Source organism: Pogona vitticeps, chromosome 4 (assembly GCF_051106095.1).
Source record: "Pogona vitticeps strain Pit_001003342236 chromosome 4, PviZW2.1, whole genome shotgun sequence".
NCBI classification, from domain to species: domain Eukaryota; kingdom Metazoa; phylum Chordata; class Lepidosauria; order Squamata; family Agamidae; genus Pogona; species Pogona vitticeps.
The window spans coordinates 71,786,162-71,858,250 of NC_135786.1; the positions used below are offsets into that span (position 1 = coordinate 71,786,162).

The window sequence follows — 72,089 nt, forward strand, 5'->3', positions numbered from 1 at the left end:
CTATTGTTAAAGGAAGCAAATCACAGTGAGGCTTATGAAACAAGTAGCATTTGAGAATGTCATATGTTAAGGAGAAAAGAAGGGTAGCTTTTCCAGTGGTCAGAAGCCATTTGCACTGCTGGCGCCATTTGAGAATACTGGCAGAGCTGTGACAGCATGGACATTACTTCAGCATAACAAAAGAACACACAGCAGCTTGTTATGTGCATTGCTTATGTGAATACATCCTGCTGTCATACTTTCTCTTTAGAATAGGTTATCAAGGATCCAGTATAGTTGCATCCCCATCAGGTATTTAAACATCTGCCAAATAATCACTAATGTTGGGATGAAATGCTGTGCTGTCTACTAAAAAACCTAAGCAGACCTCTAGGATGTTAATAGATTTAAAAGGTTCAGATATCCAGTGGCAATATATTTAAGCTAAGTTTTGTTCTAACAAGCAGAGTATGTGCATTTAGGACAAGTGCAATTTTTAGTCCTTGCTTTATTGGCCTGTTACAGGTAGATAATCACTAGGTTTTCGTTCGTTATTCTAGAGTCACTACAGGACTTGTAAAGGTTTAAAGTAGGACAGTGATAAATGATTTGATCATATAATAAGAAGGCATTAATCTATAGCTAATACTACTGTAATTTTTAAACTAGATTTCATGCAAGGGTTCCATACTTGAAAAGGGGGATAATTTTCCACTGGTCATCGTTGTATCTGTGAGTTGGGTCACACTAATTTCTTCACAACAATACATAATGAAGCATATAATTTAATTTGCAAGTGTAGCTTAGCAAATCTTGGCAATTTGTCATTGATACAAGAGGTTTTATATTAATTTAGGGGAAAGACTGGCTTGAACTAGATGTAAGGAACAAAAGCGTGCCTTCCAGCATCAGCTGCCTTACTTACAAATGTTTCATTTTCACTTATTTTAAAAAACTGTCTGCTGCCTTTAGTATTCTAGGCACAAATTTTCAAAATACTTGAAATGCTCTTGCTTTGATCTCATTATGCCTCAGTGGTGACATTTGCATGTGACAAAACTTTTTGTTAGAATTGTTCTGCAGAAAAGTAGAAGATACGCCCTTGTGGAAGAGCTGTCAAGCAGGTGGTTTGCATGGAGAATGGTCAAGGTTTAATCAGTAGTATCTGAAGTTTGGGTTTCAAAAGAACCCCCTCTGAAACCCTGGACTGCCAGTCAGTGGAGCTGGCACTGAGATTGCTATACCAGTCAATGACCACCCTGGTTTAAGGCAGCTCATTAGGTTTGTATGCCTTCAGGGACATAGAAGGAATGGAATAGTACTCTGTGTTTTTCCATCCTTATTTCCTTGCTCTACTTCAAGTTACCTGTGATTGCTTTAGGCTTTAATTTTAAGTCTCTTTCACATTTTTTGCCTGTCTTCTTAAAAAGCTGACATGTACCCGGTGCATTGCAAGACACATATGGATCATATGAAGGCCTTCCCATTCGCTCCAGGGAATGGAGCAGTTCTTCAGATGCATCTCTTTTGTACAAGTGAAGTTTTCTTTCTACTGAAATGAATAAAACATTTATAAATTTAAGAAAGCTCACTGTATATAATGAGCTCTAGTTAATGACAAGCAAGTACATGGGAACAGAATGATTTGAGACCTTTGTTTGATGTTTTGTTGTGGTATCTCCCAAGCCAGGACAGTTTTAAAAGTTGCCTTGTCTTTTCTACAGTGGCAGCTGCTTCCAAGAAACCCTCCAAAAGAAAATCTAGATGTAAGCTTTCTTTCCTTGCATATATTAAAGAACTGTAAACAGAGTTGTTCATAAGCTGTTTCAGAATTGCAGAACATTTTCTGGTTGTAGAAATTTGAAGTCAACAGTAGACTGTAACCTTTAAAGCAGTAGTAAATGCAGTTTTGGATGCATTTAATAGCAATATTTTGTATGTAAATTTAATGGAAAAGAAACCTGCTGAAAAGACAAAAGTCCTCTAATATTATATCACGTTGTCTGCTTTTCTGAGTAGCCTTGAATCTCCTGCTGAAACTGCCTTAACCAATGTATCTTGTTTAGGTTATTAACGTATTTGGATGCTCCCCATGCTCATCTGTGTCTGAGTTATAAGTTGCGTGTGTAGTTGTTCTTTATCCTAATTTCACACAGTTTTCACATGAATACCAATACTACAGTGGTATGTAATTTCCTAGCTGGAATCAAACCTCATTTTTTCTGTATTATACTTCTATGTATGCTTTGTAAATCTAGCAGTATTTTTTCTTTAGTATGCAAACAGAACTGCAAATCACATGACTGTGAAGCTGTGCCCTTGAACTACTGTAATTTCAGCAAATAACACTGTTGACATAGGCTCCAAAAAGCTTAAGACAATGGTGTATCATAGACCAGCTATTCCATGTGCTCTTCTTCAACTAATTAAGGTTGGGTATTAAGAGATGGGGGGAGGGAAGAGAGAGAGATAGAGCTCTTTCATGCTGGCTGGGGATTAAATCTGATATACTCCAGAGTGCTTTTCAAAATTGCTTTTTTTTCCAAGTGACTAAGGCTTAGGAAAAAAGTCACAATTCTCAAAAAACTCCCCCTCCTCTCTTTTGGGGGCAGAAGCAGCAGATGTAGAAAGGAGAGGTCAGTCTGTCTTTCTTTTCCTATCCTTTCATCTCCCTTCTTTCCAGCCAATCACCTAGACATGCTGAGCAACACTATGCCAGAACACAAGCACCAGCGGGAGATATTTTCTCCAGGACTGCCACAGCCCTTGGGAAATTTGCATTCTTCCATATGGCCCAGGTTCTTCCACACTGCTAACCATCATGATTAGGCAGTGGAGAAGGAGTGGATGGAAAGGTGAGAAGAACCTTCTTTCCTTTCTCTATGTGCCACTGCTCTTCCTTCAAAGGTGTCTAAGCGGGAAGTGGGAGTGGCTTTTGGAAGTTGGGGGAGCTAAAGGAAAGTGCTTTTGGAAACCAATGGGGACTGTCTTGTGAAAGATATGAATTATTCTGGTTAACTGAATTTCATGGCATGTCATAGTTGCTTCTTCTTGAAAAAGTTCCTACAAATCCTGAAGCTTCAAGTCGGAGAACTTCAATGGCATCCATAGCCATGTATATTTCAGGAAAAAAAAGTTCTCAAAAATGCTTTCAAAAAGTACTAAATTTGTTTATGAGAAAACCGTTCTGGTCATTGAATCAGTTACATTAGCACTGGGAAAAGGCAGGATCCCCACTCCTTTGAGGATTTTTATTATTATTATTATTATTATTATTATTATTATTATTATTATTATTATTATTATTATTATTATTATTATTATTATTATTATTATTATTATTATTATTATTGAGAAAATGGAAGACTGGACAACTGCAAACAAAGTTACACATATCTAATGTTATGTTTGTGGGGGGAGGGGATAAAAGGTTTGTTTTATTATGCACACCACATGTAATGATGATTAGCTCCATGGTTGACATGTGCACTTTAATAAACAGAAGATCATCTTATAAAATTCTAAATGCTTAAGCTATTTTTTTTTTCGTGATCTGATTAATCTTTTGAGCTAAAGATACCTTCACTCTACCTGCAGCAAAAAGCTAAAAGTTGTATTCAGGAACCATGGCAGTGGTGGAGATGTGGAGCTTTCTCCATTGTCAGAAAGCCTCTAAAGAGAAAACGTGAAATTCCAGGAAATTGCCATTGAAAGCAAAAAGCTTAATATTATTCTGTTAATGACAAGAAAACAGTCTAGATCATCTTTTGCATGCTAGAAATATGGGCTGGATGTTCAGTTCTATTAAGTTTTCACTCACTTTTCTACTGGTGCTTCCAAACACAACTCTAGTACAGTAGGGTCCATTACAACATTAAGTAAGTCCAGATACTATAATTATGCAAGGAATGTAAACTGTTTGTCATTACTTACCAATATCCAAAATACAAACATAAATACAATGATTGGCTTGGAATTTGGTTTTTATTGCAAGGTTTCCTCATGCATCATATCTGATAACTGTTACAAGTTTAATTTCTAATACAACTATCAGCATTTCATGGAATAAGCAAGAACTCTAATGTGTACAACACTGCAATGGGACAAGGATTTTCATCATCTTTGCGCTCTTTGTAAGCACATCCCCTTTCCCCCATCTTTATTTGTTTTATCCATTTTCCCAGTGACTGGTGATTCACCGTTGTGAATAGCCAACATATCTTTGGCCAACTGTGCTGCAATCCTTAAGTTGTGGATGAAACCAACCCATCAATGTCAAAATCAGAAGAGTGGTCCGGAGGACACCTATGTCATGACCATACCCTTTAATTGGAACCTTGGTTTTTTTTAACTGATTTTATTGGGCAAAATGGCATGAGAGAACATCCACTCATTCAGTGAGTATTTTCTCCTCCTACATCCCAATTCATTCTGTTCCAAAAAAAGGCCCCCAATCCTTTGCAGCAGTTTTGGCGATTTAAGGGGAAAAGAGGAATTTGTTCCCCCAGAAGTGTCCTTTCCATTATTTTTTTCAACGGTACTTAATAGATAAGACAAATAACATAGCAAGCCAAGGTACATATTTAATTTATGTGAAATTGGTCAACTATGTAAAGTGACCTACAACTTTATATTATAAAGTACAGTTAGCAAGACAGCCCTTAGAAACAAAGTGTCTACCATTAAATGTTAATTATTTACATCTAAAACTAATGTGTCAATTATAAGAGCAATATATTTAATAGGTGTTAATATGTTCATGTGCTTAATACAAATTCCAAGTGTCTTGATATTGGTAGAATTCATTCTCTTTCTATCATGCACACGCACACAGGCAGAGCATTTTATTTAAGACATAGAACATCTGTATGCTGTCCATGATTCAAAGAAGCAAGGAGACTTCTGTACACATTACCGTAATTAAAGTTGGAAGATCTTCCATTGTTTGAGGGGTTGGCAGCTGAAAACAAAATCTGAGGAAAATGTTTGTGCATGCAAAAGCATATTACCCCAGTACATGGTACTTTGGGGGTTACAACATTTCTCTAAATTAGTGGTTCTCAGCCTTGTCCCTCCATATGTTCTTGGACTAAAACTCACAGAAGTCTTCACCACTAGCTGTGCTGGCCAGGATTTCTGGGAGCTACAGTCCAAGAACATCTGGGGACTCAAGGTTGGGAACCAATGCTCGTCTAGATTATCAAGGCACACACAGAGTGGCATGAATCTTGAGAACCACCATTTTGAATTTACAATATTTAAAAAACATCATACTCATTTTCATCCAAGGAACAGCAATTGTTAAAACTCAGCTACTAAAGAACTCAAGCTGTACATTGAATTTGCCATCAACTACCCAGCTGTTTCCTTTCACTGGTGTTAGTTTTCAGCATGCAGATCCATCCATGCATCATTACTTCATAGGAAACATCAGTAATGTTCTAGCTGTGTAGCACTAATGCCTTGTAAGGGAGAGAACATTAAAAAAGTACAGGTTAGCATATGGATAGCACTACAAATATAAACTGCACTGCATTTGGATGCTATCACAGAAACAGACTGGATTTCAGATCAGTGTGGCTTCTGACTCCAGCTGAAAACATGATATACCAAACCAGGCATTGAAATAATCAAGGTTGTGGTGCACCATACAGGGTATGTGGCTCAGCAATGCTGATGGACTCCCATCGGTACATCTGATGGTGAAGAATGGTGGCAACTGCAGTGCAGCAACATCTGAAGGCCCATATGTTTCCCCCCTTCCTGGCCTACATGACTCATGATAGGAGGGAACTTCAGAATTCAAGAGCTGCATTTTATTGGTGAAGCCTCAGGTAAGAGTTAAGTTACGCCTATCATTTATGCCTTGCAATTACTAATTGGTCCAGCCCTCCTTCCATGGAAGCAGCAAAACACATAATTTGCTTACTTATTTAATTTTTATGACACCAGTATAGGTGCCCGAGGCAGTTCATAAAGAGATCCAAAACATACAGCATACAGATAAAAACAATAACTTATAACAAAAAGAACAATCAAATGTATAATAATACTAAAAGGGCTAATGTTTTAAAACACTTTAAAAATAAAATATAACAACAATAATGCTCAATTTAATTACTAAAGACTACATAAAAGATAAGGTCTTTATTATCACTGGAAAGGTATCAGAGAGGATGCCATCAATGGCTAAGCCTCCTTGCAGTCTCCCCACCATGGTATACCCCAAGGCCTTTCTTTTAGATGATTATAATGTGGTGCATTCCATTATGGATAATCCATCTGGAGTGATATTATCTTGCTGAATATATAACCAAAAGCTAGGAAGACCTATCGGATAGCATATATGTACAATGAGTTTCTAATCTGGGACTCAACATGAAGTGTGTCCCCATCCCATATTTTGAAACAGAATAAACATTAACACTGGATTCCTGAGCAGTTATGCTTGAATTGCAGTGGTGCCTCGCATGATGACGTTAATTTGTTCCGCGAAAATCGCTGTAAAACGAAAACGTCATGTGATTTTAAAAAGCCCATAGAAACGCATTAAAACCCGATTAATGCGTTCCTAGGGGTTTCAAACTCACCGTCCAGCTAAGATCCTCCATAGCGTGGCCATTTTTGCTGCCCATGCAACAAGGAATCCATGCCAGAAAACAGCAGGCGGCCATTTTTTTACCCGGCGGCCATTTTGAAACCACGGGTCAGCTGTGCAAAAATCATCGCTTTGTGATGATCGGTTACCAAAACAGGGGACCGATCATCGCAAAGCGATATTCCCTCATAGGGAACATCGTTTTGCGATCACTTTTGCGATCGCAAAAACATCGACGTAAAGCAATTTCATCGTCAAACGGAGCGCTCGTAATGCGAGGCACCACTGTATTTTCTTATACTTTCTCGGAAGTACAGTGCCCAACCTGCTTGACTGCACACTATGCCTTTGGAAAAAGATCCCTTCATTCCCATGTTTGTTACATTCATATCTCTCTCTCTCTCTCTCTCTCTGTATTTATATGTATATTTTTACTTTTTGCCTCTGTTGCAGAGTAAGTTCACATCCCCACTGAACTACAAAACAGATTGTCAGTCATTCTCTACCAAGTCAATTTCACAAACTAGTTATGACAATAAAATGGAAAAGAGGGGGGATATGTATTCTGTCTCATGCTCACTGAGATAAAGGCACTATATAAAAGTACAGTAATGATCAAACAAATACGTTGAAAAATACATGCTATCCAATTTGATACAGTGATGGCCACAGGCCATGTACCCATAAAATGTAGCCATCACGTATTTTCCTGAGCTTCCTGAGCAAGGGCCTTTCGTGACCTGGAGTAGCCACTGAAAACACTTCAAAGACACCCCTGCATAGACTGTATTGCAATAATCACAATATGGTGTAAGTACGATGCTTGCCACCAAAATCAGATCAGACATTCCAGATTCACTGATTAAGTAGGATGCAGAGGATATAAAGGAGTACCATTCTGCATGGTTTGGATAATTTCAGTCAGACTAGAATTGTAAAAGTGTTTCAAATAAACAAAGCAAGGTAAAACCCAGACCTCACATTAAAGCAAAGTAAGATTTGCCTCTTCATCGAGAAATTCCTGTTTTGCTTAACTGAGTAATTTTGGTCATGACTTCCCCACCTGTTGTACCTCTTAGGATCTTATTCAGCAAAGAAAACAAATGAAATAAAATAGTGGACAAAATCTTACTGTGCAGCTACAAGCATGTAAAAGAAAGCTGCAGAAGTGGTAGAAAAAATGTGTCAGAGTGGAAATGATATCCACAGAACACTTCTGCCAGTACAGTATAATGTGCAGTAGTTTCAACATGCACCATGTCATCAACTGCACAGCTGTGACATGAACCATACAATTGTGGTTGCCTGGGCCCAAGGCTTGGCACACTTCTGTAGATGTAACTTTACGTACACTCACTTGAACAGTATTTGAACCAATTTGTTTTATGTATCCTGGAACACCTTTTAATATTGTGATAGGTTTTGTTGTGAATACTATGATACTAATTAAGTAAAGTTCTAAGTAAGTTGAATAATTGCTGGCACTGTAAGATAAACTGATGCCTGCCTTAAACATAAATCCTCACTATGTTTCTTTTTCGGAAGAGACTGTTATTTGTATGAATTTTTGTATTGGAGCGATCTTTGTACATTGCAAAGATATTAGTGTTATCTACTAATTTATTGAGAATTAGCCAATGGTCAAGAGAAACAGATTCTCTGTCTCCTTAATTATGGTTAAAAGACTGATTAACAGTGTAAAAATAAATATCCATCCTTATATTTATCCGATGGTTTTAAAACATTAGTTTAGACCTTCAGGCATTTGCACATAGCAGTTAAATAGCAGCGCAATATGAATATTTATTTGATTTTTTTTTACTGAATTTTATTAAGAGATTTTTTTTATTTTTCACTTCCATTGTGTATGTGTTTTTCCTTCTGTAAAGTTAAGGTTTCTTTTGTCATTTTTCTATTCTTTTTGATTTGTATGATCTGTGCAATGAACTTAAAATATGCCTAGAATCATAAGATGGCATGCCAACTAACATCTCAAAAAAAAATTGAAATAAAAGAAATAAAAGCCACCCCCTTTTATTAAGCTAAAACAATGTTGTGTCTTTCTCCAAAAGGGCTCATGGGATTCTACAGAACATAAAGGTTTTGTGAATTTACCTGAAATCCAAGTGTTCTAATAGCACATAACCATCTAAGAAAAACGTAAGAAAAATTAATTGTGGTAGCAATTTGAGTTGCATACAAACCTAGAAATCACATGCCTTAAAACTAGCATTTAAATGGAAATGTACAAAAAATTGTCAGGCAATCAGTTTTCTCCATTTCAAAATATCAGATTCAAAGGTATATCCAAAAAAATGATCCCCACATCATATTTGATAGCATGATTAACTATTCTAGAAATAATATTACAGCAAAAGTCTAATTTCACAACTTGAGAAGCTCAGAATTCATCTCTGAAGTATTTATTGTGTATCGAGTCATTTATGTTTTCAAATCTGTATCCTGTTTCCCTACAAAGCCAGAGAGATCAACTGTGGTTTTGTAGGTTGTAACAATTGAGATAGCTAGTGTCTACTCATCTTATAACATGGCTCTCCCATAGATACAGCGCATGGTGTGAATTTGAAGGTCACAGATACAAAGTCACAGAACAGACTCCTCCTTGTACCTCTGGGTAGCCCTTGCCAGTTGCTGTTGACAGCAATAAACTACATGTACCAAAGGTCTGAATTGTTTAACACCAAGAAGAAACTTACATTTGCCTTCAGAATTCCGGCATAGTAGTTGGTTTCCTTCAGTAACATCAATAACTTCAAGTTGTTCTCCAGCTGTAATCTTCAAGTCCAGCTTCCCTTTGGTCAAAGTATTTGAACAGTGTGCAACTGCAGTATTAATTACTTTGATCTCTTTATCATACTGAGAAGGAGGAGGGAAATTAGTAAATTATACACATACAAAACCAGGAGTAAGTCCTATTGAAACAATAGGCTTCGACCAGATTAAACATGGGGAGGATGAGGTTGAAAGATCCAAAAGGGGGCACATACAAGAACTTTCACATATCCTGTGTATACGTCCATCTATCTGTACATATACATACCACACCCATCATTGTCATGAAGTACTTTGAAAAAGTCTCATTTTCAAAAGTTGGTTTCCACACAGCATAAGGAAGGTTATTTGGGAAATGCAAGGCCAAACCTTGATCAGTTACTTCTTTATAGCCTATTTCTGTACTTTTAACTGATAAAAGATCTACAGATTCTAGAAAGTCCTCCATGAACAGTGCATGTGATACTTTCCAACTGAAGTCCACATTTGGTCGGTTTTCAAAGATGCAGTGGCCAATGCATAAGACTGCTTGAAACCCCATGAGACCACATCAATTCTGGGGAATGAACTATATTTAGATCCACTGATAGATCCACTAATATATTTTCAAATGTTTTAATTGCTGTGGATGCTGCTAAAATAGCAATTCATCTTTTAACCAGCACTTGCCATTCTTTCAGATGGAAAAAAGGTTAATCAACCACAATTAGCATTTGCTATCCTATGGTTTGGTAAAAGGACGTCCATAATTTCATGAACTAACAAAATAAGGTTTTCAGCAAGTTAATTGTGTCATCTTGTTTCATCATGTAAAACATATTAGGTCTCAGAAAGTGGACTGAAATCCATGAAATCTCAAACAGAAATAAATCTATTAACTTCTAAGGTTCCACAAGGGTTTTTTTTAATTTGTTGTTGTACATAACAAAATTAAGGTTAGAAAAAGGAGCTAATGGAGGATCAATTAATAGAAAAATGGAGGGTTTTCATTATATATTTGAGCACTGTAAAGGTATAAGATGTAATTCAACCATTCTGTTCTGGGCATGATTTAATACTACTTTGACTAGAAGTAAAGCAATTACAATTTTTACAGTGTCTGTCTATTGTGCGTCATGCATTTATGCATATTGTTATGTCCACCATAATTTTTAAAAACTGATTGCACCGAGCCCCAAAACTCTGGACAACCTCTCCTAGCAGTTTCATGTAGATGTTGAATAAGATGGTGGACAGAACTGAAGTCTCAGAACATCACCGGCTAACAGCCAGGGTTTTGAACAGGAATCTCCCAGCATCATGTTCTGAGTTCTCTCCCCTAGGAAGGACTGGAGCCACCGTAAAACAGTGCCTCCAAATCCCATCCCAGAAAAGTGCTCCAGAAGAATACCGTTGTGAATGGTATTGAAAGCTGTTGAGAGGTCCAGCAGAACCAATGGGAACACACTCTTCAGAGCAGGCTGTTGACTGGTCATCATCCTTCTCTTGTGGTCATCTGTGTAACAGATCCTTGACCACTTGAAAGAGCTCTGCTGTATGGCTCTGTTCAGATGCAATGGCGTCAGAGAAGAATTGTGGGTTTTTTGCTGGCACCACTACCATCAATTAGCATAAATTATAACATGATTTAAACAGAACAGCGTTCTGAAATGTTGCTATGCACAGTTCTGGCAGGAGATGGCACACTGCATAGTATATTTTCATGCAACGCAAATCGGGAGCGATAGGGAACCATACTGACATCTTCCATCATCCCTTATTTTAAAGACAAACCAGCCAACCAGCCAGAGGGTGCATACCATGAACTTCTCTCTAAACAATTTTTCCTCTTTTGTCATCTTGTTATTCTTCTCCAAATTATATTTCTTGACCCTAAATAAGGTTCTTGGAGAAGAGCTAGAAAGAAAAAGATAAATATGATTTTTTTAAAAGATACATAAATTCTGTACAAACACAGGGTGCAAGTGTAATTAGTAAACTTAAGAGATGTGAAGCTTGTAAGTCAAAAGATACCTATCTGGGAATAAAGCACCATGAACTCAGTGAGATTTACTTCTATGCAGAGAAACACATATTCCACCATAAATCTCACACAACACAGTGGAAATTACTTCAAAGTAAAATTCATAGGATCACACTAAAAATGAGCTATGTTAAGCACGGAACACATACTACCTTTTCTTTTATCCCCATGACAAATGTCTGCTTTTGATTTTGATATACCTACATCTTCTGGGGCGAAACTTGGAGAAATCTAGTTTGCTTATGATCAGTGAGAGGTCTCGACTTATGTAGAAACATAGGCCAAAGGCTTGTGTAATTTTCTGAGACTAAATGCAGCTAATTGATGGGTTATCAGGGCATATCTTGGTCATATGCCTGGATCCTGGCCCAGTGGTACAACCGAGGTGTGACATGGCATCTCATTGATTAGTTTCAATTAGATGTGGCAAGTTACACAAATCTTAGGTGAACACCAGTAGCATTCCTGCTGTAAATGTTACAGACAGTATCTGTTAAAAAGACTGATTAAATATCCAACGTTTCTTTCCTTAGACTTCTGCATCATTGCTGTACCTCCTTCAGTCCTTCTTTTTGACAAGAGGAATTTTAACTTCCAGTTTTTATTAATATCTTTCTTCCTCCAGCAAGGTAGGAGTGGGGAAACGAGATGTTTTCCTAATAACATAGCCACAGCAAAATGCTGACTTGCCCAACAGACAATGAGTATCAGCAAGATAAAACAAGATACAATGCAACAACAGGCCTCATTTCATGCACCACTGAATCACAAAAACACTTCCAAATAGGAATCATGTAGTGACGGCAGCACACAGAATTTCAGTTCAATAGGTTGCAAACAGAACACCGAGCAGCCTCCATCCAGGCGTAAAGCTACAAGGTTATTTTTTGCTGGTTATTTTTAAAGTCGGTCTTAAAACAGATGCTAAAAATGGAAATTTTCTTCAAGTACCAGATGAACTTTTGCCCGGCAAAAAAGAGACATTTTTACACGTTTAACAGTTATTATCGCTGAAGAACTAGTTAATTGTTGCTAAGCTTTTTTTTTTACCTCAGGACAAAATCATAGTTCACAATATTCTCTCTCCAGGCTTATTTTGTTATCCAAGTAAATTAGGAATAGAAGAATTTGTTTTGCTTTCTGCAATGTTCACACTTAGTTTCCACATACAAATAATTCTCTCCTGCTTTTACTTCTGTTTGTGATTCTCCCCCACCCCCCAACAATATACTCTATTATATGTATGTTACGTGAATTTCTGGCAAGTGCTCTGCGCAGATAATCTTGTCATTGGACATTCATATATGGCTTGGGTAAGCCCCACACCTATTTGCAGGTACCAGAGCACAGGATGAGAAGGAATGTTCTTTTCTCTAGGAATTAATTTTCTCATCAGAATGGGGAAAAGTTAGATAGAATAGCACAGCTCCTATGTCCCCACATGTACTGGAACCGAAATTGAGACAGAAGCAGAGCCAAGCTGATATATCTCTCTGGCTCCAAGATTAAAAGAGTCATACTTGCCTTGGAGTCACATCTCTTGATTAAGGGGATGGGATGGCAATAAAGGGAACACAGTGTATAATGTAGAGTTTACAGAACTACAAGTTCCATGACTCCCTTATAAAAAGGGAAAGCTTATGAACTCATCAACTCTATGGGATAAGAACATCTGAAAAAGCAGCCTGCAAAGACATTTTAACGCCAACTCAAAATTGAGCAATAATAGATCAACCCTAACATTTCAGGATGCATGCATTTAAATTTTTTAGACCCTAATGCAACAAGGCAGCAGCTATCATAAGTTTGTACAATTTGTCCAAATTTTACCAAAATTGTTCTTGAAAGTGTGAGGACTGTCTTTCATACAGCAAGGAAATATCTCACCTAGTGAGAACAGTTTTTCATTTTCATGTGCAAGAACAAGAAAAATCCTTAACACTATCAAGGATGTCTTAATAGCACCACAGTCTGAAGAAGTAACTTTACTTTGGCAAAAAATAAATTTTGATTTAAGAGAAAACAGCCGTTATTGTTACCATTTACTTACTTTGTATCCATTTGTTCAGCGCTGACATTATTATACACTATGGTCTCCTTGGCTATAATATCTGTCACCAAAATCAAACAGTCATGGATTATTTATCACATATAAAGCACCTGAAGTTTCCAAAGTGCTGTATAAATATTAAAAAAAAACAAGAAACAGTCCCCACCCATCAATCTATAATCTAACAGACACAAAATGAAAAAAAAAATTGTAGAGGAAGAAGAGAATAAGTCCATTCAAATATCAGCTCTTAAAAGTAACCGTGTGGCCCCAGTTAGTTCTAGAAGGCATAACACAGACATTACATCTCCAAGCCAGCAATTCTCCCTCTGTCGACGCTAAAACAGCTTATTTCAGAAGCATCCCATTCTTGGAATATTCAAGAATATGTCAGTGTAGTCACCAAAATATTTAAAGATCAAAGACTTCCCAAGGTCTTATGCCACAGGGTGCCCACCACACAAGTCTGTGGGCTGCATGCAGCTCCCCTTGGTTCTGCAGTTTTCCAGCCCAAGACTGTAATGGCTGAAATCTGGTAGCACATCATGCTGCCAAGTTGCAGGCTCAAACTGCCAGCAAGCAAAAAAGAAAGGAAGGAAGAGCTTAATTTAAATCAAGTGACCACATCAAGACATCTGGAGACCCATTTTCTAACTCCTACATCCTCCAGGAGCCAAACAAACTGCAAATACTGTATTGGGGGAAGTGGAAGATGTTGGAAAGGGAAAGGAAAAAAGCAAAGCAAAGCAAAGAAAAAAGCAAAGCAAAGAAAAGCAAAGAAAAGCAAAGAAAAGAAAAGAAAAGAAAAGAAAAGAAAGAGGGGGCAGAAAGGCCAATTGCAGCTCCAGGATGCTTTGACAAATTGCTTATATGGGATTAATGGTGGAAGGTGTGGCAACAGCTGTTGTAGGCTGCAATTCCCAATAAAGAATTAACTCTAATGCAGAGTAATAGATATGAGGCAACATATTCTAAAAAATGATAGAATGCAGTTTAGACAGTTACTGAAGATAGGTAGAGGAGCACCTCAGTACTTATCTATAGCAAAGCATCACAGGGGAGCTAGTCCCTCCTTTTAAGAGAGGGGGGTTTGACAATTGAATATATAAGCTTACCTAGGTTTGGTGCAGAACGGGATAGGTTGCTGAGATGGAAAAACAAAAAAAGAGCATGCATCGTTTATGAATGACAGCACTGATAGCACGCAGATACAATTAAAGTTCAAATCGGATTTTATCTGTGTACATATCTTTTGGAATGTACTTAAAATATCCTTCAAACTTTTAAAATGCAGAAATAGGTGTTTGTTTTGTTAGAGAAAAATCACTTTGTGGAGTCAGGTGGCAGATCCATTTGGTAGTTAATCAAATAATTTAATGAAAAGTCACTCTTTAACCCAAATATAAAATACGTACCGGGCATTGTCTTTCAATTGTGCATTTTTTATTTTGAATTTTCCTTTCTTGAACAATTTTCCAAACCCCTTTAGTTTTTCGACTTTAGCATCTCTAGGTTAAAAAAAAGAAAGAAATCAAAATGCAAACACCCTTTACCATTTATTAAAGTAACATTGATAGAATGACTAGGATTGGCAAAAGGACGTAACCCTAAATATGGTAAATAAGAACCTACTGTACAACACTTCAGTATCATGGGATATAATACTTGCAACCAGTTTAAGAGGGACAATTCATGTGCATACCAGGAAAAGACAAGACTAAATGTAAAAAGAAAAAACAACACAATAGTGCAAGGAAAAGTGGAAGGCAGCAGGGAGATGTGAACACAGACCATAGAATGGATTGACTCAATGAAGGAAGCTGTGCCTTTTGAAAGACCTCAGCAGAGTTGTTAATACGATTGTTGGGATGGCACTGATTCATTGGGTCATCATATGTAAGAAGACAATAATAGTTTACGAAATCTTTAGAAAGGATTTGAAAACTCTGTAGTGCAGAACTCCAAATGGCAAATCCATGTTCAGAGAAAGACTGTGAGAACGCAGAAATGAAGCCTTATCTTGCAGTTTCCCTGCAATGCGATTTGTCGCTTTTGCTTTGCTGACTGAACTTGCTTTCTTTGTTGCTACTGTTGATGAGGCGAGGCTAAAATTTTGGAAATCATGTGGGAAATCAGTGCTGGCTCAAATATTAATATTAAAGGGTTAAAAGATAAATCATTTCATTAATATTGGCATCAAGAGAGTTTATAAAATGAATGTGCAAGTCAATTAATTTGTTGTTTCATTTAAAAATGTTAGCATGGGTGGTAATGAATCAAACTGATGAGAAATTTTAATCATTGCCCAGAATCCTATTGGTTATTTGTGCCAGCATAAGCACAATGGCATAATTGCCACTAGCTAACAAGTCACAAAACAATTGTGTATGTGGGTGAGTGATAAGGGACACAAGCAGCAACTCAGTGAATAATGGTAATTTACCATTGTAATTTATGCCCATGCTCACATGCATAAGTATTAGAACTCTGATCTCTTATTAAAATAGTGTTGATGTCTAGTCCAGCAAGGCAAGTCTTACATCAGAAACTGTCTGTTACATGTGCATTTACCCTGTGAAACAGATTGACTTAGTGCCAGGCCATAAAGTATATGTGTATCACAATAGCATTGTTTAATGCCTTCATTAAACAGTGAGATTTAGAACACAGGCCTAAATCTGACAGCTGGCCCCCATTAAAGTAGACTAACTGGCCAGAATCTTGTTGCACAAGCCAGGAGATTACCCTGTTAAAGCCAATGGAACTTTTACAAAGAAATACTGGAGACTTCCTTTTACAGGCACTGAAAAAGCGGAACCTCTCATGGGACATGAACTTTAACATGAGAGAGACGAGACACCAGGATTCTGGTCACTGAATCAGTGAGATTTATATTAAATATTGAATTATCATTCAATATTTAGCCAACAGCATCCCAGCCAGTATCTCAACGTAGTAAGACACACTAGAGTAGGCCTATTGAATCAGTGGAACTTACAGACTCACCAAATTCCTACTTATTCAATGGCTCTACTCTAGTGTGATTTACTATGATAAGCAACAGAATTTCAGCCAATGAGTCTACTCTAGGATTAGAAATGGATGTGGGCCAGTATAAAGATCTTCTGACCAGCGCCCTGATGCAGTGAAGTCTTTCCAAAGACACTTTTGAGACATTGCAAAGTTAATTTACCTCATGAATCTCTTTTTCTGCTATGTTTATAGATTTGCACTGAGTTAGAGTTACACAGATATATACATTTTATATGCCAACAACACAGTCTGGATAAACAACGCTTCAAATAATGTGTTTTAATGCAACATATGTTATGCCTTTGAAAGGCAATGTGTCAGTGTGACAAGTACATACATAACACAGGGCCCATCATCAAGGGCAGAAGACTGGCCACACTTGCCTGGCAAGTGTGAAATGTCCAGGTTTTTACCTGGGTAATATGTGGAAAGGTTCAGGCATACAGATAATAGAGAGGCAACTTCTTGTGAGATCAAAGGGAGAGACAGAGAACTCACTCTATTTTGGATGATCCATAACCTTCATTTTGAATATCCTCATACGTTTCTTCATAGGCATCACCTGCAAATTAATAAACAGAAAGAGGTACCTTCAATTCATGGCAAGAATATAGAATTCTAGTAAAAAAAAAATAGATGCTCAGACCTATCTCAGAAGTACCATATAGAATTTTGTATACTCAATTACCATCAAAAGACTTGGAAAAAATATTCGAGTCTGGAATGGTTATTTTTTTTTAGACTGCTAACTTTCTGAATCTCCCTGTCTTCATTTCCCCTGTAGTCCATAAAGATAACTGTCCCAGGCTTACAGAGGCATGGCGGTTTTGAATGCATAAAACATTACTTCACACAATTTTATTCTGGATCCCAAAAAGATGAACAGCTAAAGCCCAAGTGTTCCTCCCTCCTTCAGAATTGAATGTTTCTATGCTGTTAGTCATTCTGATAGATAATGAGATATAGATACAGAAAATAGGTTATGAAAGGGATTGAAGCAGTGAAGGAAGGAACAGGTAACTTTCAAATCCACAATATCTACAAGAAGAAATGCCCCCAAATCTTACACAAATAAAAGGAAATTGCTATTGGAAGGTCACTGAGCATTGAATTATTACTGAATCTATAAATTCCGACATAAGGACATGTTAAATGGGCTATACCTATATGGTACAGTAACTAGTTTTCAAAAAACACTAACCTATCTTAATAAGCTTTGCTAATACTATACAGTCCATATATTCTTTGTCCAAAAGTCTATAAAATTAGTGAACCAGAAGAGCAGACTAAAACCTACCACTATTCCTGCCATGAAACATCAGCATAAAGTTACATTAAAAACAGTGATGACCATGACTTCAGCTATTGCACACAGAATTGCTACTATTAAGTATTATAATGGGTAAATCAGTTTCTCATAAAAGGACCACTTTTTCCAGATAGGCTGGAAAGTATCTGTGCTTAGCTATAAAGCTTACTGAGCGACCTAAGGCCAATTGCTATCTCTTAGCTTAAAATGGTGGCAGTGTAGAACCAGGTATGCAATCCTGACCTTAAATTAAAGAAGCGGTGTATTTAAAAAATCGTGAATCACTGAAGGTCACAGATAGATCCAGAAAGAGGAGGAGAAGTAAAAGGAGGAGGAATGTCCCAAAGATGGCATGCATCTTCTTGGAAAGGAAGGAGTATGATTTAAGCCTTGAGAGCCTACCACATCTGTCTGTCCATCTGTCTATGGACCGGTCTCTCCAAAAGGACCCAAGGTGGCTTACGTCATTAAAGCAATATTTAAAAGCTAAAAACAGCAAGTATATAAATATTTAAAAAGAACTACACAAACATTATATTAAAGTGATAACTAAGATCAATTAGTTAAAACAACAGAGCACAACAATCCATTTAAAACCCCTCTCAGACTACCAGTCATTAAGAAAAAGGTCTTTGCCTGCCTGTGGAAGGACATACAACAAAGATGGAGCCATACAATTCGATACAGGATCACTGGATAGAGGAGAAATGCCCTAGAACAAATTATTCTGCTACACAAGGAAAAGACATAGAATAGGAATTCCAGTTTCACCGATTAATTACCAATCCATTGGTTGGTACCCACTAACTTGGTTCTTAAGAATGACATGATGCTGGATTGACAAAGGATTCCAGAACAAGAATGTGGATACCACCACACTATCCTGTATACACCAATTTAGAAAACGAGCATGGGTCACACCTGCTTAATATTTGGATGGGATACAAGAAGCTCAGTGCTTATGACAGGTACATTAAGTACAACCATGGAAGCTGTACTCTTATTAGTAGCGTGCCCATATTTCAGATGGAGATAGGGCTGGAGTTGGTAAGAGTTAAAGGTTGAAGAGAGATTTGACCTAGGATGCCCTACTCATGCACTTAATCACTACTACATCTGCTTTTGAAGGAGAATTTTAGGTGGCTTTTCCAGTTAAATGCATTACAAATATGAAATGTTTGGTTGGATCATAAGACAAAAGCAAGTTCAGGGTGTCTTATACAAGTCAAACATAGAGAATATGGCGCTTGAGATCCCAGAGTTACAAATTCAGCTGCAAGTGAACTGTGTTACTGTATTGGAAACTTTTTGTAAGTAGCTATGAAAAGTAACACTTGATAGTCAGTGCTCCTATTTAGGCAGACACACTAAGGGCTCAATCATACTTGCCAAAGGAATCCCAGTTATACCGTTTTTGCCATTATTTGAATTGTTTCAAAAAAATTTCATTCACACGATGCACAGCTAACATAGATTTGCCTCAGCAATTGGTTTATTTCCTCCTTGATGGGAGGGTTATTTTAAAATGTACTAATCATGTATCAATCCATTCCTTATTATTTCAGTGTGAATATTGCTGTCAATTTAGAGATATGCAGGGAAATAAGGAAGGGGGATGAATAAGTAAAGGAGGGAAGGGGAATGGGGAGGAGGAGAAGGCTCAAACCACTGCATTGATATATCACTTTTGTAATAATTTTTAAAAGGACAAAAGGAGGTTTGATTGCCCCCCAAGAAACAGTAGAGAAAATGAGTAGATAGAAAATTTAAAAGCAGTATAGCCTGCTATACTGGTTCAAATAGAAAGAAATACAGCAATGCTGTTCAAACCAATGTAAATTCTCCTACCAGTATATATACTGCGTGACCACAGGGGGGAAAAATATGTATCGGTACAAGAAAGAGATGAAAATAATCAGTGTAATTGGGGTTCTTTTCCCATGTGCGACTGAACCCTAAATTTAGTGATTGGGGAGTGCAGAAAGTTCCCTGGAAGCTTGGGAGACTTTTTCAAGACTTAAGATTAGCTCTGAATAAGTCCTCTCTGCAACCACATAACTGGCACATTTTGTTCATGTTATATTTATTTTAAAATGTGTTACTTTCACACTTACAGGTATCTGAAGCAAATGAGCGATGGGCTTCACAGGCTTGCCTGCAACAGAAAAAATGTTCAAAAAGAATAGTATCAAAAACATGCTTCAGATGCTAAAAGGCATATTCAATTTTTCAAAAGCTTAAACTGACACTTAGATACTCTATTCCTGCAGAGCACTCACAGGTCTCTCTGTATTCCTTCCACATCATCGTACATATCCTCCATCGGCTGCTCCAATTTAAGGGGTCTTGAGTCTAGGCTTGCTTGCTCTTCATCTATTTTCAAGGTTTCTGGGCACACATAGCCATCTGAAAATGGAGCAGAATTATACTTTACAAGCTCTCCAGAATGTATGCAAAGGGATAAAATACCCGAATAGATTGAGACTGAAGAGATAAGATTGAATTGTTAAGTAAATTCCAATGAACCTGATGGGACTTCTGAGCAAACATGTGTAAAGTTGTGTTGTAGGCCCTATTCTTTTACAAGTACAAAAGAAGTTATGAACAATATAGTGTCTTAACAAAAATATGAATACTGTAGATGGGTGCAAATTCAATACAGATATCTGGCACTGTATGAATCGTTAATATATTCCTGGGAAGAGGTGCATGGTAGGGACCACAGTTCTAAGATTCAAATACAGAGATGGGCATGAATGGGAAAAATGATGAATCAGGATGGTTCATGGTTAACAATGGACCACGAACTGACATGAACCCCTGGAAAAATGAACCTGTTCGTGGTTCATTTTTTTCTTCTGTGCCCAGTGGGAGTGGAACTTACTGCCTCCACCCCTGTCTTCTCCCTGCCCCCTTCCTTCCTGACCTGCCTCCCTGCCACCTCCTCTGCCTTGTCCTCCCCCACTGCCACCACCATCTTCAGAGAGAGCATCTTAGCTTCCCTTCCAGGAGCCAGGTTTGTTGTCTCTGTGCATGTGCACACCTATCACCGGGAAGGGAGGCTGGGTCACTATCTCTGAAGATGGCAGCAAGAGGAGGACCAGGTAGGGAGGTGACAGGGCAGCAGGGAGGGGAAAGTGGGCATCCATTTTGCCAAAGTAAAATGAAGCACCAAGTGGGGAAAAAATTGGTGCTACAAAATGAGTTGCATGAACCGAACCATGAAGTAGCCCAGTTCATGGTTTTCCCCCCACAGTTCCCAGTTCAATTCGTGCCCATCTCTATTCATGTACTTTGCATGCAGGAGGTTCCAAAAATCAGCTCCTGGTGTTTCCAGTTAAAAGCACATCTTTTCATTTCCAGCTGAAACTGGAATAGAACTCCTTTTTACAAGTTCTCCCGAATGCATGCAAAGGGATATAATGCCTACCAAAAATGCAGCAGTGAATTCTGTGTATATCAGAGAAAACCACCATGACTGACAACTTCTCTGTGCATGCCTCCTAAAAAATCTGATGCTAAATCAAGAGCCAAACAGAATTTTCAGTCATTGCTGTCCACTGTGCCTCCTGAAAGGTGAAATATGGATGCCATATTTCATTGAACAGGAGCATAAGTGTGTTCCCAAACAGCGATGCGTTGAAAGTCGGTCTCAGCAGAACTCAGAATCATGCATGTTAAATCCAGGAAGAGATGTTCAAAGGGAGCACTCCTGGGGTGACAGCAAGCGAAAGGGGCACATTTGTCACACCTAGCACTCTGCTGCACAAAGCAACTGTATTAGCATATCTTACTGCAGGACTAGCACTGAGGATTTGGCAACATATGCCTTGCAAAAAAAAGAGCAACTTTCAATTTACTCCATAAAAAAATAAGAAAAGCAAAAACTTGATGAAGAAAGTGTAATTACACAAGAGGTACCTTTATTATGAACAACAATAACAAAACAACAACAACAACAACAACAACAACAAAAGATTGTGCTGGGGACATTTATTGGTTTCAGTGTTTTGAAGCCAAAGCAGTTACGCTTAAAGCAATGGTACTTCAAGCAACAAATTGGAAGCTGAAATGGTTTCCTATTGTCACCCCAGAAAGGAACAAGACCCCAGCTTTGAATGCCTTTTATAAACCATTCTCTGTCCTTCAGGTAGATTCCTAGTGGGCTCTTGAGCATCCTAACCCTTCCCAACAAAGCCAAGAATCTCAGTTCCATTTTCTCACTACTCTCATAGCTTTCAGTGCGAGTCACAAATGCATCTGAGATATGAATGAGGCTTTCACATTTCAGTGTTTATACTTGAAGGAGATGTAACCATGTGAAACAAACCGAGCTCCCAACTCACAAACACTGGGAGACTCTTTTGTATTTGAAAAGCAAAGCCATTAGCAAAAGAAGCTAAGGAGGTTTACAAAGAGCATACACCTCTGGAAGAAGTTAAAGCCTTTTGCCAATAAAACTCCCAAATCTAAGGGATAAGGAGGAAGGTTTACTCTTTGAATGACAAGACAAGGTCAGTTTTTTTCACAGCAAGACCTTTAGAAAGATTTAGGAAACAAGAACTTTTTCTGTTCTTATGGGATAACCTTGTAGTGATCCCTTGTTTATTCTATTAAAGAAAGATAAAGTAATATCTGGGTTCATCTCAGACTGCTCTCAAAATTAAGTAACAGGTATCTTTACTATTGTGCAGTCATGGGTCCACATTAAAACAATAGAACACTAAAACCAGAACAATAAAACAATAATTTAATATCTAAAAGAATGTAGTCATTGTAAATGATAATGCCTTTTTATGCAACAACAACAAAAAACGTAACCACAGACATTGTGATTGATTGGTTTATACCCGCCAACAAATATGCCAGATACAAGGAGAATGGCGTTCCAGACATTTCATCAGGATAGGACAGCAAAATCTGTTACACTCTTCTCTGTGGAGGTTTCATTCAAAAAAGACATGTGCTAATTCTCAAAAGAATATTCCTGTATCGTTTCAGATTGGTCAAAGAGTTACACACATATTATCTGGGATCCTTACAACATTTAAGGCAAGGGTGGGGAACTGGTTTTTAGGAAATCCTCACTCTTCTGATCGCAGATAATGTTGAGGGTAGATGTCACTCAACATCACAGGTGCCTCAGGTGGCATTCACAGCTGAGAAGGAGGATCTGCCTTTGCTCCTTTTGCATCTTGCTTTAAGACACGGATGTGCAAAGTGGACCCTTGCTGTCAAATGTAACCCAGCAGGGCTGTGTTTGTGCCTCCTCCATCATTCCCTTCCAAAAAGTTGCATTGCCGCTCCAAAGAGCCTTAGGATGGATGGTTTGCCTTTGAAATAGATCTCAGGGCAAATCTGTGCTTTTTAAAACCTGAAGAGTCCTAGTTTTCAAAACATTTTGTGTATGTGCATGTGTATGTGTATATGTAGGTTGTTTCTGAGTTAGTTATTTGTTTGTTTGTTTGGGGTTGGGTGGGAAGGGCATTTTGGGCTGTGTGTGCAGTTCCTGGAGATTCCTTCAGCAGAAAAGCTGGTCCCTGAGCCAATTTCCCACTCCTGCTTTAAGGCAAATCAGTATTCTCATGACTCATATCGCACACAGAGGCTAAAATCCTTCACAAAATTATGCAAACGGCATAACCTTTATATGCAAAGTGCCATAATGAATCTCCACAGGCATCATCTGTTGCATGCCTATGGAAGTTTCTTACCTTATGGCAATTTGCTTCCAAAGTTCACTCTGTCTACATAACTTCACAACAGGATTTCAAGCCATACAGTCTAAAGCCAGAACTGAATGGTTTATATTCTTCCTGCCAAAACAAGACCAGAAGCAAATGGCAGTACTTTCAGCTTTACTCTAAGATCCAACATTAGAGTAAAGCTGAAAAAGAACACTAAAAGACTCATAATGCCAAAATTTAATATAGACAAGTTTCCCGATGAAGCTAAAGTTCACATAAGAAACAGATTTGAATTACTAAAACTCAAATGACCATAAACCAGAAGAACTGTGGATTGAAATCACAGATATTATTAGGGAAGAATGCAAAAGGACAACTTCTGTAGTAAAAAAGAAAAGAAAAATCGACATAATGATGGAGCAAATACGCTTGTAAAGGATGAGCAAGAAATAAAAGTAAAAACTGACAGGAAAGAGGTCTGAATCCTGAATATAGCTTTTCACTTATAGTCATGTAGCTATCCAGAGACAAAGACAACTATTATAATAGCCTGTCCAATGAAATAGAAGAAAAAATAAAAGGGGAAAAACCAACAGGGAAGCACAATATCTGACTAGGACCAAATAAAGAAAAGGGGGAAACAGTATAATGAAGATCTGTACAGAAGAAATAAAAGGATGACAGACTCATTTGAAGAGGACTTCTATGATGAAGAACCTGCAATTCTAGAAAATAAAGCTACCCCAAAAGCACTAGGAAGAAAAAAATGGCAGGAGTAGATGGGATACTGATGGAAATACTTCAAGACATAGAGACTGAATCTGTTAAAATCCTAACAAGAATATGCCAACAAATATAGACAGATGGCATACAAACAAAGAATAGTGCACAGACTGGAAACGTTCAATAGACATTGCAATCCTTGAGAAAGGAGATGCTAAGGAGTGCAGTAACTATAAGACCATTATCTAATTTCCCATGCAAGCAAAGAGATGCTCAAGATATTCAACAATACTTTGACTTTATATGTTCTATCTGGCTCACAACTAGTTAGTGTGCTAATCAGAATTACTTGGGACTCTTCATCGAAACCTTTGCTGAAGCCAAGATATATTACATCTACAGCATTCCCACCATAAAAAAAAAACTTCAACAACTATCTGGATTTCTGACTTACCAACAGAACTTAAGACTGAAGTTCTATGGACAGTTGCCTGGGTACAAGTCACACAGGAAATTAAGAATAAGACTATAGCAAGAAGGTACTCACAATTTCCATCTTTTGTTACTTCTTCTTCAGGGAAAGATGATGTGGTCTCCTCTTGAAGCCGGTACTTCTCACCTCTACATTCTCCATTTATTTTTGGTTTAGTGAGCACTCTATCATGGCTACTAATCTAATAGCAAACATGTTGATATTCAGGTTAGAGTAGTTTCAATATATTTCTTGCCCAATTCATGCTACAAGAAGGAATAGGTTAATGTTATTACATCAGGAACTCTGGGGTCAGATCCCTTATGTTTTCTCATTCAGGCAGCAACTAGAAATCAAACTGCTTAACACCAGCAAAATGGCTTGATCAGATGTCTTCCAACCAGTGCACATAATGTAACTATTTCCATATAAAAAGACAACACATTCTAGAGGCTGAGATCCTATGAACATTTCTTCAGAGAAAATTTCTGAACCTCATCCCCAGTAACACTCATCTTATACTTAGTCCCGGGAAGGGACACAGCTCTATGATACATACACACACTTCTATGTACATGCTATATATAGAAATATTGCCTATTTTTAATGGTTTAAATGTTTTTTTTAAATATTGTTGTACCCTGCTCAGAGACCATTGGTAATGGTGCAGCTAAAAAAATCTTGCAAATAAATAAATAAATAAATAAATAAATAAATAAATAAATATATATATATATATATATATATATATATATATATATATATATATATATATATATATATATATATATATATATATATATATATATATATATATATATATATATATATATATATATATATATATATATATATATATATATATATATATGTACAATGATTTGCATGTTCAGTCAAAAGGATTACATTATCCTGCCACATTTCTGAGAAAGCTGGCAGCCACCCTTTGGAGCCTCAAATAGGAAACACATCCTGATGCAATATACACTACTATTTGAAATCTAAGTCATCTTCAAGCAATTATGCATTATCATCAGAAGATGCTCATTTAGACAACAGTTTTCCCTCACTCCAGATATCACCATGACTTTTGGTCCAGATTTTTATGATGTTCAACAGCATAGATTTCTAATGGTACATGGCTTAGTGTAACACTGAGAAGGAAGCTGTAACAGATTAGCTCCAGGATCAGCGGCCCAGAAGAAGATCTGAGTAGTTTCCCACAGTGGAAGCTTTTGCTCTGCAGAATGTTATGGAGAACTTGAAGCAACCACAGATGTGCTGAGAAGCACAGCTGACTTTCTTCCCCCGCTTTCATTGTTCCCGAAGTAACTAGAGAGTTACATAACTCTCTGATTAAATAGTCTATCACGCAATTGTACTTTAAATCTTGTTTTAAAATAACCACAATATAGTATTATACGTAAAAGCAAAGTAGAAATAGAAAATTTTAAAAGAAAAAAATGTGATAGCACCTTAAAGACTAACTTATATAGCTTTCGTGGACAAGTCTGATCAATTATATTTAAATATAATATATTTAATGTGAGCTTTTGTGGACAAGTCCACTTCATCAGATACGTCCACAAAACAAGTCCACTTGATCAGACTTGTCCACGAAAGCTCACATTAAAAAAATATGAAAGTTAATCTTTAAGGTGCCACCACATTTTGTCTTTTTAAAAAAACTTTCTATTTCTATTTTGCTTTTACCTATAATTCTTGCACGGACTAACAAGGCTACCCCTTCTACAACTACCATAACATAGCAGTCCCTTATTTCCCTAATATTCCTCTATTTAAATATACCTTGACTATTTCTTTAGCTTGTTTTGTTGTTTCAGGATTCCAGAGTGGTCCTCTCCCTTTTGTATCCTCTGTTCCAATGCTGAAACATTAACAGATTACACCATGATAAGCATTACTGACATGCACAACCAACAGTAGGTCCTCCCCTTCCCATTTCACATTTTCAGATAAGATAAGCTTGCCAATCTCTTCTTAATGGCCCTGGTTGACATTCAGGAGATAGAAGTTACTCAGGCATTCATCTGATATAAATAAGGGGTCACTGGCAGATTACTAGCATGTTACCAGAGCTAGCATACACAATGCTGAGTTAAGAGCTAAATTGAAATTACCATCATAATCCCATGTAATGACATATTTCCCAGCTCCTGTTTACAGAAGGCTTAACAAATCACCATGGGCTTGCCTTCTTCATCCCAAGCTCCCATGCTAAAAGTGAAGTTTCTAATTTTACAAAATGGCATTTTCCCAGCATTTTGGGGATAACATTACGATTGGTATAGTGTACATAATTATAACAGTCTTATCAGTTTTATGGAGAAACACCAGAAGCTATATAAATGCACACAATTCTTGGATCTTTTGGAAGATATTCCCCCCTCCTTTTTTGTTACTGTTTTATTTTGTTTTCTGTTTCTTTGCATTGATTGTTATAGTTTTCTTCGTCTCTATATGCAAATCTCTGAAAAGTTGCATTTAGGATTCAGGCTTCATTTCAGCAACTTTTGTTTTTGCTTCTCATTTGTCATAAACGATTTTGAGAGTTTCCTTAGCCATCCATTGAGGCTTTTCTTTTCTTTTGAGTACTGGAATAGTCTCTTTCCATTCTTCTCTGATAATATTTCTGGTGTCAATCCACCATTATTCTGGATCATGGTCAACTGAATTTAATAATACAAACCTGTTCTTTACATGACCTTTAAATTCTTCAGGAATATTATTTAAATGCATATTCTGTCAATATGATTGCAGCGTTTTACAGTTTTACTCTTATTTGGGATATAAACAGTTCATGATTGTATCACGGTCCACTTACCTTGTTTTTGGAGACAAGACAGTTTCTCTGTCTTTTGCTTCCAGCTAGACACAGGATTTTTGAGGTACAAACATTCAGAAGTACTTCATCATTACCTTCTATCATTCAGTACTAACAAGAGTTATCTTGAGTGTCACTGATAACACCTATGAAAGATCTTCCATCTTCAGCTATTGCTGTTGTCCAATAGCTGCTTTTTAAGAATTTCTCCATCCCCATCACCATGGACACCATCAATACAATTCTGCTAAGTTGAAATCTTGAAATGGATGAATACATCTTAATCTGATGTCTCAGCTTTGACCAGTATGCTTTGGGTCCCCCTGCTAGAGGCTTAGACTCTTCATGGAATCTGCCTTTCTCTTGGTATTCCTCTCTGCTTCCTTGACACATAAACTCTCTCACCATGTTAAGGTGTGCATCCAAGAGGTGGTGCTAAATCACTAGAGATGGATAAAAATTTTGTGGCAGTTGTCATTACTGTTTTGTGTAAGAATGTTCCAAATTTCAGAGATTTCTTCATAAATGTTCCGGGAAGAGTTTTTTTAAAAATAGTCTTTAAAAAAAAAAAAAAAAAAAAAGACTAACAGACCTACCTATTCAGTTGAAGTCCTCTGCGTGCTCAGCTGTTAAAAATTAGACTTTGAATGTCTCTGTGTCTAACCCTGCTTTATTGAACTTGAGTTACTTCCTTTTTCTTCCTGATAGACTTCTCTAAATATTACAGCTAAATGGCACAGCATAAACCTTTTCATTAGATAGTGCAGACAGCTGTGAATTTTGTTCCATTCATTGTTGATGGGAACTTTCCAGAATTCTTATAGATGCAGAACTCATAAGATAGCCTCGTCTATTCTTAATAACTATGCTATAGGTCAGATACTCTGACACTCAATTAATAACATAATTTAAACAGCTTCAAGTAGACCTAAAGGATAGTGTCCTTTTAGGTCTACTGGAAGTTCTATCATCCTAGTATTACCTTGTAGTTTGACTAACGTAATTCATTTTAATCTTTATAACACTCCAGGTTTATGTTAGATGAACTAGTTCTTTGACAGAATGAGGGTGAAATCCATGCAGTTTCAAAACAGATCCAGACACCCATATATATTATTCTCCTTTGATCTACCTCTCTCAGTTTGGAAGGTTTGATGAGGTACTCATCAGCACATTTCCAAATCTCCCTAGCTACAAACCCAGAAGTGGAACAGGAAGTACATCATTATCTCTGGACACAACCTAGCTGGAGGTAAGCACCTATCAATTCCATTTACTTCAGTAGAGAGAATGAAACATATTCTCATTAAACTGTCCAAAGTCATAGAATTTCAGCTACTCAGATTTGTCAAGTTCACGTTACCCATATAGGAAATGTGAGAACATCACCACACTTCCACAGACTGAACTACTTATTGGTAAAATTTGCTGAGAAAATGAAAGGCAGAGAAACAAATATGATTTAACTGAGAATTGTCTCTGAATACTGGTCCATATGGCCCCAGGATTTTACAGACGCTGGAGGAGTCTATGCAGGCCCAATTGCTCATTCAAGTTTCTGATGCAAAAGACAAATTGTTTCTTAACTCATATGTCTTGCTAATTTTAGCTTTTTTACTTATTTCCTAAGAGACATACCATAGCAACCCCACTCTGCCCTGAAGTCTTCTCATGTAAGGAGGGATTTATATATTTTAAAAAAGAAATAAACAAACTTTTAGGGTTTGTTTTCTTTTTATGTTTTATATGGTTTTGATAATATTTTGTAAGGCACCCAGAGTAGTGGAATGTTCACTAAATGGGTGGGATATAAATCTAAATAAATAAAGTTACACACTTTTTTTAAAAAAAATCAGTGAATACAGATCCTGTTATCATCAGGGCGGCTTGTGATTTGAACAGGCCAGGAGTTCACCCCAAAATTTCAAGATTCATGTGTGCAGATTTTGGGCCACTAATAGTTCACGTGCATCCACAAGTGCCAGTTAGAATAAAAATCAGTACAGCATTTTGATGAACATTGAGGCAATGAAACAAAAGCCAAAAGCTTTTGCCAGTGGTAGTTTGCTCTGATTTCTAAACACAAAAATGGAACTTTAGAAAAACAACTTACCTAGGTGTGGTAGTAAGGAAATATGGTTTCTAAGCAAAACACAAAGAAGAAAGCTTCAGTTTTCACATCTTTCAAACCAGGTCAATCAGAAAACAATGCAATGTTGCTCATCATAAAGTGACTTTCTTACTTCCATCCTGGACTACATCTGTGTTGCATGCCCTGACTACAACATAATGGCTAGAACCCAAAGAGGCTACTAAGTCACTTGGGCACACAGAGATACATGTGTGTGCCATTTTTTCTTTAGGCCTCAGCCTCCATATTCAGAGGGTCTGCAAACTTTCAGGGACAGTTTTTCATTTGACAAATGGGAGCAGGGATTGGCAAGGAGGAAATGCATGCCTGAAAACAGCCAGCCTTATATGTATACACAGGTCTGCAGCCAAGTCTTTGGTTAAACAAAGGATTTTAAATGGTACACATGTGTTTTTGCACAAAATGTGCTAAAGCTCAACAGAAATAAGCAAATGGACTCAATGACACTCGTATTTCTGTTTCACCTTGCTTAATTTGTCTCTACGCAGTCTGTCACTCTCACTCAATAGCTCAAATCCTGTTGCTCAGCTACGTGGGAATAACATGAAATTGCAGAAGCAGTAGGGGAAAAAAAAATCACTTCATGGAAGAAGTAATACCCACGAAGCACTTCTACTGATGTGTCACACAACAGCCCCGGTGTGAACAGTGTGATCAATTGCACAGCCACAGTGTGAACCATGTAACTGAGAATCTTGCCACTGTGAACCATACAATTGCACATCCCTGATGTGAACCATGCAATCGTTATGTGAACCACGTGATTATTTGTGCAGTGCTGGCTGCCTAGGTGCAAGGCCCAGCATAGTTTCACAGACATAACTTTACTATACGCCTGCTTAAACGGGATTTCAGCCAATGAAACCAATGAGAGGAAGAGAGGAAAATCAGGGTGGCCCAAGTTTCAAGTGACTGGTTAGAGCTAGCAATATCAATCTGTTCAGCACTATAAAGGCAAATCTAATAAGGGAAGCATTGTTTTGAGCTGAGTTTAAAGGAGGTTGGCACTGGACAAAAACAAAGAAATAGCCACTGCCCATAAACATATGATCTAAACATTTGCAAAGGAATCCATTTGTTTAGGACTTATTTTTATTTGAGATGGGGGGTACAAAATCATTGCAACGCTTTGGAAGCAGTAATCGTACAGTTCCAAGAATGTTATAGAGTGATATTTAGCCAGTAGAATTTTACTCAACTGAAGCAATGGATTCTTTTGACTTCTAAAAATTCAGGACTAAACTGTACATTATAGACAGCTTGTCAACTCGAAGAGAAAATCTGCTGAAAATGTCTGGTTGTCATAGCAGGTGCTTTTCAGACCTCACATGGTTTGCAAATTAGCTTGTTTCGTTTTGTGATCAACCAGTTGGATGCTATAAGGAAATCCTAGTATGGGATAAAATAAATTTCACCTGGTGTAATGAGGCAGGTTGCACTCCTATGCACACTTGTGTAGGGATCCTTCAGTCTTGAGAGACTATGGTAATGTGCTCTGAATAGAGGTCTTGGAACAGCATCTAGTGTGGCTGAGAAGGCCAATTTGAGAGTGACAATCCCTTCCACACTGAAGACAACTACAATCTGTCCCCTGTCCAGCTCCCTGATTTTTCTGGTTTTGGGACTACCTCTTTACCTTGGTCTGCTGAACAAGTGTCCCTTCAAATTGGGAGAGGCCATGCTGCACTGCCTGCATCTAGGCTGAGCATCCAGATGTCAAGGTTTCCCATTTGTTAAGGTCCATTCCTAAGGCCTTCAGATCCCACTTGCAGATGTCCTTGCACCGCAGCTGTGGTCTCCCTCTGGGATGCTTTCCCTGCACAAATTCTCCATACAGGAGACCTTTTGGAATTCGACTGCCAACCATGCACACTTACTTGGGTGTCAATCTGACTGAACTCAATGGATCTTACGTCTGGACAGGTGTGTACTGATCAAGTTGCAGAGCAAATGTCTCCTGCTTACGAGGATTTTCAACTGAGCTCTCTGCAGTGTAGCTCAAAGCAATTAAGAAGGGAACGAGTGGAATATCAAGGCATCTCAACATTTCAGATTATGGTAGCCATTGCACACCACCAAAGAAAGGAAATCTATTACAAAAAGACCACAAAAACCTACAGATTTACATATGCATATATGTGCACATTTAGAACTAATCAATGCCATTAAACATTAAAAACACCTCACCATAGAGTGAGAGACTGTGTCCAGAAGTGAGCTGCTTGTTTGTTCAGCATTGGTTGTCCAGAGGCTGACTATTAGCAGCCAACCTCAGGACCTCTGCTGCTTCTTAAGATTCTTTGATCAAGATGCTGTTCAATGGTGTCAAGGAAAAAGCCCCCACGCCAGCATAGTTAAGGTCCATTCCTCCATGGAATGGACCTTAACTATGCACTTCATGGAGAATCTAGAAAGTGTCTTTGAGCAGAGATTTTTTCCTCTGAGACCAAATGAGTTTCCTTTGTAAATGAGAGCACAAGGACTCACTAATTCAGATTCAGCACCCATGATAAATGTTGTCTTTCATTCAAAATGCTTATGCAATGACCATTATTATCAGAATTCCAGAATGGATTTACATAATGTATTCAAGCATCTGCCATTGTGTGGATACACCCTACACTCACATGTTCCTTACTTCTCTATCCTTCATGTACTCTGCTGTTCCCATTTTGCATCTGACATGGCTGCAAGTCACCATTTGAGAACACATACCTTGGTATCTTCCTTTTTTCCAGGCTTGGGAGCTTGAATAAAGACATTTTGCAAATTAGTATATTTCCCTTGTTTCCTGTATCTATTAATATCCAGGTACGATAAAGCCAAAAATGATAATATGGGGTATTAGTTTCAAAACTCAGCCTACATTTCCTGCCTGAGCTGCTTTCAATTAAGCAGGCATCTTGCAAAGTTTACTGTACTATTATCGTACCTTTATTATGTTTATTATACGATGCAGGATAGCAGACATAACCCTATAGATATAGATACAAAAGATGGTGGACTCAGGGTTCTGTGCTTTACTTGTACACAGTAGGAATGCTGTATCCACAGATCAGTAACCGTGGTTTCACTTATCCACTGCCTGAAAATATTAAAATAAAAACCCCTAGAAATATGCATTTCCATAGTGTATTACCAGAACTGGCAACTAAAATGGACCAGAGATTATGCTACATATAGCGTTTCTATTCCAATAATTTTTAGCATCCACTGGGGCTTGGAAGTAACCTTCTGTGGATACTGTAGTCCTGCTGTAATCAAAGTTCAATTTAGTGCCACTTGCATTCAATTCTAACAATTGGTTGGCCAGATATTTGTGCAAGCAAAAACTTTACAAGTCAACCTACACATCTTGCATACAGGCATCTAGATCAGATTAAATATTACAAGGTTGGAGGAAGGGGGCAACATCCGGAAGGATAGGCTGATGGGTAATAAGAAAACAATAAAAAATGATTACAGCAAAAGCAAGGCATAAATAATCCCATGAGCAGCAAAGAGTCCCTATGCAAAGGGTAAACTATAGGATAGACATTGACATACTTTTGCAAAATCACTATGTGAGCAGAAAAGTGCAAGGTTAGGTGCCTTTTTAAGAAGATTCTCCACTGCTAGTGACAAAGGTGGAATTAATTCTGTTTGCACTTGATGAAAAACTAAACAAACTGAAATGCAGTGACGTCCTGGCATTTGCACTTCTGACTTTTTAGGGGAGTTCTCTGATTAAATTATCCACACACATATGGGAAAGTGTTTATTGTGCATTTATTTATTTATTGAAAATATTTTTATCCTGCCTTTCTTTTTTTAAAAGGACCCAAGGTAACGTACATAATTAAAAAGACAGTATTTAAAAGCTGAAAACAGTAAGCATACAAATCTTTAAAAAGAATGAAACAAATAGTATATTAAAAATGGTAAACAAAATCAGTACTAAAACACATTTAAAACAAGTGTTCATTTTGGTGTAACATAAAGTTATGCCAGCATAAGCATACCTAGTGTTACATCTAAACAGTAATCATGGCACTCTTTGGTTGTGCAATCAGTCACATAGTTTACAGTTGCCTGTTGCACAACAAGCATGCAGAAAAGCTTTGTGAATAGCACTTCTACCTTGCTGTGATTCTTCCTACTGCTGAGACAGCCTCATATTGTGTACTCATAGCTCCACAACAAGATTACAGCGCTAGTAGAACATTTCAATACCTTAGGGAGAAATGCTTGTAAAAATGTGTGTTGGACAAATGTATACAAATAAGAATTAAGAGAAATGTGTACAGAAATACACAACAGTGTGCATGTATTTTCACGTGGAATTGTGGGGTAAAACATCAGACTGAAGATATCCATTGCTTACTGCAGGGCTAGCCAAGCTTATACTTACTACAAACTGATGTACTCTCGAAATAGATAGCTAACAATAGAATGTGTGAAGGAAGGAAGCAATTGATAGAACTCACGGTATGCAAGTTCCTGATCAGAATTAATGGAACTCTCTGTCTGGGTCAGGTAAGACATTGATTCTTCATACATGTTCAAATCATCCGTTCTGGTAGTAAGAGAAATGGGGAAGGAAAGCATTATTATCTAAACCATTCCTATGGAAAAGAGAGAGCTGATGGATCAGTTGATCTGTAACATCTGAGCACTGAAAGCGAAAAGAACACATGAGAAAATGCCAAAGAAGAGGAGGTAAAGGTAAAGTTATCCCTTGACATTTAGTCCAGTCGTGTCCAACTCTAGGGGGCGGTGCTCATCTCCATTTCCAAGCCATAGAGCCAGCCTTTATTCGAAGACAGTTTCTATTGTCACATGGCCAGCATGATTAGACACAGAATGCCATTACCTTCCCACCAAGGTGATGCTTTCGAACTGCTAGGTTGGCAGGAGCTGGGGCAAGTGACAGGAGCTCACTCGGTCATGTGGATTCAATCTTACGACTGCTTGGTCTTCTGACCTTGCAGCACAGAGGCTTCTGCGGTTTAACCTGCAGTGCCACCATGTCCCTTACAAAGAAGAGGAACTCAGCCTTAATTACAGTGCCTATATACTCCCCCATGCAAAAACAGCACCAGACAGTTGGGAAGCAGTGCAGGAAGTAAGTGGAGAGCAAATCATTGTCAGGGCAGCCCTATGAGGTGGACAAGAGGTGTACATAACTAGGGACAACCCCTGATCTAAGGCCAAGGGGTGGCTGATGTCTTTCCATCTCTTGCCTAAAGCTGGTTTGTCAATGTACCATTAACAACCTCTAATAAAATGCCAGGATCCCATGGACCACACATAATGTACTAGCAGGTTTTTAGCAGCAGATTGTCAACCTCGGTTTTTTTTTTCCTAATTACTCTTTAAAAATCCCCAAAGCAGGCGGGGGACTTCACCCAAATGTTATTCTATCAAGCCAAGAAATGCATTTTCTGGCTGATTCCTCTGTGAAAAGGTGACGGAGTTCATTGGTCATTCAAATGCCAACGGAGATCTCATTAGACTTTGTAAACTCTTCCTAGGGAGGCCCTAGATTGAGCTTCTAGCAGGCAGAAGGTGCTGACTTACTAAAATAAAGTCCATATAATTTAGGCATTCTGAGAGTTATTCTCCCCTTTCCCCCCTTTTACCATGAATGCCTGCCAGTTTCAGTTTATCTTTGACTACACCATAAATCATTACAGAAGGTTGACCTGAGAGATGCCAAGCATGCCACAAAAACAAACTCCAAGCACATGGGTCGGCTCGTTTATCAGTGGATTAGCATTAGTCACATGTCCTAGTTGTCCAGAAATTATTCTAATGTTATGTTAGCAGACACTGACCTGACCTGGAAAACAGAAAACCAAAAATTCAGATTTGTGTGAAGCACACCTACAACATGCCCTCAAACATTTCCTGCTTTTTTCTTTTTTAAAAAATGTACTTTTTGTTTCTCATTACAGGAACTCTTGTTTGTTTGTTTGTTTGGGGAATTCTGAAAGTTGTAGTCTGAAAAAGTAACTTTATCAAGATATGATGGGATGTTAGTTTTTTTCTCTTCCCCCCTCAACTAGTTGGAACAGATTTTCAGTGATGGTGCAGGCATTCTTGGGGCTTAGCAACCTTTCCCTAGTTTACTCGCTGGCTTATCCATCTTGCTGAACTGATATGGGGATTTACACAGACACGCTTATCTGCTTATCACAGAAGCAGGTAGCCAAGACATGCACATGCAAAGAGAGGGAAAGGTCCTGAAACAGAGCCTGCACTCCAAAAGCTGTCTAAACAAAGATCACCAGAAAACAACTTACCTAGCTTAAACTCAAGCTTGCTGCATAAACATAAATAAATGCCATCAAAAGCCTTGCCGGCTGACAGTCAGTGATAACAATAAAAGTCACTTCTCAGCATCTGCAGATTAAGCTCGCTCAAGCCTTTGCAAGCCTCAAACTATATAACTTAAAAAGTGTCAGAGAATGAAGATGTGTGTGAGGGGGGAGGAATTCAGTGTGGGAGGGAACCTCTTTGGAGAAAGGGGTACATAATTAAATATGGACATGGTATGTTTACAGCAAGCTCAAAGGAATACCAGAGAAAAGACAGCTAGATACAAAAGGGAGTCAGGCAAAACTGGGTCTGTCATCTTGTAACAGTAGGAGAAAAACACATGTCCATGAAAAAAGTCTTGCACCTGAAATCTGCATTCTCTGCTCAGCTTTGCCTGAGAAAGAAGTTGTACAAAAATATACAGATGATCTTGCTGGACCAAAGGCCTATTTTGTCATATTCCCATGGTGACCAATCAGGTGCTTCTCAGAGGCTGTGATTTGATGTTATTAAACCCATCAGGTTTAGTAACATCACTCTGACTTCAAGCATCTCCAGTAGATAGGTACTAAAGGAGGAGGTGATAGGCCAGGCTTCATGTTTCCTTGGATGTTGACACTTCATCCTCTTTATATGGCATCCAGGAGCCTGGATCCTTTCGACTGAGTCCTTTGCCATACGCACACCAATGAGGCAGGGTGTCCCACTGCTAATAATATTTTATTTACATCATTGCAGTTGCTATAGCCAATCTGGGAGTCATAATCACAGCACTGATAAATAATATAAACAAATATGGATTGATAAATAAAATAAACAACATAATTGTGTGGCTGCCCTCAAGTGTTGCTTTCATATTATACCATATGTCATTGCCAGAATTTGGAAAATTGCTTTCAGAAAGTCACTTGCTGTGCAGCTCATTATAAAGCCCCCATTATGCCAAAAAATAAAAAAATTAATGAAATGTTGCATTACTTGTTCCATTGCTGTTAATTTTTCACTATCTTTTTTTTTAAAGAAAATATTTAAGACTGGCAAGAGAATAGCATAGAATTTGAATTCTGTTCGAATGTCTGTGAAAGTGCCAAAAAATGACTTTTCAAACAAAAAGGACAACCAGGAAACAGTGCTCCTTATATAGAAAGTAAAGTTGTTCTTATGTATTATATTATTATTATAATGTAACTTTCTGTATTCTTGCTATCCCCCAAAGTAATGGGTTACAAGTAACTTGCTGTTCCCAATACCTGACAGTAACACTTTAAAAGGAATAATGTTATCCTTCTTTAAGTTAGTGGCTTAGCTGGGAAAAGGAATTAATGAGAAGCAACTCATTACTTGCAACTACCTTCTTCTAAAGTCCAAACTGCATTTCACCCAGTTTTCACTAGAACCACATCCACTCCGAATGCCATGTATCCACCTCTCCATTTTAGGAGATCTCATAACACACATCTGAAGCAGCTATCAGCCTGGGTCTGCAAGGATGATGAGGGACAGTATGTTTCTTATAGCTTTCTAAAAACAAGCCTCGAGACATATAAATATATTTGCATGTTATTTGGACAAGCAGATTAACAACCTTTCTCTGTGGTCCATCCCCATCCAAGAGGTGGGGATGGACCACAGAGAAGATCCATCCTGTACGTCCCCAAAATTGCTTCTTTGACGGACAAGCTGATTGCTTTCCAAGAAGAAGGACAACCATTTTAATCAACATCACTTGCTACCATTTGAGAGCTCTGCTTTCCCAGCTATATGAGCGGTATACACTTACATTTCAGGAGTGATATATGCATCATCTGTAGCATCTGCAAACAAAGAAGCAAAAAAGATTGCATAAAATAAACAATGGGCCACCACCATGCTCCACACTTGAGAAGTTAAATTTAGCTACGCTCTTCAGTTTTGATGGACTGTAACACTCTGACTGTGGAACTAGCATATGGTCTCCATGACACCCGGAGCATGTTGACTCGCTTACGCCAACAGGGATTCTGTTGTGTAGGGAAGTACTGGGTGCCTCCTTACACCATTTCCACAACTGAAGAACAGCAGGAGAGGTCAACAGAATTCCATCCATAGCATTTAGACGGATCTAGATTTAATCATACTTAGAGAAGACCAGGTGAAATCAAAGGACTCTTTTTTTACCATAGTCTCTCGAGACTGAAGCATGCCTACACACAAGCTAGCTTTGAGTAAAGCAAGTCCCACTGATTTCGATGGATCTACTCCAAATATGTCCAAATGCAACCCATAGTGTCTAAGTGGATCTATTCCTTGTTATACTCAGAGGGCTCTCATATGACCCATGTTCTACAGGTCTTCTGTTGAATAACAAGGGCAAGGACTATCTGAAAAGACATCTCAGTAGTAATTTCATTATATGCTTGAATGGAAACAAGGGGCGCTAAAACTAGAAGCTTGGGTCACCCAGTCAACATACTCTGAGGCCTGGTTTACAGATTGGCAAGTCCTGAGTTTCCTTTGCTTGTGGCCTGGCATCTTCGCAAGGGGGCAGCAATTCAGTGTAAGAAAAAGGCCAGCTAGTAGGGAAGAGGCTGGCTGAGTACGGATGGGCACAGCCTTCCCTAGCAGACTAGAAAGTACAGGTTTCCACTCTGACCCGCCAGGGGAGTATGAAAGGAAGACCAGGCTGCACCTCTTGGAGTCTGCTGCTCATCTTCACCTATCCTCCCTTTTCAGGTAGGCAATTGTAGTTGGTGTGCACTGCTAGGGAGAGGGTGGGGGAATGGTAACGCTTGTCATTATAGTTTTTTTTTTAAATTCTGTCACAGCTTCACTAGTTGCAGGAAAGGTGGCAGTTTTGTGTACTGGAACAGATCCCTTGTAAGGGGGATGATACCAGTCTGATGGCAGAAAGTGAGGAGGAATTAAATGAGGGTGAAAGAGGAGAGTGCAAAAAATGGTCTGAAGCTCAACATAAAAAAAACTAGGATCATGGCCACTGGTCCCATCACATCCTGGCAAATAGAAGGGGGAGATATGGAGGCAGTGACAGAGTTTACCTTCTTGGGCTCCATGATCACTGCAGATGGGGACAGCAGCCCCGAAATTAAAATACACCTGCTTCTTGGGAGGAAAGCAATGACAAACCATGACAGCATCTTAAAAAGCACCTTGCCAACAAAGGTCCGCATCGGCAAAGTGATGGTTTTTCCAGCAGTGATTTATGAAAGTGAGAGCTGGACTTATGGACTGCAAGGAGATCAAAAATATCCGTTCGAAAGGAAATCAACCCTAAGTGTTCACTGGAAGGACAGATGCTGAAGCTGAGGCTCTAATACTTTCCCAACATCAGGATCTTTTCCAGGAGACCCCTTACAGTAGGGAGCAAAAAGTGAGGAACTGATGTTGGCATGCTTGGCTCAGGAGGGCTGCCACAGTCCCATGAAATAGGTGGCAGTGGGTTCCCCCCTCCCTAGCAATCTTGCACCTGGGAGATGTACAGTACACATCTGATGTAGTATAGATGTAGATATACCTACATCTAGTCAATCACCCTCAGCTGCCCAGTGTGGGGCTGGAAGGTTGGCATCAGCTGCCAGGCAGGCCACTTGATGCTGGGATTCTTTCTGTATGCTGTGCTGATGCTGTTCTTCTGCAACCAGTCCAACCTATGGCCTTGTAGTATACATATATCATTCATTCTTCACTAAAGCTGTTAAACTGTATATTAGTCTGAAGAAGTATAATTTGTCCACAGATGTTCACATGAAAATATAGCTGTTAGTCTTTAAGATGCCACAGCTATTCTGTCTTCTGTATTTTTTCTTTTGGCTTTGCCTGATATACTAGCACAGACTAACACAGCTGCCTCTTCTAAAACTACAACTCTATGTTGGGGGGGGTAGCACAAAGTTAATCTTTCCCGGGTCCACAAAATGTGTGCTGACGTGTGAAAGCTTCAAGACCTAGTGTCTTTGTAGAGGATCACAACAGAGAGAAGGATGACAGAGTAAAGGACTCTCCAAAATCATATGCAGCTCCAGAGTTTCATAGATACAGAAAAGATGGCATGATACATTTTTAGAATATATTTCTGGAAAATGCAGAAAAAACTTTCTAATCTTTGCATCTTATTGATTATATATTTTTAAAAGCATAAAAAATTAATAGTGAGCAAAATAAGCTGTAACAAAGATTTCAGATCTTTAAAGATTTCAAGTCTGATGAAATCACCACTCTAATGATACAAATACCTTAGTGCTTCTATGCTCTATACAATGACCAATTTTAAAGTAGACTGAGGTATCATCGTGTTTTATGGAGAAATTCTGGTGAAATCCTGACTGTCTATCACACTGAAGATCCCTTTCTGAAGGGAAAAATTGCCAGAGGAGACCTAAACCTATTTTATCTGGAATATGTACCAGGAACAACATTTACATCGGCTTCTGGAGGGGTCCAAACATCACACAATTCTGGCTAAAATGGCAAAGTGATCAGAACATCTTCATGACGTTCCCATTTCCCAGATGTGTTATGCTTCAGTTTGAACCTGCATCTCTTTATTCTTCCTAATTTATTGTTGTGCATTCTACAACTTGTTTACTGCCTCTAACCCAGACCATAGTTTCAAATCTATGAAAAACCAAAACTGATGAGCCAAATGCCTTACCTGGAAGGTTCCGACAGAAAGGACTAAGATCTACCTTGGGAGGCCTTGCTGGTTTCTTTGGTGGAGGACCAAGTGATACAATGGACGGAAGTGGCTTAGTTTTTGGAAGCTTGAGTTCTTCAGCATCATTTTGCCTTTCTGTATCAGAATTAAGAAAAGGCTGTAATGTTGTGAAGGTTGTAAGGGAACAAGCAATTGTATTTTGGAATATTGTAAAGCTGAGCCCCTGAACATCATAGAGAATATAATGTTCCTCTGTACTTGGTAGATTCATGTGCCCATATTTTTAGAATATATGTTCACATATTAGCTATGTAGTTGGTCTCAAGTTTGCCCTGGATGGTGACAATGATGATGCACCAGCAAGTCAATTCTGACTTAGGTGACCCTTTCCAAGATTTTCTAGGCAAGAGAGAATACTCAGAGGTGGTTTACCATTTCCCCTCTGGGGGTGCCCAGAGACTGTGCAATTTGCCCAAGGCTACACAGGCTGGCCCTTCTCCTTGGATGCACAGTGGGGAACTGAACTCCCAATCTCTGGCTCCAGCCACATACCCAACCCACTGAGCTACTGAGCCAGACCTGTCCCATATACAACCAATTTTAGAAGTAGTGCCCACTCCTAACACAAATTGTACCCTGCACGTCAGAACAGAGCATTCACCATATTAATTTATAAAACTCTAGTGAATGAAGGGAGAATTCAACCTACCATGAAAGGGAATCTTAGATATGTGCCTGAAGCTTTTCATGACATGTTTGGCAAAGATGGCATAAGCCTGTAGGCAAGCAAAACTGTGGTTTGTGTCATTTGCTCTCCTGTAAGTCACCAAAGCAGCAGGAATTAGTTAACTGAATGTTGGGGCACTCTTGTGTTCCAGCTGGCTCTACATGCTAAAGCCACCAGAAAAGGAAACGGGTGTGCACTGGCAAATAGGTTTTCTACCATTGTTCTGTTACACAGCAACATTTCAGACTAGGCTTATTAAAAATGGGAAAAGGCACAACACTTGAAAGGTCCATAGAAAGGCTAGCCAAGACAATATCCTGGAATATGCACACCGATGGATTCTTATCTTATTTGTCACCTGCATTTCACTGTAAGTTGGCAAAATTGCAGGTCGATGTTAAGTTCCTGTAAAAGCAGACTTTTCCCCCACCACCCCAGCATGAAAAACAACAACAAAATCAGCCTATTTTCTTTCTTTTCTTTTCTTTTTTTTTTGGCATCTGTCCCAGAATTTGTGAAGAAGGCATGCCAAACTAGAAGCTTCTTGGTTGCAGATTTCTTCTTTTGATTCTCAAAGGGCAAAGCAGGATTAGTTTCAACCACAACGTCCGAGTACCCTGTGCTAATGTGCGGAGTTATAACATTTAAACTTCACAGTAACCATGACAGCAAACAAATCTCTTACTATTTATGAAGAACGTACTTTGATTAGCAGTGAGGTGACTTCACTGCAGGGATTTAACCAAACACTAGCAAAAAAGAGAACACACTGAGCTTATTGTTATCTAGCGTACTATCCAGTCATTTCCAACTTATGGCAACCCTAATGAGGTTTTCAAGGTATGTGCAATATTCAGTGAGGGGTTTTACTGGTGCCATATCCCCCAAAGTGAGTTTCCATGGTTGAGAGGGGAACTGAACCGAAGCCTCCTGAGTTCTACTGTATCACTTTATCCACTATATCACAATGGATTTCAGCTGAACCCGTGTGGCTATGTTGGGATTGCTTATGATTTCTTTGTTGCCAACCACTGTTAGTCTCCAAGCCTATTTTCCCTTGAGCATGCTGCCAAACAGATCCAGAAACTATGGGTTTAGCTATCCAGCTCAATTGGAGCAGACTGCAGCAGATTAAATAGGGCCACTTAAGGTTGCACAGAGATCCAGTATGCCACATGGCATGATTCTTGCATCCATATAGAATACACACCTCAAACACCTCTATTTAACCTACTTTCCTCAATAAAACAACAAATCCCCCTCTTTGCTCCCTTCCTCTCTCCTCTTTTCTGGGAAAAAGTGTTTATTCCCCCCTGCCCCAAGGTATAGTGCAGAAGTGTGGTCTTAATAGGCTTTAAAAAAACCTTTTGCTTCCTTTCTCTGTTCCTCTATGGAAGAGCAGAAGAGGCTTTTAATTTCCCAGTATCAGGAAGTGCTTAAGCAACTTAACAATATTGGGAACTGAAGGAGGAAATGATATTTAAAGCAGCAAACTCCACTTTGGTTTGATCACAGCAACTGGACATGCTGGAAATGAACCAAAACAGAGGAATCCTCACACCTAAAAAAACCTGTAGCCCCTGATAGGGAACCAAGGAGGTGCAAATAGGAACATTCTAGGAACATGCTGGTTTCTGCCAGCACTTATGCTGTCTGGTTGCCAGCAAAAGAAGTGAACCAGCCCACACACCCCCCAGTGGACCAAATAGTAGGACAAAGGCCCATGTTGTCACCCCCTATGCCAAACTGAGAGTTGGCATGATAAATTCCTGTTTATTCAAGAGAATGGGAGAGGGACACCAGCACCTCTCCTGCCCTGATGGACATCTATCAAAAAGTCTCTCAGAAAATGGCAGTTCCTCTGTCACAAACCTCCCACCATCACCACAAGATTCTTTTGATCATTCATTATAGCACAAAGCACAAGATTCCTTAGATCATTCATTATAGCACAAAGTCCCTCAGCTGTGTTCCAAATCTGCCTATTATGCAGTTCTGGGAATGCATACTGATTAAATCCAGCCTAACACCAAGCAACATCTTTATCATGCCCTACTTACTATGACAGCTGGCTGGATAGCTCAATGCTTTAGGTATCTGTGGAGACAGAGGTTGGGGGTTAGATTTCCCACTGCGTCCCCTATGAGTAGAGCCAGCCTCTGTGGCCTTGGGCAAGCTGCACAATCCCAGGACACCCCCAGAAGAAGGGGATAGTAAAACACTTCTGAGTACTCTCAAACCAGAAAACTCTGGAATTGACTTGACAGCACATGATTATTATTATTACTCACTGTGAACCTTCTACACAATGGTAAATGAGGATGTACAATTGTCTGAAAAATCCATCGTCAAATATTTCCCCAAGTTTTTGTTTGTTTTGAAACAACACAGCTGAGCAACTAAGCTGCTTCATTTTTTTCTGCCTCACATCTTGGGAAAAAAATCCCAACTTCCAAACAAAACAAGGTTGATACACATCTGAATACAGTTCATGCTCACATCTGAAAATCTGGGAAGGATATTCAGGTCAACCACCTCTGCCTGAGGTCTGTTTCTTATCTCTCAGACAGTTCACCTATCATGTTCCATACCTATCTCTCTCACACACACACACACACACAAGGGGGGGAACACCTATAGCTGTTCTCTGTCTTCTTAGTTCAGTAGACATAGTTTTAAAAAGGCATTAAATGTATGAAATTTACCAGTTAAAGACTGCAGAGTCTTGCTTGGTCTGCCCATCTTATTAGTACTGGGGGAAGAATTTATAATTTTAAGACCTCCAGGTGTCAAATTCTCTGAACCTGTTTGGCCCCTCGGTGGAAGAGGTGGTGACACCGCGGGAAAAGGAGTCAGGTCCCCTTGAGAAGGCTTCTGTGGTGCAGCAAGTGTCAAGGCTTGGACATTTTCACACATTTCAGCTTTCTCCTCCACAGTGACAGAATTATTATTGCTAGTGCTTAGCTGTGCAAGAGATGTTGTCCGTTTTGGGCGTTGGGGTGGCAATGTGGAAGACATCTGGTCTCCCTGCAATGCTGCAGCACTTTCCCAAATGCGCAGAGTGCTATGGAAAGAATGATCTGCTAAACCGGATTCTTGAGAGTAGCCACAGGACACTGGACGTTGTTTTTGAGGATGGGCCACAGGCACAGATGCTTTCCACGGAGTTTCTGGAGACCCCGTAGCTTTCTTTTCATTGTTTTTCCTTATTTCAGACAACTCACAAAGCTTGACTCTGGGCAGGACCATAGGTTTGATAGGTGTTGTCTCAGATTTCTGGGATGTGCCACTGAGTTGTGATTCAGCTGCTGCTAAGCTGATATATGCAGGCTTTTGCTCATGATCTGGGACTTGTGACAGGTGTGAGGACCTGGGCTTGGCACAAGGGGCAGCCTTAGAAGTGGGACCTTGCCGTGGGATGATTTCTGGAGGTTGTACTCGATACACAGTCTTGGGTTCAGGAGAAGGTGTTGAACTGGCACCAAGATGTTGCCGTAGGCTGATTTCTCCTGAGGGCTTGCTGGATTCATTTTGGAATTTTGCTCGAAGGGTCCTGAAGTCTTCAGCTCTTTCCTAAAATAACCAAGGACAGGCAACCATGAATTGCGACTTGAGCACAAAAATTCCAAAACAGTTAGTGAACAGAGAATAGTCACAGCGTTGAAGAAAAATATAATGCAACAGGGTCATGTCCAAACCAGACATGTTCTGGCTGGGGCTGACTAATACACAGAGTGGTTCTTAGCTCTTAACCTAGGTTCTTAACCTTTACCTTGGCTATAAAACAGTCTTCAAGGCACCTAGAGACACCAACATTTAAAGAAAGCTTCCTCCGACTCTCCTCTACCATCCCTCCAAGATTGATGGACTGGGTTTCAGATGTCCAAGTTCCCTCCAGGCACCTACAGATGCCAAAATCACAGAGAAGTTTCCCATGACTCTCCTCTACAATCCCTCCAGGTTTGGTGAAGATTGGGGTTTCTGAAGCCAGCTGCTTTCCTGCGGGGGGAATGCATTTTATGGGTGTATAACTTGGATGTCTGAAACCCAGTCTTCACCAAACTTGGAGATATTGTATAGGAGAGTCAGTAGAAGCTTTTCTGTGGTTCTGGTGTTTCCAGGTGCCTGGGGTAACTTTCCTGGGAAGCCCTCCTTGTGGGTGCAGAACTCAGACATCCGAGACACGAACCTCACCAAACATGCAGGGCTTGTAGAGGAGAATCAGGGAATGCTTCCCTGCAGATTTAGTGTCTCTAGGTGCTTTGGAGGCTGTTTTATAGGGTTTAAAATTAAAAATGAATTGATTAATTGATTCATCAGGAAAAAATTGTACATTCATAATTCATGATTTTTTTCAATCTTAATGAACTACAAATCAAAATGAATTACCATTTTACTGATTCATGCCCATCTCTACTGCAGTCTGCTAGATCTCCATCACAGATCTTCAGTCCCCAGTGAGATGCACTCTTCTCCCAACATCACCATGCTTGAGCAATGAAAATAAATATTACAGATAATCTTGTGTCACCAAGTTGCTCCTGATATATGCTGAATGTAGTAAGCTTTTCAAGGTGTGAAATGGACAAGGAGTAGTTGATCACTGCCACCCTCTGGTCAGCTTTCATGCCTGAGCTGTGATTTGAGCCCAGGTCTCCTGAGTCCTAATCTGACACACCAGATTGGCTTTAAAGAAATCCTACATTGGCAAATATATTTGAGGAGAAAACTCAACATTCTAAAACTATAAAATGTCTTAGGTAAGCTGTGTCCCAACATATTTTAACTAGGGGGGCCTAGTGGGAATTTGGAGAAGAAATTCTAATAGACCTCCCAAACTGATACCTCAAGCCCTGTTTGTTCTACAATAACCTTGGTACCATCTAAAATACAACACTGTACCTGGTAGTAACTTCAGGATTCAGCCCAGGGAGTCAGATTACACAAGCCAGACACTGTAAAGCATGATAGTGGAAGTGACCATTTCTGTTCTTGATGTTCCTGTATGCCTTGACCTGCCTCATACACTATGCCCAGAGTAGCCTTGGCTGCCAGATGGGCGGTATATAAAATAAATAAATAAATATTATATATTTTCTTACATGTTTGTGAGGTGTACGGAATACCAACCATGCAGATTGGTTCCCTCCAGACAGATTGTATTACTCCGATATAGCTTTTCAGACCAGAAGACTAGAGAGAAGAGACAACTTAGGACAGAAGTCCTATTATGTTTAAAGAAAGATATGGGTACCTTTAATGAGAAGGCAACACAGATGAGCCTTGTCTTGATATTTTATTTAATTTTCTCTAATTGCATCCAGCATATTAAATCCCAAAGTTTATCCCGAATAGCCTCTTTTAGTCAACTCCTTTATTTACACAGTATATACTGTGATGCAAAGCACCTAGGAGATATTTCATTTGCTCTGATTACACTAGAGCAGCCAGCTGTATGATCTCTAAAACCCACCATGCCAGAGTCTTGTCAAAACTGGAATGTATATGCAATTAACATTCCCACAAAGGAAATATGAACAAAACCATTTGATCTGCATCCAAAATATTGCCCAGAGTTATGACTACAACCAGTGGAAGCCAAGACAAAATAAACATCATTGTTTCTGAAGCATGGGCATAATACCTGTGTGCATATTTTAAAATCAGCTTTAAGCACACAGCTCTGTTTATAGTCCTTTACTGTAAACCAGGTGCTCCTTTGATTGTGGAGTTTTTTCATTAGGGCTATGCAGGGTGAAGACACAGTGAAAGAAGACACATCTGCCAGATTACCACCACCCCTATTAGAAAGGAGAATGTTGTTGCCGCCATTGTTTTAAGGAAAGCTTTTTGATTTTATGTACTAATCCAGAGCTGCAATAAAAAAAATGAATCCTCTGTAGACCCCTCTTCCTTTTTTCCATTGGGCACCACAAGCACTGCTGCTTCTCTGTATAGTACGTCCATTTAAAAGCTGAATATATTGAGCTCTTTGACTCTGGAATAACTTATATACAGTGGACCCCCAATTTACAGACGGCTTGACTTACAGACTTTTTGAGTTACAGACTTCTCTGGCCGCAAAATTTAGGTTCAACTTGCAGCCTGAGAATTGACCTACAGACCAGAAAAAAAAAATGGAACAAAAATGGAACAAAAACGGCCAGTTACAGGATTAATCGGTTTTCAATGCATTGTAGGTCAATGGAGATTCGACCTACAGACTTTTCAACCTGCAGCCACCGTTCCAATATGGATTAATTCTGTAAGTAGAGGGTCCACTGTAACGACAAACATGTCGCTCCTAGTGGAAACCCACAGACTGAGCACCCAACTGAGAAGTATTTAGATCAGATGTCTTGGGTGGAGGGAAGAGAGGATCTCCTGAGCTGCACAAGAGTTATTTTCTTATTCAGTGTAGTTCAGTTGAGTCAGAACTGGGAACTACTAGTTCATATACATTACATTATATAGGCTTACAAACAAAGAAACAGAAACACATCAATCAGCATTCAACAGGCACCTATTACTTATGAATATTAAGATTGCCTCAATGTACAGTATTGGCTACCCCATTAATTCATACAGCTAATGTTTCCTCCTTTTTCTTAACATTTATCTGCTCTTTGGATCCTCATAAGTTATGAAGTCTGTCAGAAACTGATCTCCATATGTATACATCCTCGTGAGTTCCTGGTGCCACTGACCCTGGGCATGATAACCAATGACAATGGCGTTCCTACATAGAACAGACCCTCATGTAATAGGCTACTCCTTCTTCAGTACATGGTTTCTTCTGACTAGCCTACAGGCCAAGCATTAAGAAATGACTACTCATTCCTACATTGGCTGTTCATCAATCATTAGTAACATACAGAGAAGATTTATGCAGGGAGGGGGAGCAATGCTGAATTTTATTTCATGTTTTCTCTCCCCCAACACACCTCAGTGCAGAATGAGCCATTTTGCAATTCCACTGGTAGTCGTTTAAGTGTTTGTTACTTACTGCCTTGTCAAATACATTTGCTGCTGTTTAAAATCCAATCATTGTTACGTCAGTGACATTTCATTCTTCTTGGGGTTTGCTCTGCATTTATCTGCCTCTTTGTAGCTTTGATCATTTAGACAGCCACTGTGCTGTGGAGGCTACCTCACTGGACCCAACACTGCACAAACATCAGGAGAGGAATGACTAGCCACCCCCCCCCCCGTCACATTCTTCATAGCTACAGTTCTGGGTCTGAAGAGAAGAGGTTCTTGCTCACCTGTAGACTTTACACAGAAGCAAAAAGCCTGGAAAATCTGGGCTCTTGCTCATGTGTAGAACTTACACATGAGCAGAGCTATTCTCTTCTTCAGATCTGGCATGGTAACAGAAGGATGCAGTGAGTGAGGAGAGTCAGGCTAGAGGCTTTTCTCTATGTGTGTTCACAATGCTGAGTTGAATAATCCCTGTGTAGGCACCAGAGAGATCCAGTTTGTATCTCCCACTGAGCCATGAAATTTCCCCAGTGACTGTCTACCTCACCCGCATGAGGAAGGAAGACATCTTGAAATCATTGGAGGAAAGCTGCAATATGAATACAACAAATAAATTTCTACCTGGCCAGAGATTAGCACTGAGAGTAGATATGGGATTGTGCCACTTCTGAATCTCAACCGGATTAACCTTTCAGACACCACCGTACTATTCTGACCACAGCTGATTTTGGAAGCCAACCAGGGCCATGCCTGGTTATGGAATTTTTACTGGAAATCACTAGAGAACATTCAGGATCATCAGGTAGGACTGCAAAATAATCCTGCTTGAAACCTTGGAGAGAAGCTGCCAGTCAGAGTTGACAATACTGGACCAGGTGAGGAAAGAGTCTGATGCCATATAAGACAGCCTACTGCTCCTGCAACAAGCTGTGGGCCTTATTCAGCTCCTGATACACCCAAGCATAAGTGCTGGATTCATTTTTAAGGTCTCAAAGTTTGGATAATTTGACCAGTTCTACAACATAACCAGTTGAGGGGAAGGATGAAACTAGTTGCTGGCCCAGCATCTGAATGCTACCAAAGCATAAGCTGAAATGGTAAGACTGAGCCCCATGGCACAGTAATTAAACTGCAGTACTACAGCCAAAACACTACTCATGCCCCAAGTTTAATCCCAACAGAGTCAGGTAGCCTCCTCAAGGTTACTCGTTTTACCATCCTTCCAAGGTTGGTAAAACGAGTAACCAGCTCAAGGTGGAGGGGAAGAGTTCCTTGCTTACATATGTTGTAAACTGCCCAGAGAATGCTGTAAGTACTATGGGGGAATATGCAAGTCATAAGGAGGAGGAGGAGGAGAATGTTTGGATAATTGACATTGAAATTCCAGGAGATGCCAGAGTTGAAGATAAAGAACTGGAAAAAGTAACAAAATACAAAGACTTGACAATTGAAACATCTCACTTTTGGATGAAACATACTTCCATGGTCCCCGTAGTCATTGGGGGGTTTGGAACAATATCAAGACATTTCACACAATATTATAAGCACTTGCAGATATAAGAAATAACACCCTCAGAACTGCAAAAACCAACAATATTTGGAACAGCATACATACTGCACCAATATTTAACAGATACTTGGGGTTTTAGTCAAAACTTGTATCTGTTATGTAATGTCACTCACTGTTTTTATAATTCTGATTAACTGTGGTATTTTTTAAAAAAATAATTTTCTTTCTAGAAATGATGCTTTGGGAATGCACATAATCTTCCTGAGATGATTGGAATAAAGGGCATAGCAGTTGGGCCTTTTGATGTCAGTCCTGGTTGATCATGGCCAGATCCTTGGTGCTATTTGTGTGTTTCTGGTTCTTTGTGAAGATCCCATTCCTATGAATGACAAGGCCAGGTCATGGACTAAATAGTGCAATGAGGACAGAACTGCATCCGTGGCAGTCTATAGAGCTGGTGCCCTCTTCCCCCACCACCACCACCACATTTTCCCTCCCACTACCAGGGAAAAGTCTCCACCAGATTCATAACATGATAACTGGAAACTGGGTGAGTGAGGGTCTGTAAAAAGCGCAATGGGCACTGTCGTCTTGGACTACTTCTTACAAAGACAATGAAGGGTGTCTGCACAGGGAGTCTGCTGTTTCTTCTTGATTTCTTTTCCTTTCTCTTTCCCCCATTTCTCATTGTGACATTTGGATACCAGTGTGCTGCTCCACCCTACTAATGCCTCTGAGTTCTTTGCTTCAACTTGTGGTCTCCTTAGAAACACACAAACACCCTTGATTCAGTTCATTTTTTTAAATATTTGTCTGAAGGCAGAACACACTGCTGTTTATTCCTCCCTACCATGTCTTTTGTGAAAAGTAAGGCACCACACAGAAGTTTTGAGAAGAGCAGAAGGTTGTTATCATTGCAGCCAGTCAAGAAGTAGAAGAGTGAATTCTTTATCAATTGTATATATTCATTAAAATTTCTCTCTTTCTTTATCCACAGTTCTCCGGGTGACTCCTCCTTAAGTTCCTTAAAAGCAAGTTCTAAAAAGTTCAACCTAATCAAAATAAACACAGTAATCCAATACATTGAGAACAGGCAACAATCATCAGATGAAGTCAAGTTTTAGCCTGGTGGTAAAACAAAGCCACTTCCTGCTGCGACCAGCCCCCGACCAGTGGTATTCCATGGTCAAGAATTTGGGGATCTGTGAGGTTAAACAAGATTTTCTGTGCCTCTTTGTATGTATCTACTCAGAATATAGCTCCATGGAATTCTGGGGACCCTGCTCTCAGGAAAGAAAGTGTAGACTTGCAGTTTAAATGTACTGCCATGTGCTCATAGAATACTATTCACTTGTCAGTGAAAAAGAAATTACTGCGGAGATCTCCAGAATTTAATATCACAGAGCATGTCAGGAACCCAGGCTTTTTTTAAAATGCTACATTCAAGCAGAACATCATTTAGTTATAAAGGAAAGCTTCATAAACGAAACAGAGATATCACTTTGGCTCTAGATGGACTAAGGGATCAAACTTTGAGTTCTCTCCTCTGAAGCAAATGTCCATGTTTATCATGCCTTTCCCCTGAATCATTCAGGGCTACGTACATGGTTTTCTTCTCTCCTCTGTTTTAACCCTGCACAATATGTCTTGAAAATGTGACAACGTTCACAGTGAGCTCTATGATGGAGTAGGACGTGTCCATTGTAGGAGACTCAGAATGTGAAAGGTTGCCCGATACCACCACCATCCTCAGCCAGCACTGGTCACTGGTTATAATTCACACTCTACATGGGACTACCTCTGGAAAGTGTCAGGAAACTTCAGCAGGTGCAAAACACATCAGCCAGACTGCTAACTTGAGCTGGTTACAGGGATCATATAACCACCCTGTTACAGCAGCTCCACTGGCTGTCAATCTGTTTCCGGGCACAATTCAAAGTGCTGGTTCTAATCTATAAAGCCCTAAATGGTTTAGGTTCAAGCTGTGTCAAGGACTGCCTCTCCCTTTAGGAGCCTGACTAGATGTTAAGATCATCAGGAGAATCCTTTCTCTTGATCCCCCCACCTTCACAAGCACACTTGTTTGGGGGCACAGGCCTTCTCTGTTGCTGCTCCAAAACTTTGGAACTGCCTCCCACAGGGGGCCAGCCTGGCCCCATCTTTGCTGTCCTTCCGAAAGTAGGCAAAGACCTTTCTCTTCGGGCAAGCTTTCCCTTAACAACTGCCTGCCTATGTGGGTCTTTTTTTTTTAAAATGATTTTTGTACTTTACTGCTTTGACTGTGTTTTGTATTGCTTTTGTTTACAATTTTTTACTGTGCTGTTTGTTTGTTCTTTTGATATTTTATACTCACTGTGAGCTTTACATGGTGCCTTTTAATTATGTAAGCTGCCTTGAATCTTTATTTAAGAAGAAAGTTGGGGTAAAAATATTTTGCATGCACACACACACACACACACACACACTTCTCCAAGATGCAGGAGAAGCACTAGAAAATGCAATTCCATGAAAATAAATAAATAAATAAATAAATACATACATACATACATAAATAGCTTTATAGGGTATTATCTTAACAGTTTCACTTTGTTAACACCATTAACCTTTGTGATCCTGAAGAGCAGCCTGCTCCATTTATCACTTGTTTAATCAAAGCAGTACTCTGACCCCGGCCGACACAACTGAATGGAATTTTGCTACATGCGTCAGACACCAAGAGTAGAGTTTGATGACACAGGACAGCCAGGAAATATTTACTCATGCTGGCACCCCTGGGAAATCCACCCAAACCTTCTCAAAAAATCAGAAAAGATGACAAGGAAAGGATTACTCTGGTAGTTTTGCAGTCAAAATAAGAGCAGCTAGAAAAATCCAGGAGAGAGGGGGTAATCTACCAGAACAGTTGGATCAACACTACAGCAACTAGATATGGGATTACTAAGAAATAAATCTCACTGGCCAGAATCCTTTTGGGGGCCTCTAGCCAGAGCAGTCCCATTGAAACAGTGAGATTTACTTCAGTGTTGATTCAACAATTGATTCACTGGCTCTAGGATCAGCATCAGCATATTGACCATGTTCCTTAGTGCATTCAGGACTGCAGCCGTTATAAATGCTGCCAGGGTGCAGGATTTACATCCCTGTTACAATCAAATGTGCCAGGTACCCAGCTCCCACCCATGAAAAGGTAAAGACATTAAGATGATAAGAGCTCTTAACCATACGTATGTGCACTGCTTGTGTCTACTGAGAAGCAACTGTGCAGGTATGTTAAAATCATTATTCTAATTGACTCTAGAAGTCTAAAGTTTAATCCCAGTTGAACTAATAAAATCTACTTAATAGGAACCTTTCTATCTTGCCTTCCCTCTAATGCACTCAAGGCACTGCACATGTTTCCTTTCCTCTTCATTTTATCCCCTCTGTAACAGGAGAGTCTGAGGGAAGGGGACTGAGCCGCATGAGTTTCATCACTGAGACGCTGCCTCTGATGCTCTAACCACTATACCACATAGGCTCCGGAACTAAATAGCTAAGAATAAGATCCTATTAATTTTTAACTAGCTCCACATAACTACCGGTTCACTTTTTTTTTTTTTTTTTTAGCACTGGAAGACGAGGAAAAACAACTTTGCCAGCCCCGACATTGCACAGCAGGTCCCCCCTGCAATTAATAAGAAGAAGCCAAAATCTTGAAAACCATGTTTTGCCTCCTAGCTGGCCAGTTCCTGAAAAGTTAAACTGGTTTCCTGATCACTGAAGTAATTCATGAAAAGTTAAAGCTGTGTTGCAAGTGACTGGAGAAAAACTCTTTTAAACAATGAACAGGGTAAGTGCCCCACAAAGAAAACAGACACAGACACCCCCCAAGAATTGTTTACCATATCCATGTCTCTGCTCCTGTTGTCATACTTCTTTACAAAGTGGTTCTGAGTTCCTCCCCATCGTGAGTGTTTGCTCTCAGAACAGAGGTCCCAGGAACTTCCTCTCTCCACAAGGAGCTCAGAGAAATCCTGCAGCGAGAGGCAGTTAGGCTGACGTTGAAGATTTAAACCTGAGCTCCTCCCTCATCAAACCCTCAGGGCATAAGGAAGCAGACTAGTCTCACCTGTAAATAGCTCTTCCCTGTTTTTGTGGGAGAACCCAACTTGAGTAAAATACACATACATACGCACAAATGAAATGTCAGCTTCTGGAAACTGTTAACACTGGAAAGGGGACACTATAGTTACATGTGAATTTGATGGCTCTGCTGCCTTGGATTGTAAATAAATGAATAAATTAGTCAGAAAACTGGGCAAAAGTCTGTATATTAAAGGGGAAATGTATATATATTTGTCTAGCAGATTCACAGCTAGGTCTGGGAAATAATGCTATCCCTCCTCTGAATTGACCCAGATTCTGCCACAGAATGAATTCTGAAAACAGGTGTGTATGTATGGATATTTGTGGGAGATATAGAACATCACACTTTTATTTCTTATCTACGTAGTAAAGATCTTCTGTTAATAGATTGCCACTTTGCTATAAAACTCCAGCCCAACTACTTCAAGATTTGTTTTCCCAGATTTCTTTTTGGCTTTTTTTAAAAGGAGGTTAAAAAACCCTTCAGGTCACCTCAAAATTAGCAGTAGATTGAGGCAGACTAATTACATTTCACATGTACAGAGACAAAACCAGTTTAACTCCAGTTCATTTTAAAAAGTTAATGTAACAGTTAACTTTCTTCACTGAAACCCATGGAGTTTCAGTGTGCTTGGTTAGGTCAATGTGCCTGATGTTCCTCCATCCACTTTACATGAAAACAAGTACTATACCAGGATTTTCCTACAAAAAGTTGACCCTCCCAAAAGCAACATAACAAGAAAGGAGAGGAATGCTATCAAGTCCCTAAACTCAGATCCAGACATCATCATTCTGCCAGCAGACAAAGGCAACGCCATAGTAATCATGGAAACAGAAGAATACAAGGACAAAATCAGGGAACCTTTGAGAAAACACAACCTACAAACAGTATTCAGACCCACCACAAAAATACAACACATGTTGCGGTCAGCAAAGGAAAAAAAGGACCCCCTCACCACTTCAGGAGTATACCGGATATCTTGCACTTGTGGCCAGGTATATATTGGAACTACAAAACACAGCATTCACACCAGAATCAAAGAATATGAGAGACACTGCAGACTAAAACAACCAGAAAAATCTGCAGTAGCTGAACATGCCCTAAAACAAGCTGGAAATGAAATTCTGTTTCAAAATACTGAAGTACTGGACAACAGCAGCAATCATTATTATAGACTGCACAGGGAAGCCATTGAAATCCATAAACATCAGCATAGCTTCAACAAAAAAGAGGAAAGTCTGAAACTGACTAAGGTCTGGCTTCCAGCATTAGGAAATACAGCCTGCAGGTCAACGAACTCTACCCAGCCACAAGGACCAGGGATCATTGTACAAAAAAGACCTGCTAAAGACACCCATCAACCACAGTGACAGATAATCTCTCCCACTTATCACAACAATACATCCACAACAAAAACACACTGATCACCCTATCTCCTGAAAAGGACAAAGTATAAATACTCAACTATCCAACAAACAGCAACAGAGCACGGACTGAGTTCCTACTCCAGTTCTCTGAAGATGCCAGCCACAGAGACTGGTGAAATGTCAGGAAGAACAACCTTCAGAACATGTCCAAATAGCCCGAAAAACCCACAACATCTACCAGGATTTTCTTACTTGTTCAAAAATTTGCCTTTAAACCATGAAAAGAATGGAGTTGCCTCCCATTACATTACAATTATGCTGTAGTTCCACTAAACTTTGACCAGGCCAGTTTTAGAGATTTAAAAAAGTTGGTATATGGCATCCAACAGGCAGCAAGACAAGAATACAAAGTTGACAGTGGGAGTAAGGTATAGAAGGGTTTGCCATAGTTGCCATCCTCCCCTGACATTTACAGATTTTTAGGAAAGTGTGAGAAGGACCTGCTGTACCATATTGAATATGGCATCACCTGTGTTGTGATCCAAAACAGCAGATAACTAGTGATGTATTGCTGACAGTTACCACACGGAGCAATTTAAAACAGCTGCAAGATGTCCACAATGTGTAGAACAGCTCTGAGAGAACACCCCCATCCTTACCCATGCCATGTTTTTCATCTTTAACAACGGTAAGCCCGAGGAGAGACAGCCATAATCTTTCATCATGTTAGCAGCAATGTTTTCCCTTATATATCTCAAGCTACAACGAGGTCTCCTAAAGCATAAATACAAAGTAAAAATATGTACAGTCATTTCCATAGACCAAAAAAGAAGGTTTTTATTGCCAGACATTTTTCTTCCCAAGTAACATTTTTCACAGTAGGGTGCTATGCGCAGAGTCTGAGCAGGGGAAAGCCCACCTCAAGTTCCCAAGAGCCTTTGGGGCATTTTTAACTTAGTTCAGTTACTGTACCGTCACTGCAAGGTTTTAAATTTGTAGAATACTTTGTACAAGTGCTTTTGAAAGAATGTGAAGGTCTTCTATGTGACCCTTTGCTCAATGCAGGACCTCCAACACAGGGTGGTAAGTTATCTGTATTAGATGGATGTGCATTTGAAGGTTGACGAACACTTGGTGGTCCAGATTTTTTGAATGGAGGACACACTCTCCCTAAATGACCAGGTCCTCAATCTGGGCATGCTCTTGGACCTGGCATTCTGCATGGAGAAAAACATTTATGCCATCTACCTTTTTTAATGTTTGGCGGATTGCACAGTTGTGATCCTACCTGGGCAGGAAATCCCTGACCACACGTGTTCATGCACTGGTGGTCTTGAGAATCAATTACTGCCACACTCTTCACACAGGGCTGCCTTTGAAAGTGACATGGAAGTTAAAGCGAGTGCAATATGTGGCTGCCAGACTGATCACTGGAGTTTCTAGATTTGACCTGATCCTAGCAGATCTGCACTGGCTTCCTGTCTGCTTCCATGCCAAATTCAAAGTGCTAGTGTTAACTTATAAAGCCCTAAATGGTTTGGGACCTCAGTACTTGTCAGAGCATCTCTCTGTAAGATCTACTACTGAGCCACCTGATCATCTCATTCAGCATTGCTGCAAGAGGCCCAGAGAATGGACCTTTTCAGTGGTGGCCACAACATTGTGGAATTCACTGCCTGCAAGTGTGCTCCCTCCCTGCTATCATTCAGGAAGCAAGTGAAAACAGTGCTATTTAAAGAGACATTTGGGTCCATTCTCTCTGCATGAGAGAAAATTCAAAACATTTTGTGTACATTTCAGTTGATTTGTTGTCACCATCCTTGAGGGTTTTTACGTGTTCTTGGTTTATGCTTATGATGCTTGGCTTGTTGTTCTTTTATTGTTATTTTCATCTTCTGCATTTTGTGTTCTGCATTCTGCATTATCTTACATTTATTTAATACGTTCTTCTCTAAGCTGCCCAGAGTAGATGGGTGGGATAAAAGTTCAATTAAAGAAAGAAACAAACAAATTTATTTCCAGCCTCTAGTTCTACGTCAACCTTATGGGGGGACCAAGAACAAACTTTCCTCATCTTTGGCTTAGCAGCTCTTCAGCTATAAGAATACTGGTGTTATGTCTACCCTTTAACTCTTCCCTTCTCCTGGCCAAACGTTAAGTAGTTCTTTTAGTTGTTCATAAGAGGAGTTGGTTTCCACACCCTTCTTCATTCTGGTTACACTTTGCAGAACATGAGCTGGTTTGCCGACATTCTCTAAAATCAGTCACCCAGAACTGGTCACAGTTCTTAAGACACAGTTCAAACAATGTTGCACACAGGGCACAGATCCAGATAGGAGGTTGCTTGCTTGCCTTTGGATGGGCCATCCAGCCCTACCTGCTTGCTATGCCCAAACCTACAATGACAGAATATGGATGCCACCTGAGCAACTCCCCTCCCCCACTGTGTGGACCCTCTGTCATCCAAGGTATGCCAGAACTGCTGATCTAATCTGGGCAGGAGTACTCAAAACCCTTTCCCCCCATGATCCCTTAAGGGGATCCTCACTATACGATGCAGGCACTTTGGCCTCATTCCCATCAAACAGCATCCAGCCCAATGTCCCTTACCATCACATTCAATAAGGCTGTAACAAGAAGAAAAATAAAACACAGAACATTGATCTAGTTAAACCAATGGATTCTTCCTTTTCAGCAAGCACAAATGCTATACAAAAAGAGAGAGAGAGAGAGAGAGAGAGCAAAGGATGTAGATTAGCTGGTGCAGAGGAATAAGCATTGCTGCTTTCAATAGGACAAGAGACAGACTTTTTGCAGCCAGGATGCATCCAATTGGCTGGCAGGCCTGCCTTCTCCTACACAGGCCAAGGGCTTCTAGGTTTCCCAAGAAGTTACCAGGAACCCTCAAAAGGTGGCACTCAAGATTTCATCCATCCCTTCTAGCAACAGGATGCAAAATGGGACCTGTCAGGGGCTTATGGTAAGTTTATGGGAGACTGGATACTCTGGGCCTACTGAAGCAGCTAACACATTCCCTTTTGTACTCACCTCTTCTACTTAGTAAATGGTCTAACATTCTACAGATCAGAGGATGAAAGCATATTCTTGGCTGATTTCAACTGTTATTGGGGAAAAGTGGCAGCAGGATCATGAGTATGTAATGTGGGTTGCTTACCACCACCACCCCGAAATGGTACTCATGTCTCTGATGGATGAAACCCACAGATGGGGAGTCATTTGTCAAGAAGCTTTGTGGTTTTGGACCCCAATTTATTGCCTCTTTGCAGCTGTACTTTTCTCTCAACAACAGGTCTGTTTTCTCCACTGGAAGCAGCTGTTGTTTTGTTTTTCTCACATCAGTACTGCTGTTTTCAGAGAAAACACAGCAAGGAGACTGAGCAAGGCATCAGGGCTAGTTCCTGGAGCAGCTCTATCTGACAGCTTCAACTTAACTGAGCAGAAGAATTTATTGAATCTCGTCCCAACTCCACCTCCATAGTGAAGATTTTTTAAACAAAATAAAATTCTCCTCAGTCTTTCGGCATTTAGGGTAAAGAACTGTGTTCACAAGTGATTTCTTTCAAAATGCCAAACCAGGAGTTCAGCAGCTACTGTGTCTCAATCCCAGTATGGGTTCAAACTAATCCAGCTTTGACACTGGAAAACTAATGAAGTGGAAAGAAGGAATATGTATGTATGTACAGATGGATGGATGGATGGATCAATGGATTGATATGTATTAGAGATGGGTGCTTTGTGTGCCTGACAGATTCATGCAAAGCTGTCAGCTCGGCACTATAGATGCTGCACAGACCTTCTTCCCACCCCCTGGTCTGCTTGGACCACTTACCTGCAATCACATGTCACTGGGGTCATTCTGCTCCAGCAGAGTGCCTATCTGGGTAGGAGCCTGGCCAGCACTTGCTTGTCTCCTCAGGCAGCCAACCACTTGTCAGCTGCATGGGAGAATCCCTGTCCCACCTCCTTGATGGAGTGGTCAGCTGCTGGAGGAGGCAGGGTTGGATGACATGAGCTCCTGCCCAGACTGGCATGCTGCCAGAGCAGAAGGACCCTGGTGACAGGCAAAGAACAGTGAGCAGCCCAGACAATGACAGGTAAGTGGCCCAACCAGCCCAGGGGATGGGGAGAAGGTCCATGGAGCACCTGTGGTGCCGCTTTGTACAAAGCTGTCAGGTGCACAAAGTGCCTATCTCTAATTTTTACTGCACCCTTCTCCTTAAAAAAAAAAGAAAGAAAGAAACCAAGGCAGTGTATGTGATTAAAAACTATGTGCTTTTCTTATGTGGTGTCAACTCCCCTCCTTTAAAGGTAGTCATTGAAACGCAGGTTTTTCCTAAACTGGCAATAACCCACCCAGTAGCAGGTGATGTGTGAAATGAAAGTAGGTATATTTCATTCAAGCAGCTTGAGAATCTTCAGACTCAGACAAACATCACAAACTGACCTGAAGGTGTTATTTTTGTAAGTTGTGATCCTTTGCTAGAATGCCCATTGTCTCAACATATGGCAATCTGACCTGAACTAAAGCCACGTCTACAATGGATAGGAGGTTCCACATGTGTGTTATTCTTAACTGGACTTCTGTTCATAGATTATTCTACTGTATTCTCATGGAGGGATAATAAGTCCCATGACTGCTGGTATACACAGCAAACAGTCTTGCACTGAATGACAGTCTGAGTTATATGTGCATTCTGTTGCATCCAGTTGTAGCACCATTTCTTGATTCCACATTTTAAACTGTAGAAAATGCTGACATCCTTTAGTGTTATGCATAATGCATTCATATGTGGGTTTCTACTATTGGTCAGTCTAGACCAGCCATTCTCAATCTTTTTTTTGGGGGGGGGGGGAAGCAGGGCCGTAAACACAGTATAAAAGAAATATAGGCTGAATTTAGATTTATATAAATTGTATAATGAACTTTGTAAGGTGGTGCGTGAAGAATTGTTTGCAGTCTGTGGCCCCTCCTCAATTGTGCCAGGTCCCCCAAGAGACCGTATAGCTCCTATTGAGAATGGCTGGTCCAGATAATAGAGTTAGCATGATACTAGAACAGAGCACCCTTAAATGCCAAAAGCTGCTTGTTTATCAAATATGTGTTTTCATTGTTTTACTCTTCTCTGTATCTTGCGTTCTATTGAACTTTCTTTTATGATTGGTCAGGTTTCATTTGCCCATCCTGATTGCCAGCCTAGTGTCTCTTCAGAAATCTTGTTGTGGGAGGGTAAAATGCTTATTACTTGTTGTGCTGGCAAGTAATAAGAATTCTTCCTGAACATGAGCTTTGGAGCTTTATGAGCCCTTCCCAATTCATATCTCTCTCTCTCTCTCTCTCAAGGCCAGTATCTACAGGTTCTTCCTTTTTCAAAAAGCACTTCCTTGCGCTTTTCATTCACACTCATACAGACAATGTGGAAATCCATAACTTCATGAGAAAATTGGATGAGAATAGTTTGGCATGCAACCATGTTTTCTTATTACAGTAATTCATTCTCCTAGAGGTGCTAGTTAGAAGACTACTTTCTCTCCATCTTTTCTGTGGAAGAAGAAAGGATGGAACAAGGTTTGCTAGAGCCATTAAGACACAGGGAATTTCTAGCCAAAGATAGCACACACTAGCAAACAGAATGCACTAACTGCATTGCATCTGCAAAATGCAGTGAAGAAGGCAGGCCCATTACATGAGAAGGTTCCTTCAAATTACTGTTTGCATCACAGTGCTAACTTTTGGTGACCATGTCCAGGCTTTTCTAAGTATAAAGCAGTCCTTTCTTCAGTGGTGCTCCAGAACCATGCAATTTGCCCCAAACTACATAAGCAGACTCTTCTCCCAGGAATCACAGTGGGGATTGGAGTTCCCAGTCTCTGGCTCCTCAGTCAGACACTCAGCTCACCAAGCTGTCTAGCAGCAGCTGTATATAAGCTTCACTACATTTGCAAGTGTTTGGTATGACCAGTTCAGATCACATTGCTGTTCGAGACTCATAACTGGCAGGCAGAGAAGGTTTGCTGCAGTTCCCCAGTAGAGGGCGAGCTAAGCCAGCTTTACCTACATCAGGTTGCATTCAGTTTGGGCAGGTTTTGGGGGTTAGGAAAATGTTTACAGGATGTATATTAATCCTCAAGTTAAATGCAGATAGGGTAGGTAGTGACAATTTTTACTGGATTAATTTATTAATTATTTGACAGACCAATAAAATTTATTGCACATCCATCATCATCATCATCATCATCATCATCACCACCACCACCACCACCACCATTATTATTATTATTATTATTATTATTATTATTATTATTATTATTATTATTATTATTATTATTATTATTATTATTATTATTATTATTATTATTATTATTATTATTACCCTGAGAAATTTTAAAGAAAGCGCTATCTAAATATGAAAATGAAAACTAGAATGGAAGAGAGATCTCTAAGCTATCAGTTATTTTAGCTTTTCACCTACTTCATCTAGTGGTTCTAATATGCCATTTTGCTAAACAGGTATGGGGGTGTATTTTTGATAAGGCAAGTTGCTCCCCCCCAAAAAAAAGCCTCTATAAGCCAAGCTGTTGTCTGCAGAGCAGTGATGAATTGTGAATTGAAATTTAACACCCCAGTCTTCTATGGAATCTGCAAAAGTCTGGTTTCAAGAGTCACAGAGATCAAATCTGGCCCAATTTTTTATTGTTTCTCTTTACTCCAAATGTTATCCCATCTTTGTCTGATGAAAAATTGTGGAGAACTTAGAAAGTTCAATGTATTGGTAACTTGTTGGCAATTCAATAAAGGCTTCTAGAGTCAGTGGAGTGTTATGGATATATGGATGAAGAAGGACGTTCTCATGCATTGTATTAGGTCTGCTGCAAAATCTGAGGAGCAGTTGATTAATTATCAGAGTTGTTCTGCTTTATGGCAACAATGGCTGACAAAGTTAGGTCAGACATGATCACAATTCATTTCTGCCAGGACACCAATATTTTCAGAAGGATTACCTGCTCCAAGTGCAACTGTTTGTGTGATACCTTTTCCTTTCAGTATAGCAGCTCAGAGGAAGATGGATCTAACATAACAAGCTTCAGATACTATATATGGCAATGAGGAACCAGGGCAAGGTGTGGCATTCTTGCTGATCCCAGGCACTACATTCTGCCCATTTAGGTATGGGTCAGAAAGACCAATGGTTTCCTGGTTGTACTGATTGTCAGATCTGCAGTTAAAGCATCATACTTAGCTTCTGATTTGCTGGCTTTGTGGTGCTTAAGCCAACCAGCCTTGACCTTTTGATGACTGGACCTCTGTTCTCAATCATCCCAGAGTACAGGACACACTACAATGGGCTCAAGTTACAGGAAGCCAGATTTTGGTTGAATATCAGGGAAAAAATTCTGTTAGAGCAATATGGCAATTGAACCAATTACCTCGAGAGGTACCTTTTTCTTGGAAGCATTCAAGAAAAAATTAGACGACACTGTGGCCAGGGCACTTGACCGCTGTCGCGCCACCACCTCCTCCTTGGACCCTTGCCCGGCCTGGCTAATCAAGGCAGCCAGGCCTTCAACAACGGAATGGGCTACTGTAATAATTAATGGGTCTTTCCTTGAGGGCAGATTTCCTTCTGCCCTCAAGGACACACTCATTAGGCCCATTAGAAAGAAACCTAGCTTGGCGGCGGATGAAATTGGCAACTACAGGCCCGTCGCCAATGTTTCCTTCTTAAGCAAGGTAGTCGAGAGGGTGGTGGCCGATCAGCTTCAGGCGCTCCTGGATGAAACAGATGCCCTGGATCCATTCCAGTCGGGCTTCAGGCCGCGCCACGGTACAGAAACGGCATTGGTCGCCCTGTGTGATGACCTATTGAGGGAGGCCGACAGGGGCAAAATGTCTCTGCTGGTCCTCCTCGATATCTCAGCGGCCTTTGATACCATTGACCACGGTATCCTCCTGGGGAGGCTCTCTGAGTTAGGAATAGGAGGCCGGGCTTTGGCCTGGCTCCGTTCCTTCTTGGAGGACCGCCCCCAGAGAGTACAGCTTGGGGAGAGTGTCTCGGCCCCGTGGAGCCTCAATTGTGGGGTTCCACAGGGGTCGATTATCTCCCCAATGCTGTTTAATATCTATATGAGGCCGCTGGGTGGGGTCATCAGGGGGTGTGGAGCACAGTGCCATCAGTATGCGGATGACACGCAGCTCTACATCTCCTTTTCACCTACCGCAGGAGATGCCGTTCTGTCCCTTCAGCGCTGCCTGGAGACCGTACTGGAATGGATGCAGGAGAATGGGTTGAGGCTGAACCCGGACAAGACGGAGGTACTAAGGGTGGGCGCCCCCACAGTAGGGGATTTGGGAAACTCCCTCACGTTTGGGGGGGTGACCCTGCCCGCCAGGGACGGGGTCCGCAGCTTGGGGATCCATCTAGACCCGGCGCTCACTATGGAATCCCAGGTGGCGTCCGTGGTCCGCACCGCCTTTTTCCACCTTAGGCGGATAGCCCAGCTGCGATCCTACCTTGATGTCGGGGCCCTCACCACCTTGGTGCATGCGCTCGTAATCTCAAGATTAGACCACTGTAATGCGCTCTACGTGGGGCTACCTTTGGGACTGCTGCGGAAACTACAGGTGGTGCAGAATGCGGCGGCCAGATTACTCAGTGGAGTGAGAAGATACCAACATATCTCCCCCACTCTGGCTGCTTTGCACTGGCTGCCCATCCGTTTCCGCATCAACTTCAAAGTGTTGATGCTTGTGTATAAAGCCCTAAACGGTTTAGGACCTCGATACTTGGCGGAACGCCTCCTCCCACCAAGATCTACCCGTGTCACTCGTGCGAGCCAGGAGGTGAGACTGAGGAGCCTAACGCCGAAGGAGGCCCGGAAGGAAAAGACTAGAAATCGGGCCTTCTCGGCGGTGGCTCCTCGTCTCTGGAACGACTTACCCCCTGAGATTCGCGCGGCTCCCTCGCTGGGTATTTTTAAAAAACAATTAAAAACTTGGATGTTTAGGCAGGCCTTCCCAACAGATAATTCCTGACGATTTCTCTCTACCCTACAGCTCTCCTATCCTGTTTAATAATTTTTTTTATTTTTTTTTTTGTTAAGTAATATGGTTATATGTATTTTTATTGTTTATTCTTATGTTGTTAGCCGCCTAGAGTGGTCCTCACACGACCAGATAGGCGGGATATAAATAAAATAAATAAATAAATAAAATAAATAAATCTTTTGATTTGTACTGATGCATTGAGTGGGGGTAGGGGATCGGATTCGATGGCCTTATAGGCCCCGTCCAACTTCATGGTTCTATGATTGCCTGAATAGATTGGTCCCTCTTTGAGATTGCCACGTGCACTAGGTCTGAATAGAACAAACCCAACTTGCAGACCCATAGCTAACAACTTCATAACCCAGAACAAGCAGCATAACATGTGCCCCAAAATCAACTGTGTAAATCATTCATAAGCTGTGTGTTTGTGTGTAAGTAAAACTTTTGACTCATGTGTGTATGTATGTGAACACACAGACATATAGAGTTTAGCATATGACAAACCTGGGCAAAGTGCGGCCCAAAGAGGGCCACATACGGCCCGTGAACCGCTCCTGTCCGGCCCATGGACAGTTTTGAACATCAAAACCATTTATAGCTTTTTGTCTAAAGTTGATTAGTTGCTTTTTTTTAACACACTGCAAAAAAATCTCTTTAGTGTTTGTGAAGATTAACAAGTTTAAAATATAAACAATCATAACATCACTGTTTCATTTTATTTTTAAGTAAAGTTGGTTTGGCTCCTGAACACAGTTAAGATTTTTCATGTGGCCCTCCTATAGACATTAATTGCCCATCCCAGCATATGATATATAAGCTGATTTGTTCAGTGCAGAGGCCTGGTCTACTCACATGATCAAAATATACCAGCCCTCCCTCTGCTTTTTGGCATCAGAGACCTGATCCATTTAGTTTTGGGTAGATGTGTCCTCTGCTCCTTAGCACCTCAGTGGGACCTGCTTCTCCATGACAGAGGCCTGGTCTACAATGATCTTTTCCCATGGAAGTAGACCAGGCTGTTAAGCCAATCATGGAAGTCTGGGGAAAGAGAACAACCTGCAAATTTGTCACCCTGGGACAAAGCCCTGGTTGTCCTGCTGTCATTCTGGCCCCGAGAATATGCTTGAGCTATCCCACACATATGTATATAGTGGAACCCAGAAGCCTTGGTAAGATGGCTCTCTTTCCTCAACAGACTTTACGGTGCTGCTTGACAAAGAAGGAAAGAAAGGGAAGCACCTGGGTCTACCGTTTATTGATTAACACTCAATTTCATCTAGCTTTGCTTGATCCATCGTGAATGGCAACAGATCTCCAAGAACATCAAGGGATTCTTGTTATTGACAATGCCAGGTGCTGAATCTGGGACCTTCTGCATTCAGGGTATATGCTCTATCACTGAGCTATGAGCAGAGATCAAAATGGATTAATAATGCTTTAATAACAAGGCTGGTCCGACCTTTCTTGCCGACTAGGCCAGAGGTCAAATGGCAAACACACACTGTTAAGATGACAGCGATGTTGTGCCACCTAGAAGCTACTTCCTTCCAACATATACCATGATCTTATTTATCAGACTTTTATATTGTAAGACTTACCATAGCTGCAAATAGCAACCTTAATTTAATATATTACAAGGGCAATATATTACAATAAAGTGTTCCTAATGTGCCAGGATGCGTAATGCATCATTCTCCTACGGCCTCACACTGGCTGCAAACCTTTTGCTTAGCATAGTCGGTCACAACTAAAGTAGGCCCATTGACTCAATGGGACTTACTGAGGAGGTGGTTCACCCCAATCCCCACTGATTCAGAGGGCTTACTGTGGTTGCAACTTGCTACACTAAGCAACAGGATTTCAGGCAATGTTTCAGAATTTCTCAGACAGTAATTCTAAGAGTCATTAAAATGACAAATGAGATTCTGTGCAGGAAAGTGTAAACTAATTCATATCAGGGCAAGCCAGCAAGCCAACCAAGCATATATGTATATATGTTTCGCAAGCTCTCAGTAACTGATCAAGGCAATTAATATCTCAGTGAAAGTATCAACCCAGCATGCAGCTGCTGTGAAAAAGGCAGATTCTACTGTAGGCATAATTAGAAAAGAAATACAAAACGTTTAATTCTCAGCACCACACCTAGAAAAGGTTAGTTTAGAACTAGAGAAGATCAAGAAAGGGGCAACCAGAAAGATCAAAAGACTGGACCTTCTCCCTTAGGATAAAATATTTTAATGTTTGGAGCTGTTCAGCTTCAGAAAAAGACAAATAAAAGATGTTTAATATTCTTCATAGTATAAAGAAAACAGACAAGAAGAGGCTTTGCATCTTTTCTCACAGTATTAGAACTTGGGACCATAGAATCATAGAAAAGTGAAGTTGGAAGGGTCTTACAAGGCCATCAAGTCCAACCCCCTGCTCAATGCAGGAACATTATCAAAGCATATCTGCCAGGTGATTATCTAAGTTTTTCTTGAATGCCTCCAGTGTTGGAGCACTCACCAACTCCCGAGGTAACTGGTTCCACTGTCATACTGCTCTAACAGTTAGGAGGTTTTTATTGATATTCAACCTAAATCTAGCTTCCTTTAACTTGAGCCCATTGTTGCATGTCCTGCACTCTGGGATGATCGAGAACAGATCTTGCTCCTCCTCTGCATGACAGCCTTTCAAATATTTGAAAAGTGCTTTCAAATATTTGAAAAGCGCGGTCTTCTTTTTTCATTCATCCAGTGAAACAGAATGGAAGGAGATTTCAAGTCAAGTAGAAGGATTTCTTCATAGAGAACATATTGTTTTTGGATGCATTTCTATTTCTTTTTCTTTCCTTTTCTGCTGTTGTGGGCTATTGTAAGTTTTAATCTTGTGTAAACTGCCCAGTGTAGTCCTTGCATCAAAGGAGCAGTATTGAATAAAATAAAAATAAAAATAAATAAATAAATAAATACTGTGGTCTGTTCTGTGGAATTACCTCAGTGGCTTATGTATCTGGCTATGGAGCCAGCGGTTGGGAGTTCAGTTTCCCACTATGTCCCCTATGAGTAGAGCCAGCCTGTGTGGCCTTGGGCAAGCTGCACAATCCCAAGATGCATCCAAAAGAAGGGAATGGTAAAAGACTTCTGAGTATTCTCTGCCTAGAAAACCCTGAAAAGGGTTGCCACATATCAGAACTGACTTGATGGGAAATGATGATGATAATGATAATTAGATGTAGTGATTGTTTCAACATAAGGGTTCCTAGGTATAAAACTGGAGGTCACAAATTCATAGGGTTGCCATAAGTTAAAATTGGTGATACATAATAATAGCAACAGGAGATGTTGTGATTAGGCTGCCAATATAGTTAACTCCATGTTAAATTCATGGAGAATGGAGCCACCAAGAGCTAATAATCTGGATAGCTTTATATCACTCCACTGTGAGAGGCACAGTGCCCTTGTTGCAAGGGAACATGAGACTGTAGATGTAGTTCGAATAAACTTCTAGTAGGCTTAGACGGACGTGGTGGCGCTGCGGGCTAAACCGCAGAAGCCTGTGCTGCAGGGTCAGAAGACCAAGCAGTCGTAAGATCAAATCCATGCGACGGAGTGAGCGCCCGTCGCTTGTCCCAGCTCCCGCCAACCTAGCGGTTTGTAAGCATGCAAATGCTAGTAGATAAATCGGGACCACCTCGGTGGGAAGGTAACTGCATTCCGTGTCTAAGTCGCACTGCCCATGTGACCATGGAAGATTGTCTTCGGACAAAACGCTGGCTCTATGGCTTGGAAACGGGGATGAGCGCCGCCCCCTAGAGTCGAACATGACTGGACAAAAATTGTCAAGTGGAACCTTTACCTTTACCTTTTTAGGCTTTCCATAGGCAGCCAATTGGTTGCCTGGCCTCTGTGTGGACAGAAGACTGAACTGACCCATGGCAGAGATGAAAAGGTTATCTTTTTGGGGCTGCAATTTCCAAAGTTTCACTGGGGCTGCCAGAAACCCACTGGCCATGATTGCTGTAGGACTGTAAAAGCTACGGTCCAAAACATTAACTTTTTCTATGATTTAGTGTTCAGTTAGCTGCAGAATGGCTCTTAACATTCTTGTCTAGCAAAGTGCACGTCACGTAACAATGGGCTCAAGTTACAGGACTTTGAATATCAGAGGGGAAAAAACATAAGACAGTGGAACCAATTACCTCAAGAGGTGGTGAGTACTCCAATATTGGAGGCATTCAAGAAAAACTTAGACAACCACCTGGCAGATATCCTTTGATTTGTATTTCTGCATCAAGCAGGGGGTTGGACTTGATAGGCTCATAGGCCCCTTTCAGCATCACTATTCTATGATTTATGATTGAGTCTCCTTTGCTATTTGTAAATTCTTTGATATCTCTTTCCCCCACCCCTCCACACTCTACACTAATAGTGTATCCAGGCTGGCATCACCATTTGAGTGATGGGCTAAAATTGAGTTAGATATTGACATCAAACCTCTTAGAATCTGCAGCAGGGTTTCTGTTGACCTCAACAGACAGCTGTGTGTATGAACCTTGCAGTAAAGTTTGGATATCATTTCTTGGTCACACCCTGGACTGAAGTGCAACTTGGGTCTTGACAGCCAAATTGCTTCTGTATACTTCAGAGTAATAACTGGCTGGATAGCCCAGTGAGATGGAGTATCTAGATTACAGTTCCCCGCTGTGCATCCCAGAAGAGTCAGCCTGTGTGGCTTTGGGCAAGCTCCACAGTCCCAGGATGCCCCCCACACAAGAAGGTACTGGTAGACCACTTCTGAATACTTTATACCTAGAAAACTCTGAAAGGGGTTGCCATAAATTAGAAATGACTTGACAGAACACAGTTAATTTTCATTCAGATGAATGCTAAATTCAGAATTTTTTTCTGATTATCTTCGAATGATTCCAGATTTCCAGGATGGCAGATTGAATGTCAGGTATGCCTGGGTAGTGCTATAGCACATATTCTGCTGGCTGCAGAACAGTGACCATTTCAGGCCAATGAAAATGGATGTCTCTGGAATAATCTGTTCTTGAGAATTCTGTAAATGCTCTGTCAGCTGGACTCTGTGGATGCTTCTCAGAGCATCATTGAGAAGAGCTTAGGAATTTCCTCTGTGCAAGGCCCTATTTAAAGATGACTTGTGGGGGTCATTCTGCTGTAGAATCCAGTAGTCAGTGAAGTGTTGTGTGGTCAGTGAAGAAGAGAAAGAAATTGTAGTGCAGAGCAAAACATTAAGAGAAGCAATATTACTTTTCATGCTCCAGCTGCTGGCACCTGCTATCAAGCAGAGAACAATATGGACTCTGTGGCTAAAATCCTGCCACTTAGCACTACAAATCACAACTGGGCTAAGCCCATTTGAGTCAGTAGAATTCATAGAGGAGTTGACTCACCAAATCCTCTCTAATTCAATGGGCCTATTCCAGTGTTACTTACTATGCTAAGCAACAGGATTTCAGTTTCTGTCAACATTTTCCCACTGAGGGGAGTGAGTGGCTGTATATGTGAGGACTATGCATGATAGGGAGACAAACCGGTATTCACACTTAAGACTTGGGTATAGAGTTTCTCCTGAAGCAATGCCATGGCCCAGATCCTCTTGTTGTCTATCTGAGCTAACGTATTTACATCATTGTTGCTTCTGCGCTCCTCAAAACCCTATAGCATGTCCCATTCAAACCAATGGTTTGCCCTTCTTACTTAGTCTTAACAAACGCATTGACTGTGTTAGCACATTTAACTTTGCAATCATTACTGCCTGCCTTCTAAACTAGCTAGACCTCATTTTATGATGCACTATTCTAAAACAGGCTCAGGCAACACATGGTACAACCACAATCATTATGCAGTGGTGAGATTAGCCTCCTTCCTTCTGAAATAATGATTGCCAAGAGAGATGGGCACTTCCTGTGGTTTGACGGTTCACTGTGGTTCATTGAACCAGGTTCACAGGTGTTGCATCCTGGATTCTGTGTCCCACCTCCTCCCACAGTTGTCCACTCAGAGGAGACGGGGCAGGGAAGCCCACAGTGCAGCTTCTGACAAAGTGCCTGCAGGAGGAGATGGGAAGCAGAATCCAGGGTGCCTGTGCAACATCTATGGGCTCAATCTGGCAAACTGCACCAAACCAACAATCAACAGTAAGTGCCCTTCTCTAATTGCCGGTGACTCTGGGGGCAATTTTTGATACATGGCATATGTGGATTGCTTTTATTTTTAGCTGGGTGTATCAAAAACAATGAAGGAGATATTCCTTTGATGGTCATTGTACAGCCACCTATTTTATCTAGAAGAGAATCAAAAGCTCATTTTAGGCCACTTCTGTTGTTAATCTTGTTATAAGCAGAGGTATGCCTTGTAGTGAAGGCAATAGGAGAAGGGGACGATGGTTGGACAGTGTCATCGAAGCTACCAACGTGAATTTGATGAAACTCCAGGAGGCAGTGGAAGACAGGAGGGCCTGGCGTGCTCTGGTCCATGGGGTCACGAAGAGTCAGACACAACTTAACGATTAAGCAACAACAATGCCTTCTAGCTCTCATTTTCTGTGTGCAACACATTATGACATGAGTCTTGAGGTTTTTTCCACCTCCAGTTTCCTCAGTGGCTTGAATCTTTCCAGCCTTTTCCATGAAATGCATGCTGAAATGGGCCACCTCTCATTCTGAAATTACAGATCTGCTCAATTGTGGAAATAACTGAACAGATCTGAAATCTGAAATTGCAGATCTGCTCAATGTTTTCCAGAAGATCCCCAAATGACTTTAATCACCTGTGTTATATTTTAATGCTGACATCAGAAGGTGGAAAATAGAAATGATACTTCTTTAATATCTCTAGATGCTGAGAAGGCTAGGATTATAACTGTAAAAAGCAACTATTTATAGTGAAAGTTGGTGAGGACTTGGGATATCCTCAGTAGCTGTGGCTTTACACAGCATATAGATCTAAAGGGTGATTTTATATTTTAAGTTCTCTCTCTTTTTCATTCACATTGCTTTAGAAAACAAAGATTTAGATCCCAATGATGCAGTGGCTGACTAGGTAAACATGACAGCCGTTATGAGCTAAGCAATAACTCACCATAGCTTGGATGCTCAAAACCGTTTTACTAAGACAGGTAGCAGGGTGGAGGGGAATGAATTGCCATTTCCTTTAGAGGTCTGCACTTTGTACATTTTTTCTTAAGTGAATCCAGCAGTAAGTTTCAATGCACCATTTCCAAAAGCTTTTTTCATGCAGTAGCATCTGGGTTATCATTTGTTTTGCATGGACAAATCAGAACTGTTGTTGACTTCAGGCAGGCCGAAGCAGGCCCAGACTCATTTTGTACCAGCTGGGTTCGACTGCTTGCTTCTTTTGTGATATGATCACTTAGATCCAGCGCCCACATACTTGCCTGTGCAGGTGTAATCTGAGCTATTCTTCAACAGAACTCATCCTAGAGTGGCAAAATTTGGACCGCCTATAATTTGTCAATTGGGTCCGGCCTTGATATATTTGCAGAAGTAAAAATAAACCAAAGACTTTTAAATACTTACTTATATCACAATACACTCTTGATTAAGTTAAGCAGGGTCCCAAATTTCTTAGTTTGCTGTGCACTTAGTGTGGAGCTCCGACATCTGTCTTTCTAGAAACTTACCATTATATACATATACTGAGAGATATATTTGGTGACTCCCATTGGATGA

At 40.1% G+C, this 72,089-nt stretch overlaps 1 protein-coding gene across 5 annotated transcripts; it reads right to left on the minus strand.

The window, feature by feature from the left end:
- Nucleotides 1-3,944: 3,944 nt before the first annotated feature.
- On the minus strand, nucleotides 3,945-53,897 carry FYB2 (FYN binding protein 2). 5 transcript variants are annotated; one of them, XM_078392913.1, is made up of 20 exons: nucleotides 53,715-53,883; nucleotides 45,732-45,831; nucleotides 44,048-44,915; nucleotides 40,613-40,750; nucleotides 37,745-37,778; nucleotides 34,131-34,219; nucleotides 32,380-32,411; nucleotides 29,626-29,654; nucleotides 26,477-26,555; nucleotides 24,743-24,869; nucleotides 20,065-20,191; nucleotides 19,900-19,940; nucleotides 16,975-17,038; nucleotides 14,859-14,951; nucleotides 14,559-14,587; nucleotides 13,444-13,504; nucleotides 11,170-11,266; nucleotides 9,295-9,454; nucleotides 8,693-8,726; nucleotides 3,945-5,441 (listed from the first exon to the last, which is right to left on the minus strand). In XM_078392913.1, the coding sequence occupies exons 2-20, from the start codon at nucleotides 45,732-45,734 to the stop codon at nucleotides 5,435-5,437; spliced, it is 2,112 nt and encodes a 703-aa protein (XP_078249039.1). In that variant the 5' UTR covers nucleotides 45,735-45,831; nucleotides 53,715-53,883; the 3' UTR covers nucleotides 3,945-5,434. The 5 variants fall into 5 exon arrangements, with proteins under 5 accessions (XP_078249039.1, XP_072853767.2, XP_072853769.2 ...); XM_072997668.2 differs by lacking the exon at nucleotides 3,945-5,441 and adding an exon at nucleotides 6,173-6,309; XM_072997666.2 differs by lacking the exon at nucleotides 45,732-45,831 and having other exon boundaries at nucleotides 53,715-53,877.
- Between the last annotated feature and the right edge of the window lie 18,192 nt (nucleotides 53,898-72,089).

What these genes read in the sequence shown, in the direction of transcription:
- FYB2 (XM_072997669.2), bottom strand. An exon ending in TTTCTGTCGGAACCTTCCAG is followed by an intron (nt 37,779 to 40,612) that starts GTAAGGCATTTG and finishes CTTTGTTTGCAG; the next exon opens with ATGCTACAGATGATGCATAT. An exon ending in AAGCTAAAGAAATAGTCAAG is followed by an intron (nt 24,870 to 26,476) that starts GTATATTTAAAT and finishes GTTTGCTATTAG; the next exon opens with ATTAGTAGCCATGATAGAGT.